Source organism: Phyllobates terribilis, unplaced genomic scaffold (assembly GCF_046119375.1).
Source record: "Phyllobates terribilis strain yellow unplaced genomic scaffold, ASM4611937v1 Scaffold_3__8_contigs__length_932513732, whole genome shotgun sequence".
Classification (NCBI taxonomy): Eukaryota; Metazoa; Chordata; class Amphibia; order Anura; family Dendrobatidae; genus Phyllobates; species Phyllobates terribilis.
Window position 1 is genome coordinate 353,829,989 of NW_027362763.1, and position 72,089 is coordinate 353,902,077.

The 72,089-nt window shown below is 42.8% G+C and overlaps 1 protein-coding gene and 1 long non-coding RNA gene across 2 annotated transcripts in view; both read left to right on the forward strand.

The window, feature by feature from the left end:
• The first annotated feature begins 28,316 nt into the window (after window positions 1–28,316).
• Window positions 28,317–35,205, forward strand: PTMA (prothymosin alpha). The gene is made up of 5 exons (XM_073675269.1): window positions 28,317–28,547; window positions 31,740–31,814; window positions 32,061–32,145; window positions 32,899–32,972; window positions 34,171–35,205. Exons 1-5 carry the CDS (start codon window positions 28,503–28,505, stop codon window positions 34,219–34,221), a joined length of 330 nt encoding a protein of 109 aa, XP_073531370.1. The 5' UTR covers window positions 28,317–28,502; the 3' UTR covers window positions 34,222–35,205.
• Window positions 35,206–50,823: 15,618 nt separating this feature from the next.
• The window catches only part of LOC141258119 (uncharacterized), a 21,361-nt gene continuing 95 nt past the window's right edge, over window positions 50,824–72,089 (forward strand). Inside the window, exons 1-3 of the long non-coding RNA XR_012318203.1 lie at window positions 50,824–50,996; window positions 55,065–55,244; window positions 71,766–72,089. The exon at window positions 71,766–72,089 is cut by the window's right edge and continues 95 nt beyond it. This is a non-coding gene — a long non-coding RNA (uncharacterized lncRNA). The remainder of the gene's footprint in view (window positions 50,997–55,064; window positions 55,245–71,765) is intronic.

Genomic DNA, 72,089 nt, shown 5'->3' on the forward strand with positions numbered 1-72,089 from the left:
TGGCTGGTCTATGTGATGTAACCTGGTGTATTTTCTCTAGTGCACGCATGCACTAAGAGGGTTAATTAGTGCAGCTGGGAACCGGGGTACAGGTTGCTAGGAGAGATGGGCGGGTCCAGCAACCCACATACCTCACCTCTGGGTGTGGTTAACAGCCTATAAAATGGAGGCTGTTGTTTGCCACATGGTCTATGTGTGTGGAGGGAGAAGGCCTGCAGTGAATGCTTTGCCTTCAGACCAAGCCAGGACACTACACCAGCCTGTGTGACCACAGTGCTGGCCAGCCAGAGACTTTGCTATAAGGACTGTTATCTTTGTTTCTGTCAGCACTAAAGGCTGTTTTGTTTGCATTTTCCTTTTGAATGGTTTATGAAGCCAATAAACCACTATGGACATTTAGAAAAACATGCCTCCTGTTAGCCTCAAACCGCACCTGAGTGAGTACCATCCCTACAATTGGTGTTAGACTTACGGGGAGCGTTCCCAGCAGAGATGTGTGACTGCTACAGGAAGGAGTGCATGTCCTGGGTCAAGTCTTTTGCAAGCCAGCAAGCATCGCCAGACAAAATGGAGGACCTGCTGAAACACTTGGTTCAGTCACAGCAGCAGCAGCAGGAGACCAACTGGCTGTTGTTACAGCAAATACAGCAGCACCAGCAGGAACAACGGCAGCAGATGCAGCTTCTGGCAACCGCCATCCAGGGCAGGACGAGCGCCCCAACCCCGAGTCCGGCTGATGACTCCCACGTCCGGAAGGTGGTAAGACGGGCTTTGCAGAAAATGACCCCAGGGGATGACGTTGAGGCCTTCCTGACCATGTTTGAAAGGGTCGCCGAGTGGGCATAGCTATTGGCGCCGTACTTGACACGAGAGCCCCAGAAGGCGTACTATGATTTAGCTTTGCAGGACGCCAAAGAGTATGGCAAGCTAAAAACTGAGATTCTTGCATGTTTGGGGGTGACAATAGCTATCAGGGCGCAGCGAGTTCATTGCTGGGCGTATCACCGGGACAAACCGCCACGCTCCCAAATATTTGACCTGTTACACCTGGTCCAGAAGTGGCTGCCGCCAGAGTCCTCTATTCCTGCGCAGATGATAGAGAGGGTGGTGATGGACCGTTTAGTGCACTCCCTACCGAAGCCCATACAGACTTGGTTGCCCAGGGTGATCCCCGAAATGCAGATGAAGTAATTGGACTGGTCGAGAGATACCAGGGGGTTGAGGGTTCCTTGGGGAGGCAGCCCACTCCATACTGGGGGGCTCAAAAGGGGGTGGGGCGTCCAAGGTCCAAAGGGGCAGGGGAGGTGGTGCCCAAGGTCCCTACGGGTGATGTGATCTGCTGGAGGTGCCACGACCCAGGCCATATAACTGCCCGTTGTTCCCTGACCCCCGAGCAGATGGACTGCAGCATAGGACGCCGTTGTTCCTATTATGCGTATCTGGCCTGCAGTGTGAACTGTCCACCCAGCGAGGGGCCACAAGCATGTCCTGTGAAAGTGAACGGGCGGCGTGTAACAGCACTGCTAGACTCCGGGAGTCTGGTGACCCTTGTGAGGGCCACTCTTCCCCTCCAACTGATCCCGGGGAAAAAAGGTGGCATATGGTGCATTCCGGTGCTAAGGACTATCCGATGACTAGAGTGGACATTGAAACAGCGCACGGTGCCGAGTCTCACGAGGTTCGGCATCATTCAGGACTTGTTGCACCCTATCATTGTAGGCCGGAACTTTTGTTTGTTTTGGGATCAGTGGGGGAAGGGTTCAGGGTTCACTGGCGTGGTTGAGAAGCCAGGTAACCCTGAAGAGGTATCACCACACCCAGAATCAGACGGGTTTCCCTTTTGTGTTTTTTTGTGGGGGATGAGGAGGTAGCGTCCCCTGAGCCTGACATTCCAGAATTAGGGGTGACCAGCGAAAATTTTGGGTCTGCACAATATAGGAACCTAACTCTGAAAGAAAATGATAAAGTCCGCTCACCTATAAACTCCTTCCCGGTGTTTCCTCCTTTCTTCTCGGCTAGCAGCATGCTGCTGCATCGAACACAACTTCAGACCAAAATACAGCGAGTGAGGAGACTCCAGCGATGTGGTTTAATTAAAATTTCCATTTATTTGAAGGATGATATTTCCATAAAAAATGCACTGACAAAGACAGTCAATTCACACCATATGGGCAAACAGAGTAAAAAAACCGTCTGAAGTTGTAACTCTGAAGGAAGCCTTTAATAATGTCACTGTCATAAATGGGGGTTGCACAGGAGCCAGGGGCTGATACAAGGTTTCCCCATTTTATGATGAGTGGGTAGTTGTTGTACCGTGTCACGAAAGTGAGGGAGGAGCATGTGGAGCAGTTAATAGTGCCAGGACCCTATAGACGGAAGATGCTGGACATGGCCCATTCACATGTCTTGGGGGGACATCTGGGAGTGGAAAAAACGAAGGGACGGATCGTGGAAAGGTTCTATTGACCCGGGTGTCACTGGGAAATACTGAAGTATTGCAGGTCTTGCTCTACATGTCAGTTAACCGCACCCACCTCTCACTTTCGAAGTCCCCTCGAGCCATTGCCCATTATTGAAGTGCCGTTTGAGAGAATTGCTATGGACCTGGTTGGTCCCGTTTAAATCTGCCCGTGGGCATCAATATATATTGGTTATCCTCGACTATGCCAAACGCTATCCTGAAGCAATTCCACTGAGAAACTCCTCTGCAAAGAGGATAGCCCGCGAATTGGTCCACGTTTTTTTTCGAACAGGCTTACCAAAGGAGATACTGACTGACGAGGGAACTCCCTTTATGAGTAAAGTGATGAGAGAGCTGTGCAAAGTCCTGCAAATCTCCCAACTGAGGAGTTCAGTATACCATCCCCAGACAGATGGCCTTGTGGAAAGGTTTAACAAGACTCTGAAGAGTATGCTCAGGAAGGCCACAGAAAAGGACGGTAGAGACTGGGACTGTCTGCTTCCGTATTTATTGTTCTCCATCCGAGAGGTTCCACAGGCCTCTACGGGGTACTCCTGTATGGCCGACATCCACGGGATCTCCTGGATGTCGCAAAGGAAACCTGGGAAGTTGAGGTCACGCCCCACAGGAGCATCATCAAGCACGTCGCTCTGATGCAGGAGAGGATTGCGAAGGTGATGCCCATCGTAAAAGAACATCTCCTCCAGGCACAATGTCTACAACCGGTCAGCCAGGGTGAGTCAATTCAATCTGGGAGACCGAGTCCTCGTGCTAATACCTATGGTGGAGAGTAAGTTCTTGGCCAAATGGCAAAGGCAGTATGAAGTGGTGGAAAAAGTTGGTGAAGTGAACTACAAGGTTCATTAACCAGGACGACGTATGCTGTATCAGATATACCATGTCAACCTCATCAAGCTCTGGCAAGATAGAGAGGCGGTGGAGACTTCATGCTTGCTGGGAAAACCAGAAGGTGACGTTGGAGGAGTCGCAATAGTGGAAACGCTAACGAAGGCCCAGAAACAGCAGTGTCGGGAGTTGCTACAGAAAAACCAGGATCTGTTTTCGGAACTGCCAGGCTGCACAGGGGTCATAGAACATGAGATTCTGACGGAGCCACATGTGCGGGTGAACTTGAAGCCCTATCGGATACCTGAGGCCCGACGAGAGTTGATCTCCAAAGAGGTGGCTCGCATGCTGAAGCTTGGAGTTATTGAGGAATCCAAGAGTGGGTGGTCGAGCCAGACTGTCCTGGTCCCAAAGCCTGATGGGGAATGGAGGTTCTGCAATGACTATTGGAAGCTGAATGAGGTCTCCAAGTTCGATGCGTATTCGATGCCACGCATCGATGAGCTGATCGAGCGACTTGGGCAGCAAGGTACATAACCACCTTGGATTTGACGAAGGGATATTGGCAGATCCCCATTGCACAGGGAGCCAAAGAGAAGACTGCATTTTCTACGCCGGATGGATGCTTCCAGTATGTCCGGATGCCGTTTGGACTGCAGGGGGCCCTGCAACCTTCCAGAGAGCTATGGATCAAATTCTTGCACCCCATAAACAATATGCCGCGGCATACCTGGATGATATTGTTATCTTCAGCCCGGACTGGGAGAGTCATCTGGAAAAGGTCCAAGCGGTGTTTGATGCTCTCAGGAAGACAGCGTTTTCAATAAACCCGAAGAAATGTGCCATGGGGAAAGAAGAAGCCAAATACCTGGGTTATGTGGTCGGTAGAGGCGAGATCAAACCCCAAATCAGTAAAGTGGAGGCAATCCAAACCTGTCCGAGACCGCTGTGAAAAAAACAGGTTAGAGCCTTCCTGGGGATCGTGGGATACCACAGAAGGTTCATCCCAAACTTCGCCATGATGGCCACACCCCTTACTGACCTTCTTAAGGGGACAAAATCAGCCATGGCCAAGTGGACTGCAGAGGCAGAGACGGCCTTTCAAGAGATGAAAGTGGCTCTGTGTAGGCAACCGGTCTTGGTTGCCCCTGACTTCAAGACAGAGTTCATACTCCAGACAGATGCTTCAGATGTCGGTTTGGGAGCAGTCCTTTCCCAAGAGATACACAGGGAGGAGCACCCTGTCCTCTACCTGAGTAGGAAGCTGTCCTCCTGCGAGAAAAATTAAGCAGTCATAAAGAAGGAGTGCTTGGCCATAAAGTGGGCGGTGGACACGTTGAGGTACTATCTGCTAGGTCTAAAATTTAGGTTGGTATCCAACCATGCCCCACTCAGATGGATGAGGGAAACAAAGGGGAAAAATGCCAGCTGGTTTTTAGCCCTACAGGATTTCAACTTCCATGTAGAACATAGAGCAGGGAAGCTACATGGTAATGCTGATGCTCTCTCGAGAATCCCCTGTCTAGTGGTAGAAGGTGCCAATCCCCATGGCTTTATAAGGTGACTAACGGTCGTGTAGTCGATGGGAGGTATGTATCCCAGAGATGGCTGGTCTCTGTGATGTAACCCGGTGTATTTTCTCTAGCGCACGCATGCACTAAGAGGGTTAATTGGTGCAGCTGGGAGCCGGGTTACGTGTTGCTAGGAGAGATGGGCGGGTCAAGCAGCACACATACCTCACCTCTGGGTGTGGTTAACAGCCTATAAAATGGAGGCTGTTGTTGGCCACATGGTCTGTGTGTGTGGAGGGAGAAGGCCTCCAGTGTATGTTTTGCCTCCAGACCAAGCCAGGACACTGGACCCTACACCAGCCTGTGTGACCACAGCGCTGGCCAGCCAGAGACTTTCTAATAAGGACTGTTATCTTTGTTTTTGCCTGCACTAAAGGCTGTTTTGTTTGCATTTACCTTTTGAATGGTTTATGAAGCCACTAAACCACTATGGACATTTAAAGGAACATGCCTCCTGTTTGCCTCAAACCGCACCTGAGTACCATCCCTACAATATATACCGTATCTTTCGGACTATAAGATGCACGGACCATAATATGCACCCCAAATTTTGGGGTGGCAAATACTTTTTTTTTTTTAATCAAATGGGGGTCAGTTTTATAGTCTGAATAGGTATCTTACCTGGGGGGGCGATGGAGTGGGAGTCACAGGAGGCAGGGTCCCTCAGGAAGCTGGCGGTAGTGGAGGAATGCTGCGGACCCTAGGTGTGAGAAGCAACGGGGAGTTGCGGTAAAGCAAGATCGCAGGAAGCAGGGCCCTCTGTTCCCTCCCCCAGGAACCTGGCCGCAGCAGCAGAAGAGGTGAGATGCTGCGGAGCCGGTGTCTGTCTGGTCGCGGAGAGGCAGAACGGCGTGCGCTGCTTTTCTGGTGGCCGCGGCCATCTTCCGAAGTCGTGGGCTTCAGGGAAATGGCTGCCGAGCTCAGTCTGCGTATGCGCTGTAGATCACGGCTTCAGGAAGATGGCTGTGGCCACCGGAAATGCAGCCCAAGCCGCTCTGCCGACAGGCAGACAGACACTGGCCCCGCAGTATCTCACCTCTGCTGCTGCCAGGTTCCTGAGGGAGGGAACTGAGGGCCCTGCTTCCTGTGATCCCGCTCCACCACCGCCGCAACTCCCGGTAAGCTACGTTCGGACTATAAAACGCACCCCCCATTTTCCTCCCAAATTTTTGGGGAAAAAAGTGCGTATTATGGTCCGAAAAATACAGTATATATATATATATATATATATATATATATATATATATATATATATATATATATATATATATATATTCATATTTTACCTTTTAAAAATTACAAAAAGGAAAATGGGCTGATGCAAAAGTTTGGGCACCCTGCATGGTTAGTACCTTGTAGCACCCCCTTTTGAAAGTATCACAGCTTGTAAACGCTTTTTGTGGCCAGCCAAGAGTCTTTCAATTCTTGCTTGAGAGATTTTCATCCATTCTTCCTTGGTAAATTCTTCCAGTTCTGTGAGATTCCTGGGTTGTCTTGCATGCACTGCTATTTTGAGGTCTAGCCACAGATTTTCAATGATGTTTAGATTAGGGGACTGTTAGGCCATTGTAAAACCTTCAGTTCAATGATGTTTAGATCAGGGGACTGTTAGGCCATTGTAAAACCTTCAGCTTGCGCCTTTTGAGGTAGTCTATTTTGGATTTTTATGTATGTTTAGGATCATTATGCATTTGTAGAAGCCATCCTCTTTTCAACTTCAGCTTTTTTTTTACAGATGGTGTTATGTTTGCATCAATAATTTGTTGAAATTTAATTGAATCCATTCTTCCCTCTACCCGTGAAATGTTCCCTGTGCTATTGGCTGAAACACATCCTCAAAGCATGATTGATCAACCCCCGTGCATAATGGTCAGCGAGATGTTCTTTTCCTGAAATTCTGTGCCCTTTTTTCTCCACACATACCTTTGATCATTGTGGCCAAAGAATTATATTTTAACCTCATCGGTCCACAGGACTTGTTTCAAAAATGCATCAGGCTTGTTTAGATGTTCTTTTGCATACTTTTGGCTCTGAATTTTATGGTGAGGATGCAGGAGAGGTTTTCTTGTGATAACTCTTCCATGAAGGCCATATTTGTGCAGGTGTCTCTGAACAGTATAACAATATACCACAACTCCAGTGTCTGCTAAATCTTTCTGAAGGTCTTTTGCAGTCATGCGGGGGTTCGGATTTCCCCTCTAGCAATCCTATGATCAGCTTTCACTGCAATTTTGCTTGGTCTTTCAAACCTTATCTTGGCCTCCACTGTTCGTGTTAACAGTAATTTCTTAATTACATTTCAAACTGAGGAAAGGGCAACTTGAAAAGGCTTTGCTATCTTCTTATAGCCTTCTGCTTTGTGGGCCCCCACCATTTTCATTTTCAGAGTGCTATGCAGCTGCCTAGAAGAACCCATGGCTGCTGTTTTTTGGCACAAGGTTACAGGAGGCTGGGTTTTTTATAAAGCTGGGAAATTTGCATCACCTGGTCTTTCCTAATGATGATAGTGAACAAGCCATAACCCTAACATGCTAATTAAGGTCTGAAACCTTGGTCAAAGTTATCTGAGCACACACATCTCCAAGAGTGCCCAAACTTTTGCATCAGCCCATTTTCCTTTTTGTAATTGTAATTTTTTTATATTATAAAATTTTTTTTTTGCCTAAAATACTACTTTTGGAGGAAAAAGTGCATCTTATAGTCAAAAAAATATGGTGTACGTGTATATATATATATATATATATATATATATATATATATATATACACAGTGGTGGCCACTGAAAATGATTGCAATCACAAATTCTTCGGTCTTATTATCTTCATTTAATTTGCTTGCAAGGAAAAAACACAAAAGAGAATAAAGCAAAAATCAAATCATTGATCATTTCACACAAAACTCCAAAAATGGGCCAGACAAAAGTATTGGCACCCTCAGCCTAATACTTGGTTGCACAACCTTTAGCCAAAATAACTGCGAACAACCGCTTCCAGTAACCATCAAGGAGTTTCTTACAATGCTCTGCTGGAATTGTAGACCATTCTTCTTTGGCAAACTGCTCCAGGTCCCTGCTATTTAAAGGGTGCCTTCTCCAAACTGCCATTTTGAGATCTCTCCACAGGTGTTCTATGGGATTCAGGTCTGGACTCATTGCTGGTCACCTTAGAAGTCTCCAGTGCTTTTTCTCAAACCATTGTATTGTGCTTTTGGAAGTGTGTTTTGGGTCATTGTCCTGCTGGAAGACCCATGACCTCTGAGGGAGACCCAGCTTTCTCACACTGGGCCCTACATTATGCTGCAAAATTTGTTGGTAGTCTTCAGACTTCATAATGCCATGCACACGGTCAAGCAGTCCAGTGCCAGAGGCAGCAAAGCAACCCCAAAACATCAGGGAAGGTCCGCCATGTTTGACTGTAGGGACCGTGTTCTTTTCTTTGAATGCCTCTTTTTTTTCCTGTACACTCTATGTTGATGCTTTTTTCCCAAAAAGCTCTACTTTTGTCTCATCTGACCAGAGAACATTCTTCCAAAACGTTTTAGGCTTTCTCAGGTAAGTTTTGGCAAACTCCAGCCTGGCTTTTTTATGTCTCGGGGTAAGAAGTGGGGTCTTCCTGGGTATCCTACCATACAGTCCCTTTTCATTCAGACGCCGACGGATAGTACGGGTTGACACTGTTGTACCCTCGGATTGCAGGGCAGCTTGAACTTGTTTGGATGTTAGTCGAGGTTCTTTATCCACCATCCGCACAATCTTGCGTTGAAATCTCTCGTCAATTTTTCTTTTCCGTCCACATCTAGGGAGGTTAGCCACAGTGCCATGGGCTTTAAACTTCTTGATGACACTGCGCACGGAAGACACAGGAACATTCAGGTCTTTGGAGATGGACTTGTAGCCTTGAGATTGCTCATGCTTCCTCACAATTTGGTTTCTCAAGTCCTCAGACAGTTCTTTGGTCTTCTTTCTTTTCACCATGCTCAATGTGGTACACACAAGGACACAGGACAGAGGTTGAGTCAACTTTAATCCACGTTAACTGGCTGCAAGTGTGATTTAGTTATTGCCAACACCTGTTAGGTGCCACAGGTAAGTTACAGGTGCTGTTAATTACACGAATTAGAGAAGCATCACATGATTTTTCAAACAGTGCCAATACTTTTGTCCACCCCCTTTTTTAGGTTTGGTGTGGAATTATATCCAATTTGGCTTTAGGACAATCCTTTTTGTGTTTTTTTATTGAAGACAAATTAAATGAAGATAATAATAACAAAGAATTTGTGATTGCAATCATTTTCAGGAAGAAACTGAGTATTATCTGACAGAATTGCAGGGGTGCCAATACTTTTGGCCACCACTGTGTGTGTATGTATATATATATATATATATATATATATATATATATATATATATATATATATATATATATATATATATATATATATATATATATATATATATATATATATATAATTTTTTATTTATTTTTTTGCCTAAAATACAAAGGGAATGTGTCATCTTTAACTTTAGGCCTTTTAGAGATCATTTCATCTTCAACTTGCTTAACTGTTCATAATAACAGTAATTTTGATCATGGGTACCCAAACTTTTACATGCTACTATAATTAGAGCACCAGAGCCATCAATAGTACATGAATATGACACCAGTAACATCAACAGTAAATAAATACATCACCAGAACCTCCATCGGTACAGGAATATGTCACCAGAACCACCAGACGTACATTAAAACATGACCAGAACCAAGAGTACTTGAATACAAGAACCAAGCTTAGTACAACAATCAATTGTAATATCAATTCAGCCCCATAAACAATTGTATAGCATGAACCTACAACCCTACAACTCCCAGTAAGTCCTTAACAATGGAAAGAATGAAAAGGGAATACTGGGAGTTGTTATTAACACCCATCATCAGACTGCGGACCATACAGGAACCACAGTACTGATGAGAATTCGTCAGTATCACAAATAAACATTTATATCCAGGTACCTTATAGATTACATCTTCTCTGGAGTTGTCTCTTTATTTTCAGCTCCATCTTGTCTAGATGACATGATGACTTTTCACATCCACAGCTGGTCTCTGCAGACCTCCCTCTTCTCCCGTCTTTTGCAGAACATCCCAACACAGTGCCCTTAAAAATAAGAGTGTTATTAAAATGCCATCTGCATAAAAATATCAGTTCATATTATGACCTAAATAAGCCTCCTATGGTATATGACCTCCACACTTTCTACCATTTTCAGCTATAACCGCCACAACATATGCCCTTATGAACCACGGCCTATACCACTGCTGTCCCCTCTTTAATTTTCCATTACACTTTCTATATCTCCACACTGTCCCCCCGCCATGCTAACCCCTCTCCATATTGTCCCTCCATTTCACGCTGTCCCCTCTCAATATACATTCTGTGCCTTCTCTACATACTATGCCATCATACTGCTAACCACACTGCTGCCGTCTTCAAACTGTAACCACTCCTCACACTGTCCCCCTACACAGTATGATGGTCACCACAGCCGCCCTACGGTATGATATCCAAAACAAGCCACCAATATATAGTATGGTCACCACCACAGCCCCCCATATATACTAAGATGTCCACCACAGACCCCCATTAATAGTATGATGTCCAAAACAGCCCCCATGTATACTATGATGGCCCTACAGTATCCCATGCAGTATTATGTCCCACAAAAAGCACCCCAAACAGTATGATATTCACCACAGTCCTCTATCCACTATGGTCACCACAGCCCCATATACAGTACGGTCACCACAGCTCCTCATATACTTTGCTGTCCCACTGCACAGCCCCTCATTTCATGGCCCAAACGCACAGCCCCTCATTTCATGCCCCCCCCCATACTGCCTCTCATTTCATGCCCCCACTGCACAGCCCATTTTATGCCCCCATCTGCACAGCCCCTAATTTTATTCCCATCTGCACAGCCCCTCATTTTATTCCCACTTGCATAGCCCCTAATTTTATTCCCATTTGCACAGCCCCTCATTTTATCTCCCCCCTCAGCAGAGCCCAAGTTTATTCGCCACATCTGCACAGTTTCTCATTTTATTCCCCCCTCTACATAGACCCTCATTTTATTCCATCTGCACAGCCTATTTTATTCCCCCATCTGCACAGCCCATCATTTTATGCCCCCTGCACAGCCACTCAGTTTATTACCCCATCTACACAGCCCCTCAGTTTATTCCCATCTGCACAGGCCCTCATTTTATTCCCCCCTCTGCACAGCCCCTCATTAGCACAGGCCTTCATTTTATTCCCATCTGCACAACCCCTCAGTTTATCCCCCTTCATCAGCACAGACCCTCATTTTATCCCCCCATCAGCACAGGCCCCCTCACTTTATTACCCGCATCTGCACAGCCCTTCATTTTATTCCCTCTAGACAGTAATATAAGAATTAAAAAAAAAAAAAAGCTTATACTCACCTAATCCTGGCTCCCGTCAAAGGTCTCCTCTTCTGTGAAGTGCAGCAGTGAACGATAGATGGCGCGATGACATCAGTCCATCGCGCCATCCAACGTCCTCCTGCACAATCCTTAATTTTATGCTCCCCTGCACAGCCCATTTTATGCCTCCATCTCCACAGCCCCTCATTTTATTGCCATCTGCGCATCCCCTCATTGTCCCAGCCCTAGTGCTAGCCACTGAGCCATCGTGCTGTCCTACTAATAGACACTATAGGTAGACTGGAGTCACAGATCCCCACTCTCCTCGAACAAAGGTGAACTAAAAAACAGAACTAAGGAGTCGGTAAGCCAAACTTCCAACCCCAACCTTAACGTTACAATAGAATATGAGCAGATGGTTTTCACATTGACATAACAAGTATATTAAAAAGTCCTGATACAGCAGCACAAAAAGGTAGACAGGTTTAAAAACTGAATAATAAAAAAAGCAGTCCTCACAATCGATTATCTCGAATTTGACATTTCGGTTTTTCGAGTAAATGGGACCCATTAGATCTTATTCACACTTTCATCCCGAGTGTCAGAGAAAACAGGTGTGAAGTCCTTCATTCTTCTGCACACACAAGATCTGTTGGTGCCTGTGGTTTCATCTATTGTGAAATAAGATAGGAGGAGGACATGTCCTCCCAATAGTGGATTCCTGTTAATATGTTTTATCGCAAGGCTTTTATTATACCCAGAGTAAACACTTGTTATAATGTGCATAAAAACTTGTGGCCATACAGCCACATGACTCAAAGATTCACTATTATCGCTTCTTCCCAGGTTTGACAAACTACCAACTCAGGCTTCAGGCTCAGTTCACATGTCCAATCTGACATTCTGATTCATTTTAGGAACAGAAACAGAATAAGTAATCCATTGCATCAAATCTGCAAATGGAATTGGGTGTGTGTGTGTGTGTGGGGGGCCTCATTGATTAATATGGAGTTAGTCTGGAGTCTGTTTTTTAGAATGAAGAAAAAGTTCTACATGCCGGATTTTTTTTTCCGTTCCAAAAATGAACACTAAACGGAAAGCAGAAAATAGGGACCTGAGATTGATAGACTATAACATGTAGGTGCGACTGTAACAGCTCCCTGCACCGCCCAGACTGGAAGTGAGTACTGGAGGAAGAAGAAAACTTCATTTTCTCTTTAAACCAGCCAGCCATGATTAGAAATGCTATTACCTGCAGATTACCACTATAATATTACAGTCTCACACAGTCCCCTAACCTCAAAGGTAATCACTGTTGGTCTAGTAAATAAATTCCCATAATATACTATTACAGCACAAAAATGGTTAAGAGCGTCATAGAAATACTTAAAAGAAATATACCAGAAGGTGTGTTTCTAAAAGTCCTGTTTATGGAAAAAGCATTATATTTACCTAAATTAAAAACATCTAATAATCAAACGGTGCTAATCCAGCCTCTGCAGAAGAAAATCACATTCCAAAAAACCAGAATTGGCATAAAAAATATTTTAGAATGCAGAGCGGCGTACTAGCCACTGACTTACTTTACAAAGTGCAACCAAAAATAAAAATAGAACAACCCGTGACTAGATGTGACTTGAGGAGGACTCACAACCATGTCAGACTGTACTAGCTGAAGGAGTTTTCTTATGTTATGAAGTGATGCAAATCATTAGGATGTGGCATCACCCTATGATCAGTGGGGGTCTATCATCTTACTTATTGATCCTGAGAATGAAGGGGATGTCGAGCTGGTGGTTTCCTCAGCATAGTGGTCCGTTTACATCAGGTTGAGAAGGAGGCGGCAGCCAACAGTACTCAAGTGAGTGAGACCTTTGGGACACACACTGGCCATAAAATGTTCACTTTATGAAATGGGAATACCCCTTTAAATGAGTTATCCAGGTGTGGGACAAAAGTCTACAGACTGCTGAATCATGACAATGTGCAGTGTATAGCACAGGCGATCAGATGATCACAGCTTCTAGTCTCCTAAGGGGACTATTGAAGCAAGTGAAAATAAAAGTTTTTAAAAATATTAAGAAAAAAATAAATAAATAAAATAAATATATATATTTTTGTACCGTGTTAGCCAGTAGATAGAAAAATATTTAGATTTGAGAGTCCTCAGTGGAATACATAAATCCGTGTGACACATTCATTCCTGCTCTGAAGGTGTCAAAGGTCACCATTAGTTTATATTCCGAGACTCTTCTGTCTCTCTGAGATTTGAAGTTACCTTTTAATACCAATCGATTAAAGTGTTCATGGAACGTCTTCAGCTGTTGCTCAGACCCCGTCCAGATGATTAAAATACCGTCAATGAAACCTGTCCATTTATAATGACCACAGACCAGATAAAGATACCCAACTCACATCAGGAATACAAGATCCCAGGTACTTTCAGCTGCATCACATCTACTGTAGTGTACTTAATTATATGCACCAAATGTCCACCAGGAGGTCTGTATGTAGGGGAGACGGGGCAAAAACTTAGGACAAGGATGAATCATCATCGCCACACAATAAAAGAAGAAAAAATAGATCTACCTGTGGCCAAGCATTTTTGTTTACTTGATCACAACATCACAGACATGAAATTATTGGTATTAAAAGGTAACTTCAAATCTCAGAGAGACAGAAGAGTCTCGGAATATAAACTAATGGTGACCTTTGACACCTTCAGAGCAGGAATGAATGTGTCACACGGATTTATGTCATTCTACATCAACTAAGGAATGTGGTCCTCAGAGCTTTGGGGTCATCATAACAGTCCTTATCTATGAACCGATCCAATATTTACAGCCAAAAAGAACTGTTTATCTTTCTCCCACAGTAATAGCTCTGCTTAACGTTACCTGTCTCAGCTATTGCATTATTTCTGTGTCCAAATGTGTATAAATATGTGACTCTTCAGATTTTGTGTTATATTAGCCTGATGAAGAGGCCTGAGTAGCCTCGAAAGCTTGCAACCTGCTACCATCTTTTAAGTTAGCCATTAAAAGATATCAACCACTGAGGACTCTCAAATCTAAATATTTTTTAAAATATTAAAGTTAAAAAAATATAAAAGTTCAAATCACCCTCCTTTTTCCCCATTCAAAATAAAACAATAAACAAAAAATCAAATATACACATTGGGCAATTCTGAACGCGGCAATACCAAATCTATCAAAATATAAAAAGAATTAATCCGATCGGTAAACGACGTATCGAGAAAAAAAAAATCAAAACGCCAGAATTATATTGCAATAACAGGTGATCAAAACATTGTATCTACCCCAAAATGGTATCAATACAAACGTCAGATCGGCGCGCAAAAATAAGCCCTCACCCGGCCCCAGATCCTGAAAAATTGAGACGCTACGAGTCTCGGAAGATTGCACTCTTTTTTTTTTACAAATTTTGGATTTTTTTTCCATCACTTAAATAAAAAAGAACCTATACATGTTTGGTATCTGTGAGCTTGTAATGACCTGTAGAATAATAATGGCAGGTCAGTTTTAGCATTTAGTAAATATTGTAAAAAAACCAAAACAATTGTGGAATTGCACTTTTTTTGCAATTTCATCGCACTTTGAACTTTTTTCTGGTTTTCCAGTACACGACATGGTAAAACCAATGGTGCCTTCAAAAGTACAACTCATCCCCAAAAAAAAACAAGCCCTCACATGGCCATATTGACCGAAAAATAAAAAGTTATGGCTCTGGGAAGAAGGGGAGCAAAAAACGGAAGCGCAAAAAACGGAACATCCCAAGGTCGTGAAGGGGTTAAAGGAAATAGTTCTAGTTCAACAAGCTGTTCTGTTACAGAGCAGGAGAAGCTGAGTAAACCGATATATAGTTTTGTAGGATATAATTCAGTAATTGTAATTTACTGGTATAAATTGCTTCTCTCTTTGGGCCTATAAATTTAGTAGGTGATCTCTCTTAAAGTGAATCTGTCACCTCCAGAAATGCTACTGAGAAATGCTAATCCATAGGTAAATAGTATTTAAATCATGCCTAACTGGCCTAATGGAGCAGGCGCTATAAGGAGAAAATTAAGTTTTATTCTCCCTGCAGCCGCTTGATTTCAGTCATCAGGGCGGTGCTAGGAGCTGTAACAGTCAACGATCACTGAGCGCATGGTAATCACTCCCCAGCACAGCCTGCTCTGCAGCATGTGTGTGTGTGACGTGTGTACAGAGTAGGCCATCAATCAAGAGGTGGTATTGCAGTTTAACCCTATTTATTACAAAGGAGCTGAGCTGCAATACCAGATACAACCCACAAACTGATGTGGCGCTTTGACTTGAAAAAAAGTAGCTAAGGTTTTTCTAACCATTTTAAACCGAGATTAAGCAGGATTTAAAATCAATCATTTGTCACAAAGTTAGATATCAATCTGCTTCTGCTCTATAACATGCTGTCCGCACATTCGATAGTATATTTATCCTCAGATTCCTGCTAAATTCACTTTCCAGGAATATCAATTTAAATCCAAAGAAACATATTTAATCTAAGACATGCCTGTACAAATTGGTTTACACTAAGCTATAAAATGTATCAGTCGGAAAAGGAATATTTTTGGAACTTTATTTATACATCAAATGTTTTGATCATATCATGCTTAGGCTAGGGACACAATGCATGAATGGCCACTGTGGGCAACATATGCTCAGGAGGAATATGTCCAACACTGGACACAGTCAGGACAGATCTCTGGCATCCAGCCACCATTCACCCATTGTAAGAAAACACAAACAGCATGGTATGGTTTTCTTTCTGCAATGGCTGAATGTATAGGAAAGTGGTGCTCCTTACTATACAGGTAAAAAAAAAGAGTATGGCCCTTATCTGATAAATGGGTCCTATGAGAACTTTACTGGATATGTTGGTAAAAGTTCTTAAAATTAAGTGCCCAAACACCGTCCTCTGTTGTGCCTCCATTATTAATGCTTTCCACACAGATGATCATTATTATTTCAGTTCTCTTTCAATGGATCCAACTTTATGGATGAGTTTTTAAAAAGAGGCAGATTTTGGATTGCTGGTTGGAGAGAGGCACACCTTCCTGTCTGTGACCTGCTTTACAAAGAAGCATGTTGTGCTGGATTTGCTGTCCGCTACCTCACTTCCCACGACTGTAGCAAAAAGCATAACAATTACGTTTCTCCATTTATTAACACATGAAATTTGTTGTCACTTATTGCCAATTGCTGTCAGGACCATATTCTGTTTAGGCTTTTTTTTGCAGCAATTGCAGTTTTACTGCGATTTTCTAGTGATGGGTCGTTTGCGAATTCACTAAGATAAAGAGCCACCTCCCTGCTGTGAACAATGGAGACCGACACCCCATCGAGAGCCACTAAATTCTCTGAATGGCTCTCACTGGGCGTAAAATTCCGGTGTTCAGCAGACGTAACTGCTGAACCCGAACCAAACACCGCCCACTCACCAATTTAATTGGCTGACTGCAAGTAGGCGGGGTATTGGCCACGGATGGGTAGGGTTTTGGAAGCTTTAACATCATATTAAATATATGTTCACCTACAGTTTGTTTTTTTTTTACAGTGAACACATATTTAACCCCTTCATGACCGGAGCATTTTCCATTTTTGCATTTTCATTTTTTGCTCCCCTTCTTCCCAGAGCCAGAACTTTTTTATTTTTCATTCAATATGGCCGTGTGAGGGCTTATTTTTTGCGGGACTAGTTGTACTTTTAACCCCTGTACTTTTAACCCCTGTCACTAATAGTACGCACCAGGTCGGGAAGGCTGGTTCAGCGGGGGCTCCGGCGCTGAGCCCGCACTGAACTGAGCACATGTCAGCTGATTATTACAGCTGACGTGTGCCCGCAACAGCCGCGGGTGGAATTGCGATCCACCCGCGACTGTTAACATGTTAAATGCCGCTGTCAATCTCTGACAGCCACATTTAACTCGCGCTTCCTAAGCCCCGCCCATCGGTGACCCCGTCACGTGATCGCGGGTCACCAATGGATGGGCATGACAACCCAGGGTCTGCAGCAGACACCTGTAGTTGTCATGTCTCAATTGCTATGAGCGTCACCTAGTGGTCAGCGCTCATAGCAAGTGAGCATTTCTCCTGCATACAAGCGATCTGCTCATCGCTTGTATGCAGTAGAAGCAATGAGACAACTGCAGCTTCTAGTCTCGTATGGAGACTATAGAAGCAAGCAGAAAGTGTAAAAAAAAGTTTTTAAAAATATTAAAAAAATAAAAAAAAATGTAAAAGTTTAAATCACCCCCCTTTCGCCCCATTCAAAATAAAATATATATATATATATATATATATATAAAAAAACACATACACATATTTGGTATTGCTGGGTTCAGAATCGCCCGATCTATCAATATAAAAGAAGAACTAATCCGATCGGTAAACGGCGTAACGAGAAAAAAATTCTAAACGCCAGAATTACGTTTTTTTGGTCGCTGCAACATTGCAATAAAATGCAATAACGGGCGACCAAAACATCAGATCTACCCCAAAATGGTATCAATAAAAACTTCAGCCCGGCACGCAAAAATAAGCCCTCACCCAGCCCCAGATCCCGAAAAATGGAGACGCTACGGGTCTCGGAAAATGACGTCATTTTTTTTTTTTTTTTTTTAGCAAACTTTGGATTTTTTTCACCACTTAAATAAAAAAGCACCTATACATGTTTGGTGTCTACGAACTCCTAATGACCTGGAGAATAATGATGGCAGGTCAGTTTTAGCAATCAGTGAACATGGTAAAAAATGGACTCAAAAAACAACTGTGGAATTGCATTTTTTTTGCAGTTTCACCGCACTTGGATTTTTTTCCCCGTTTTCCAGCACACCATATGGTAAAACCAGAGATGGCGTTTAAAAGTACAACTCATCCCGCAAAAAATAAGCCCTCACACGGCCATATTGAACAAAAATTAAAAAAGTTCTGGCTCTGGGAAGAAGGGGAGCAAAAAATGAAAACACAAAAACAGAAAAACCCAAGGTCGTTAAGGGGTTAAACACCATCACTGGTTTTACCATATTGTGTACTGGAAAACGGGAAAAAAATTCCAAGTGGAGTGAAATTGCAAAAAAAATGCAATTCCACAGTTGATTTTTGTTTCGTTTTTTTACCACGTTCACTGAATGCTAAAACTGACCTGCCATTATTATTCTCCAGGTCATTACGAGTTTGTAGATACCGAACATGTATAGGTTCTCTTTTATTGAAGTGGTGAAAAAAAATTCAAAAGTTTGCTACAAAAAAAAAATGGTGCCATTTTGTGAGACCTATAGCATCTCAATTTTTTGGGATCTGGGGCCGGGTGAGAGCTTATTTTTTGCGCGCCAGACTGACATTTTTATTGATACCATTTTGGGGTAGATCCAATGTTTTGATTGCCCGTTATTGCATTTTATTTCAATGTTGCGGCGACCAAAAAAATTTAATTCTGGCGTTAGAATTTTTTTCTTGTTACGCCGTTTACTGATCAGATTAATTTTTTTCATATTGATAGATCGGGCGATTCTGAAAGTGGCGATACCAAATATGTGTATGTGGGGTGTATTTTTTATTTTATTTTGAATGGGGCAAAAGGGCGGTGATTTAAACTTTTATATTATTTTAATATTTTTAAAAACATTTTTTTAAACTTTTTGCTTGCTTCTATAGTCTCCATAGAAGACTAGAAGCAGCAATTATCTGATCGCCTCTGCTACATAGAGGTGATGAGCAGATCGCCTCTATGTAGTAGAAATGCTCCTGTGCTACGAGCGCCGACCACTAGGTGGCGCTCATAGCAATCTTTACATGACAACCACTGGGGTCTGCTGCAGACCCAGGGTTGTCATGCCCACGCATCTGTGACACGCGATCACGTGACAGGGCCGGCTCCAGGTTTTTCTGGGCCCCGGGCGAAAGAGTCTCAGTGGGCCCCTTTAACACATACCACGATTCATGATGCAGAGATACGGCGGAGAAATATATATATATATATAGTACAATGCAAAGATTTCACTTCTTACATTACATGAGTGATATCTATTGTAAATTCCACAATAGCTCAGAAACCGGTGAATCGCTCCACACAGAATACTGGCCCCCATAGAAGGCTCCATACGGAATACTGGCCCCCATATAAGGCTCCATACGGAATACTGGCCCCCATATAAGGCCCCATAAGGAATACTGGCCCCCATATAAGGCCCCATACGGAATACTGGCCCCCATATAAGGCCCCATACGGAATACTGGCCCCCATATAAGGCTCCATACAGAATACTGGCCCCCATATAAGGCTCCATACGGAATACTGGCCCCCATATAAGGCTCCATACGGAATACTGGCCCCCATATAAGGCTCCATACGGAATACTGGCCCCCATATAAGGCCCCATACGGAATACTGGCCCCCATATAAGGCCCCATACGGAATACTGGCCTCCATATAAGGCTCCATATGGAATACTGGCCCCCATATAAGGCTCCATACAGAATACTGGCCCCCATATAACGCTCCATACAGGATACTGGTCCCCTTATAATGCTCCATGCAGGCTGTTGCCCCATACAGCCCCCCCCCCTTTTACTGCTCCATGCAGGCTGTTACCCCCCACATAATGCCCCATACAGGCTGCCCCCCCCCTTTATAATGCCCCATGCAGGCTGTCCCCCCCCCCCCCACATAATGCACTATGCAGGCTGCCCCCCCCCTTTATAATGCCCCATGCAGGCTGTTCCCCACCTTATAATGCCCCATGCAGGATGTCACCCCCCCTCTTTATAATGCCCCATGCAGGATGTCCCCCCCTCTCTTTATAATGCCCCATGCAGGATGTCCCCCCCCCTCTCTTTATAATGCTCCATGCCTCCATACATTAAAAAAAAAAAATCAAATACTCACCTCCCTCCTCCTCACCTGCTACAGCTGCTCGGGTCGGGACTCCAGCGTTGGCGGCGTCTTTCCGCTCTGCGCTCCCTGTGACGGCTCAGGGGAGGGCGTGGTGTAAAGACGTCACCGCACCCTCTGACCTGAGACGTCAAAGGGAGAGCAGAGCAGGAAGACAGCGGATCTGCGGAGGCACGGGGAGAGGTAAGTATCCAGCTGCCGGGGCCCTGAGCAAGCGGCGGAGAAGGGCGGGCGCTGACACCGCTCTCCTCCGCCCATAGCCCAGCGGGGTGCGCGACCGCCAGTGGGCCCCTCTGCCTGCTCAGGGCCCCGGCATTTGCCCAGGTGCGCCGGGTGCTGACGCCGGCCCTGCGTGACAGGGTCACCGATGGGCAAGGTAAGTGACGTGCTTCCAGCGCGGCGCTGTTAAATGCCGTTGTCAGAGATTGACAGCGGCATTGAACTAGTTAACAGCAGCGATTCCACCCGCGGCTGTTGCGGGCACATGTCAGCTGTGTAAATCAGCTGACATGTGTCAGCTCAGAGCCGGAGCCCGTGCTGCACAGGGGGTGCCGACGTGGTGCATACTATTACGTACCACGTCGGAAAGGGGTTAATAGGGATCCATTTAGGATCCAAAAGAGCCAGTTCTTTTTGGTGAGTGGAGCCCCCCCCCAAAGAAAAACAGCACTGCAGCTGCCATGTGTAAAAGTAAGCCTAATTATTTGGTGCAGAAAAAACGCTGCGTAAAATAGGCGCGTTTTTGAGTGGAGATTTTTCCCCACTCATTAGGGTATGTGCCCACGACCAGGCTGTTGCTGCACTTTGAACGCAGTGTATTTTCGCTGCTTCCAAAGTGCTGTGTCCAATCCCGCAGGTACACATGCGGAGTTACCGCACCCTATCCATTCAATGGGTGGAATTTCTGTTGCAGAGACTAGTGTCTCTGCAACAGAAGTTGACATGCTGCGGCTCCTAAAGCTGCGCCACCTGTGATTTTACGCGGCGGCTAAGGGTATGTGTTCACTGTCCGGAGCCGCCTGCTGCCCCGACGCTCCGGAATAGCCGCGGCGGCTTCCGCTCATTATGCAAATGAGCGGTGCCATTTTTTTTACCTGCAGACTTTCCTCATAGAGGTTAGGTCTATGGAGGGAGCCCGCATGCAGACCTGCAAGAGAAACTGACATGCTGCGGTCTGGAAAGACGCGCCGCATGACAGTTTTCGTGGGTGATCCACAGGTGCCCAGATATGCATAGTCCCCTATGCTGTAACATTTGGCCGCTGCGGGTTTGCCGCTGCATAACACACAGCTTCAAACCCGCAGCGGCCCCTGACCGTGTGCACATACCCGAATAGAAGCACAGTGGACATGAGATTTCTATAAATCTCATCCATTTTGCTTCTACTGTACAACGCAGCAGTTTGGACACAGCGCAGGTGAGCTGCTTCAAAACCGGTGCTAGAACAGATCGTGGGCACATAGCCTTAGAATGACTGAAATCTGCAGCAAAAATGCTGAAAGAATTGACATGCTGCAGATTTAAATCTGCAAGGAAAAAAATAAGCAAAGTGTACAGACACTGTGTGCCGAATTATTAGGCAAATGAGTATTTTGATCACATGATACTTTTTATACATGTTGTCCTACTCCAAGCTGCATAGGCTTGAGAGCCAACTCCCAATTAAGTAAATCTGGTGATGTGCATCTCTGTAATGAGGAGGGGTGTTGACTAATGACATCAAAACCCTATATAAGGTGTGCTTAATTATTAGGCAACTTCCTTTCCTTTGGCAAAATGGGTCAGAAGAGAGATTTGACGGGCTCTGAAAAGACCAAAATTGTGAGATGACTTGCAGAGGGATGCAGCAGTCTTGAAATTTCCAAACTTTTGAAGTGTGATCACCGAACAATCAAGCGTTTCATGGAAATAGCCAATAGGGTCGCAAGAAGTGTGTTGGCCAAAAAAGGCGCAAAATAACTGCCCATGAATTGAGGAAAATCAAGCGTGAAGCTGCCAAGATGCCATTCGCCACCAGTTTTACCATATTTCATAGCTGCAACGTTACTGGAGTATCAAAAAGCACAAGGTGTGCGCTACTCAGGGACATGGCCAAGGTAAGGAAGGCTGAAAAACGACCACCTTTGAACAAGAAACATAAGGTAAAACGTCAAGAATGGGCCAAGAAATATCTTAAGACTGATTTTTCAAAGGTTTTATGGACTGATGAAATGAGAGTGACTCCTGATGGGCCAGAGGCTGGATCAGTAAAGGGCAGAGAGCTCCACTCCGACTCAGACGCCAGCAAGGTGGAGGTGGGGTACTGGTATGGGCTGGTATCATCAAAGATGAACTTGTGGGACCTTTTCGGGTTGAGGATGGAGTGAAGCTCCACTTCCAGACCTACTGCCAGTTGCTAGAAGACAACTTCTTAAAGCAGTGGTACAGGAAAAAGTCGGTATCGTTCAAGAAAAACATGATTTTCATGCAGGACAATGCTCCATCACATGCATCCAACTACTCCACAGCATGGCTGGCTAGTAAAGGTCTAAAAGAAGAAAAAATAATGATATGGACCCGTTGTTCACCTGATCTGAACCCCATAGAGAACCTGTGGTCCATCATAAAATGTGAGATCTACAGGGAGGGAAAACAGTACACCTCTCGGAACAGTGTCTGGGAGGCTGTGGTGGCTGCTGCACGCAATGTTGATCGAAAACAGATCAAGCAACTGACAGAATCTATGGATGGAAGGCTGTTGAGTGTCATCATAAAGAAAGGTGGCTATATTGATCAGTAATTTTTCTGGTTTTGGTTTTTGCATGTCAGAAATGTTTATTTCTAAATTTTGTGCACTGATATTGGTTTACCTGGTGAAAATAAACAAGTGAGATGCGATTATATTTGGTTTTCATTAAGTTGCCTAATAATTCGGCACAGTAATAGTTACCTGCACAAACAGATATCCTCCTAAGATAGCCAAATCTAAAAAAAAAAACACTCCAACTTCCAAAAATATTAAGCTTGGATAGTTAGGAGTCTTTTGGGTTGATTGAGAACATAGTTGTTCATCAATAATAAAAATAATCCTCTAAAATACAACTTGCCTAATAATTCTGCACACAGTGTAAGACTTCAGGATTCTCATTCACTTTGCTGAAACTAGGAAACCCTTCAGATTCTGTGACAAATCTGAGCAGAAACAAATGAGCCAAATCACCAACGTGTGCACAGGCCCTAAGGCTTTATGAAAACTGGTGTATTTATGATGTGTTTCACATATGCGACCTGTTTATACTGGTGAAAATAGCAAAAATTTGTTTGCTTTCATACATTTTCTGATAAGTACCGATTTTGTCTTGGGCACAAAATATGTGGCTTTCCAGATACATGGGTCGCGCGCAGTGGCGTACCGCCAATGGTGGCAGGCCAAGCGACTGCTATGGGGCCCGTGACGCGAGGGGGCCCCATAGCAGTCCAGGGGAGGACATACCGCCGCCGGTGCAGCTGCTCCCTGCACGTGGCAGGCATGGAGCGATCCTGCAGCTCTGCTGCTGACAGGAGGAAAATGGCAGCGGAGCTGGGGGGGATCCGTTCTCTGCTTCCTCCTTGACACAGACGCGCGCAGCTTGATGACCTCATTATGCAGCGCTCGCCTGGGTCAGGAAGAAAGTTGCCAGCAACTAGGAGGATGCTGCAGGAGAGCGTGATGAGAGGTAAGTTTTTTTTATTATTTTTTTTTACTTAAAACGCTGGGGAGAGGAACAGGAGAATGACGGGAGGTGGGGGAGAGCAATGGTGGGGCTGGGGAAAGCAATGGGGGGATGGGGAGAGCAATGATGGGGATGATGGGGCTGGGGAGAGCAATGATGGGGATGATGGGGCTGAGGAGAGCAATGTTGGGGCTGATGGAGCTGGGGAGATCAATGATGGGGATGGTGGAGCTGGGGAGAGCAATGATGGGGATGGTGGGGCTCGGGAGAGCAATGATGGGACTGGGGAGAGCAATGATGGGATGGTAGGACTGGGGAGAGCAATGATGGGAATGGTGGCAATGGGGAGAGGATTTATGGGGATGGTGAGGCTGGGGAGAGCAATGATGGGGCTGATGGAGCTGGGGAGAGCAATGATGGGGATGGTGGGGCTGGGGAAAGCAATGATGAGGCTTATGGGGCTGTGGAGAGCAATGATGGGGACGGTGGGGCTGGGGAGAGCAATGATGGGGCTGATGAAAGCAATGATGGGGATGGTGGGACTGGGGAGAGCAATGATGGGGATGGTGGCAATGGGGAGAGCAATGATGGGGGTGCTAGGCGAGAGCAATGATGGGGGTGCTGGGAGAGAGCAATGATGGGGGTTTCACTTTGCTTGTACTGCAAAGCCTTGTATATTTTCCGTGTGCACATAGCCTTACAGTTAATTAGGGAGAGTCACAGAGACTGAATAATTTATATTATTGGGCGGCAGAGATTATAGTTAATGGGGGGCACAGTGCTGCTGATCACTTTGTATTTTGATTACTAAGTGGCTAATAGTATATTAAAGGTGGGGTACATATCTGTATTCAGGGGCACAGTGAGGGGGAGACACAAGTATATATACAATATATGTGACCTTGTTATTTTTAGGGCTGTACTGATCATCGTGACAAGATGAGTCGTGGCTGGGAGATGTCGACATGAAGGTCTGATCAGATGGAGAAGAAGCAGCAGAAACTGACTCTGATCAGATGAGACTTCAGCGGTAAGTGCCTGGATGTAAATATTATTCTGTATCTGCACTGTGTGACTTGGAGTGATAATGTTATCTGTAAAATCCCTTTGGCTGCATTCTCACATTTGTGTGAAATGTCTGTGTATTGCCAGAATTTTTTATCGCATGGTCCACGGACTCGTAGAGTTTTATAGATACATAACACATCCATGAAAATCATGGATCTGAGAATGAGATCTGTGAGAGTCAGAGACTGTCCTGTTCTGATCCGATTATGAGGATCAGAATAGGAGATGCTCAATGCGTCTGTAAGTGTGGGCAGCACACCGACACTGCACACAGATGCAGGAATGTATTATGTATAGCATACTCAGTATATAGTGTACTCACTTATTATGTATAGCGCCGTCCTTAGTTATATAGTTTCACCTTTTTTTATGTATAACACCCTCCCTTATTACGTATCATCCTCTCTAGCTCTAAGGGGTCACAGTTGGGGGATCATACTGTGTTGGGGTCACCATACTTTGCCCTGGGAGTTGAGGTGGGGTACAGTAGGGACATTATACCGTGCATGTGGAGGAATTCACCATGGGGGTATCATACTGTGTTTGGGGGACACTTTTGTTGGCATGACACTTTATGGGGCAATGAAAGAGGGATCTAGGACTACAGCAGGGGGGAAATTACTATGTAACGGATGGAAAGTTGTGAGGTCCGCTCTTGTGTGACCACGACAATTATTTAAATTTTTTTTTGGGGGGGGGGGGGCAATTAGGACGTCTGCCATGGGGCCCCATGATTCCTATGTACGCCCCTGGTCGCGCGGCTCTTTGAATGAACCCATGGGTTACAGTAAGTCCACACAAAGCATACGGAAAATAAAGTCAGCATTGTCACCAGTGATTGGTCGATCTCAACAATCTTGCACAGAGAGACGATGGGAGCCAACACCCGGAGAGCCACTGGCAGATACAAATGGCTAGCACCGAGGGTAAAGTTATAGTCCTGCCGATGTGAACAGAACACTATCATTTCACCACGCTGTACTCATTTATCTGGGATTTGTTTGGGCTCCAAAAGAGACAACTTATTTTATTGACAGACGCCAAGTGATGCCGCTCACCCAACAGAGCCAGACTGCCTGTCTCAGGACCCCCGCTACACAGAAAGTGGGGAAATCTTTGGTGAAAAGCAGCAAAAAATCATATTCCTCAGCAGAAAAAATATGTGCAACTATCGGGTGAGATTTATACTGTAATCTACGGCACAAATCCGGATATTTCCATCCTGAGTCAGTTATAGTATCATAACAGGCCATAAAATGCAATGTTCTATATCCCCAGCAATGCTTCCCCCGGTACAGGCAGTGACAGCACTTGTACACAGTGGCTCCATGGTCCTGCACGTTACTAATCCGTCAGGTAGACAAATCCTCTCCCTGACCTAATACTTTCCACCCAGTTTCCTGACTCCAGGCTCCGTCTCCCGTCTCCGGGTTTTACCAGCGCCACGCTCTAGACATGACATATGATGGGCATTACCTCTGACCAATGGGCAGCCGCAAAGCGTCAGTTTTGTGTTCGTTCTAAAGCTCTAACCAATCACACAGCTTCTGGGCGTGTCTAACCGCAACCATCTTTAGTAGGACCAATCTTAGCGAAGATCGTAGCAGTGGCGTCACTCTGGGTGACATATACCTAGCGCCATGTTGTGTGTGGCACAAACGTAGTTGTTTTTACTTCGTGTTCGTCGACGTTTTTGAGGAAACGAGGGCTTTTGGGGCTTGTTTCTCTGCGGCTCACTGTTTGCCTGTATCTTTTCCATGCATTGTGGGAGAAGAGTCGGACTTTTAAGTGCAGAGTTGCGGATTATTTGAAGAAATGTGTGACACTGGTTGTCCGAGCGCCATATTAGTTGTGGCGATTTCTTTCTGCTTAGAAGGAGCCGCCTTACTTCGTGTGAATTGTATTATGAAATTGCTGTTTTCGGCCGCGTTATCGTTGGTGGCGGATTTGGAGCAGCTGCCTTGTATAAACGTCGTGTTTGGGCCGGTTTAGCGGGGTTTGTGAGAAGCGGAGCAGGGAGGGGCCGGGGCAATGGCTCCAGCAGCTCCGCTAATAGTCTGCGCAGTAGGTGTTATATAACGAGGTGACATGTGGAGCAGGCTGCAACGGTGACCGCTACGGTGCGTCAAACCCTTGCTAAGCCGGCCCCGTTGGCACGGCTGCTCATGGCGGGATTTTTTTTTTACCACCTCCATGACCAGAGCATGGACCCCGATGGCGCATACTGAAGGCAGCATACAGCCTCTGCTACTTTCCGACGCCATTGCCGAATTAAGCGCTTTTCTAGCTCAGAGACACTAGTATTCGGACACTGTAGGGAGGAGCAGCCGCTGTAATCGCGATAGTCTTTAGTGCTGTGTGAACTACACGCGCGCTCGCTGTGTGGAGTTTCCCGACGTTTGTTCCCTCACATTGGAGCGACTGTGAAGCGTCAAGAAACCGTCCCATTAGCGCTTCCTGAGGGACCTAGCGGCAGGGAGCGGTACTGCACCGGCGATCGGCAGGGAAAGGGTGTGTGGGAGGGGAGCGGAGGGCGGCGCGGGACGGAGAGATGACAGTTGAGGGAGGAAGGGTTAACGGCGAATGGAAAATTTCCACTCCGTCTGCCCTTCACCTGAAGGGTTAAAAGCGGGAAGTGAACCCCTTCCCTCGCAAACGGGTTAAAAGCGGGAAAAACCCCTTCCCTGCGCCTGGTGCGGGAAGGCTACTGGCATGCGCGTGTAATGGGCGCGTACGTGACGGCTGCTGGTCGGCCGATAATCTCCACAGCCGGCTCCACGTACAATTGTTATCGTGCAGATAAAAATCGTTGCTTTTCTATCTGACCACTAGGCTGTGCGTGCAGCGCCCCCCACTGGGCACATAATGTATATGCGTTGTCTGCGCTTACTCCTGTCATTTGCTTTGAGTCTAGGACAATACATGGCAGTGCGCATAGGGCAAGAAAATGCCCAGGGGGCATGTTTCACAATGTGGAGGGGCTGCTCAGGTTCTTGTGTGTAATTTTGCACACGCCACTATCCGCACCCCTCCTCCATCTCCAGGAGAAGGAAAAAAAATCCTGTTCATTTGCATTGGATTGCCAAAGCTAAGAGCTGCTAATGCCCAGCTACTGCGCATGCTCCGCGGACGAGGCAGGCGGCGCAGCGGTCACTGCAGGTACTGCAGCTTACAGAGGGAAGGCAAACAAGTCCCCCTCCCCCATTGTTTGTGCTCGGACGAATCCGGAGCCGGGCATGCCTCACCCCCCTTCTCACAGAGGACATTAACCAATGAGGTGGTAAGAAGCCGGTGCGTTGCTCCTCCCACTAATCTATATTAAAGTCCCTGGCGCCGCGTGAGTCCTTCACTGGCAGTCACTATAAAAAATAAAAAAAGCCATCTTTGCATTGTTCCCGCACCAGCCTCCCGCTCCTCAGCCCCGGGATCTACCTGCACTTTTCTTTTTTATTTTCTCCATCTCTAGACTAGCCTCTATTTTCTTCCATTCACCATGTCAGACACCGCAGTGGACGCCAGTGTAGAGAAGACAACCAAGGTAAGCGGAGTGTCAGCTTTGTGCCGGCGCTGTGCCCCATTGTGGCTGCACCTGCGCTCAGCACAAGTTTGGGCTCCGTGCTGGGACCATGATGCCCGTTAATAATTACTCGGAGATGAGGCTCCTGGGTACCAGATGTCTCCGCACACAGGCGGAGGCAGGAAAGTTACAGGCTCCAGTGTGCGTGTGCTGCCGAGGAGCGGCGTGTTCCCGGCCGGTGCCCACGCAACAGGGTGGGTGGACTGTCATCCCCCGCCACGGGAGCGATGCGCTGGGGAGAATGTCAGCGGCAGTGATGGCAGATCTGCCTCCTGATAAATGATGGTCCTAACCTTCTAGGACGTGCGCCCCCGGGCGGTGTGTGCTGATCGCTCATTGGCCCCTGTATGGGGAGATCGGTCACTAGACCCCTGTATATATGGCGTGATCGGTCATTACCCCCTGTATACACTGTTTATGCGCTGCATGGGGTGATCGGTCATTAGCCCACTATATGTATTGGGAGATCGGTCGGTAGTCCACTGTCTGACCAGTTATTGCCCACTGTATAGACGTTTAATGGGGTGATCAGCCATTAGCTCCTGTCTGGTAATCTGTCACTGGTCACCCTTTTATATATGGGGTGATCGGTCATTAGTCCCTTGTATAGACTGCAGTGTGATTGGTCACTAGCTCCTTGTATATGTGCGCTGTATGGGGTATTCTGTCACTGGCCCCCCTTTATCTATGAGGTGATCGGTCATTAGCCCCCTGTGTATGCTCTGTATGGGGAGATCGGTCACTAGCCCCCTGTCTCTGATATGATCGGTCACTAGCTGCCTGAATACATGCGCTGTATGGGGAGATCAGTCCCCCGTCTCGGTGGTGTGATCGGTCACTAGCCGTCTGTGCATATGGGATGATCGGTCATTAGTCCCCTGTCTCTGATGTGATCGGTAACTAGGCGCTTGTATACATGCGCTGTATGTTGTTATCTGTCACCAGCCCCATCTCTATGATGTGATCGGTCACTAGCCGCCTGTATTCAAGGGCTGCATGCTGTGATCGGTCATCAGCCCTGTCTCTGGTATAATCGGTCACTAGCCGCCTGCACATATGTGCGGTATTGGCCCCTGTGTAGCCTGTAGCCCGGATGCAGAGGCTTCTATCTATATCCCCGTCCGTGTCTGGTCAGTGATGTGCGATCGCCGTTCTGGTCAGTGATAGCAGAGGCGTCTACAGCTGGCAGTGCCCTCTGATCTCGCCGGGCGGCTTATGTGCTGGGGAGGGAGGAGAACACTCCGTTCAGATTGCTGCAGTCGGATCCGTCCACACATCAGCGGATGTCATAACCGATGTGTATCCCGGGTAGTGATCGCTGCGATTCCCCAGCGGAAAGCCTTTGTTGCTGTGCAGAAGTTAATAAGGTCCCAGCTGCGCGGATGAGTTATGATTGGGGGGAAGGGGGGGGGGCTCTGCCACTTGTTTGTGTTGTACACAGTTCACCACGTCCACCGGCTCAGTCCCGGGAGACGATGAATCTACGGGGAATCGGGGAGGGAGACAGATGGTAACAGGATTAAGACTTTAAAGGCAGAGCCTTTAATTAGAGGTGGGGGGAGGGCTAATTACTGTCTCCGCTCGTGGCACGATGGCTACCTGCGCTGTAAATTCATACAAGGGCAATGATAAATAGGGTCGCCTTTAACCCCTCCCGTGCCGGGTGGCTAGGAGGAGACTAAGGTGATCGGGCACATCACCTCCTATTCATGGCAGTTGCGATCATTTCCAGTGAGTGCGACTCCTCAATTACCATGTTACCTCGTTTATTCTATACATCATTGTTCACCCCCAGCGTGAAGCCTGTGCGTCACTCCCCAGAACTTGCTTTGAGCAGCCTACTGGGAGTTGTAGTTTCTCCGCCTTTCCTCTCCGGGCGTGTCTGCTTGAGGGAGTAAGGCGCGTCTAGTGGAAGCGCTCTACAAATCCCGTGAGTCTGTGCGCTACATGTGGGCAGGAACTAGGAGGCTGCAGCCAATCAGCGGCTCCGGAACCCTGCAGAAGGACAGGGGCGGGGACAGGGGCCCGGAGCCGGCCAATAGCGGCGGGGCATCGGGGGCTCTAAATTTGAAATTAGGTTTACAGCGTGGAGCATAGGAGCGGGCCCGTGTAATGCGCTGCCACAGTGTGTTCCCGGGCCCGTGTTATGCGCTGCCATAGTGTGTGCCCGGGCCGGAGGGCAGCTGGTGGCTACCAGCACTGCTAGCTACCTGGGGTTGGGAACCCCATTCTGCTATTGAGGGGGATTACACATTTTTCCCAGTTTTCTTTTATGGGCTTTGTTTTCCTACACATTGAAGTTTGATGAGGAGCTCGGAAAAAGACTGCTTCAAACTACAGTCAGATTGTAAGCGTGATCTCCCTGACTGATACGGAGTCTGTTAACTCATTCTGCCAACAGCCCCCTGTAGGGCTATAGAAGGCAATCAAGGCAACATTCATAATGATGTCTAATTTGTAAAACGGATTTTAGCTCAAATGCACACATTCAATTAATAAGTGTCCCAAAACAGCCCCTGTAATTTTATGATTAGCTCAGGCTGGCTGAGTTACTGTAAATAGGTGACCCCTCCCCAGGTTTCTCCATCAGAGCTGCTGTGCTCTCATGTCACATATAAGGACAGTTTAGTATCGGGATTTGTCGCTCTAGGCTGAGCAGCTCCCCCGTGTTGGAGGTTAGGCCTGCCCTTTTTGATCATTAGTGATGAACAGGAGCCATCGTCCTGATGCATGGACATCACAGGCTTCTCTGTTACAATAAAGTCACTAATGTAGAGCTCAAGGTTATTACAGCTGTACACTGACTTGTCACCCAGGTCGCATTTGCACTGCCTCTCGGGTTCATGTTCCCAATATTGAATCAATTGCCCGTATCAATCAATGAGATGCTTGTAAAGGGCGGCTGCTCAGACTACACAGGCACTAATCTGGTAGTCTGGATTGGGCTGTGTGATGGCAGATATCCAAAGTCTCCCATTTAGGAATCTTGCTACCCGGCTAACTATCACCAGGAAAACCACAAAATATTGGTTTATGTGGCGCTAACTGAAGCCAGAAATGCCCTGTAAATAGAACAATGGCTGACAAAGTGTTTGTGCCGTCTTCCACCTGGGAGTTAGTAGAAGTTGCGTTCTCACAGACTTCTCTCTACAGGACTTGAAGGCAAAAGAAAAGGAAGTTGTTGAAGAAGCAGAAAATGGAAAGGAGAAGCCAGCGAATGGAAAGGCAGTAAGTGCTCACTGTACGTCTATGCTGTTCCACTGTAGTGCTTGCACAGGCCTCTAGAGGGCTCTGTAGTGTAATCCGTGCTGCCGTTACGTACCAGCCGATTGACTTGTTTTCTTTCAGCTTATGTCACAAATGGGTTCTTGTATTTCTTTGAAATAATCTGTAGAGCGCTAAAAATGACCTGCTGTGATATAATGGGTTATCTGGGGCAGAATTAAACACTATTAACTGTAACATTTACCTTAGGAGAATGAAGAAAACGGAGATGATGGGGCAGACAATGATGAAGAGGACGAGGTTGATGAAGAAGACGAAGAGGATGAAGTAGAAGGTGCGGCTTCCTTGATATATGTCAATATAATTTATTTATTTTTTAAGGAAGAGAAGTGCCGTTAGATCGAATACTTCTCTACATTCAGCACTATCAAACCCTGATATAACAGATTGGGGAACTGAGCCTTATATTTTAACAACGCGCATTTTTTTTTTTTTTTTCTTTTTCCTGGAACAATTTTCTAGAAATGTCTTTCCTCTATGGCTGGACACTTAATAATAATCTTTATTTTTATATAGCGTTAACATATTCCGCAGCGCTTTACATGCATTATTTTTGCTGTCCCCATCGGGGCTCACAATCTAGATTCCTTATCAGTATGTCTTTGGAGTGTGGGAGGGAACCCGGAGGAAACCCGCGCAAAGGAGAATATACAAACTCCTTGCAGATGTTGTCCTTGGTGGGATTTGAACCCAGGACCCCAGCGCTGCAGTGCTAACCACTGCGCCACCGTGCCGCCCACTTCCGTTATAATTAAACTTCAACAACTAGCTAGTTTTATATTATCAATGTTGATTTTAACCTGGCATCCAGAATGCAGTCAAGTGTCGCAGGTGCCACCTGCTATGTGAACAGGGCAGTACATTGGCAGGAGTGCTGGGTCGGACAGTGGAATGTAGTAATGTGTAACTTACCTCACCTAAAAGTTCTCTTGGAGGGGAAAAAAAAAATTAGAATTCAGTAGCTTGGTTTAGCGTTGCTCCAGTATTTACTTTAGTTATATATTAAAATCTGATTTCTTTTTCTTAGGAGATGATGATGAGGGTGATGAAGATGATGATGCAGATGGACCCGCTGGTAAAAGAGCAGCAGAAGATGACGATGTAAGTGAAAAAAGAACAGAACATAGCCACAGCATGGTATTAGAGCATAAATGAATTGGCAGCCATATCATACAATTTGCCTCTTAGTAGCTGCTATTTTTTTCTGACTTCTAAAGGTGGCTTCCAAGTGAGGAGCCAAACTTAACTGTCATTGTGCCATTTAAAGGGAACCTGTCAAGAACAATTTCTCTGTAGCCCTTTCAAAAATGAGCAAATTGATCTCTGAGATCCTAAAGTGATGCCCCTGAAACAAACAAGAAAAAAAAAATCATATTTTGAAGTTCTTTCTAAATGTGCATGGTGGCGTGATGATGCACTTACAGCTCTGCGGCCTTCTGCTGTTTTCCCTGCCTAGCGCCACTCTTCTGTTTGACAGGTCTCTGGCTCCAATACATAGCAGGGATTACAGCGCGAGGTTAAGTTGTAAGTGCATTGTTGCGTCCCAATGCACTTGCAGATACATAGATGGAGATGTTCAAAATGTTGCAGGATTGTCGCTTTGGGGTCATAAAGGGATTAATTTGCTTATCTCTTAAAGGCTACACAACCATATAAATTGCTTGACAGGTTCTGTGTAACCTATATATAGAAAGTTGTTTTCCTATGAGGTTAAAATGCCAAAATATAATCCCTAATAAGGGATCAGATGAAATAAATGGTCAGACTTGGACGTACCATGCACCAGTGAAAAATGATGCCTTATTGGCTTCTTTTCAGTGAGGCAGACCATGTACATGTATATGTGTGTGTATATATATATATATATATATATATATATATATATATATATATATATATATATATATATATATATATATATATATATATATATATATATATATATATATATATATATATATATATATATATATATATATATATATATATATATATATATATATATATATATAAGCGCATTGCCATTTTCTTCCAAGAGTCTGTTGATACTGTTCTCTGAACTATTTTCACAGCCTGTTGATTTACATGAGCACTGGAATTAAACCCAGATTAGAAATGTGGGCTCTGAAATGGGACAACCTTTGACCAATTGTCAGGGGAACATTCTAACCTTAAAGGATTGTCTAAACCATAGGGGGGGAAATAAATGGGACTAAACCATAAAAACGTGAGGGGGATTTTTAATGCATGTACTATGTTAAAACTGATGTAATTGAAAAAAAATTGTTTTTTCTTCAAGGACGAAGATGACGTTGAAATAAAGAAGCAGAAAACGGATGAAGACGACTAGAGAGGGGCTATTCCCTGTCTCAAAATAAATTCTATATATAATCCTTCTCCACCGCCTCCCCACCCTTATCACACTCAGAATATGGTCACTGAAAGTGATGCATCCGTCCCACCCTACCTTCTCTCCGTCCAAGCGCATTACTGCGTCTGAGGCGCAAGTCAATGTGCCCTTGGTGCATTCTTTTTAAACAGCCCCTGGCCATCTTTTAGTTTAGTGGGCCAACCTTTTCACTGCCAGTTGGGGTGCATTCACTTGCTGTCCTCCCCAGTCCTGAGAGGAAAAATTTAAAAAGGGGGGTGAGGATCACAGCAGAAAAAAAAAAATAATTTTGCTTTTCCTTTTAAAAATTCTGATATGGGAAACTAAAAAGCACCCTTGGATGGGGTTCCTATGTTTGTATTTTTTATTTACATTTTATATTTTTGTACATATTGGTATACAGCTGTCCTTTTTCTGTACCGGGAATCCGGCTGACAGGGTGTGAGGCTTTTAAATTACAAATGTAATTTTATTTTAATTTTAAATTGCACCTATAGTTTTCTGCCAATTTAAACCCTGATGTATTTTTTTTTCTTTTCTGGGTGGGGTGGCGGCCAGGGTGGAGTAAGACCAGGGCTGTTTCTTCTCCAAGGGGAGCATATGGAGAAATCTTTACAAAAAAAAAAAATAAAGAAAAAAAGTTGTTACAAAAAAACCTAAATAAATAAGACAAAATTCCCATATAAGAAAAAATATTCTGATCATTCCAGTAACTTTATACTTTTTTTTTTTTTTTTTGAGCATATTTTTAGCTGTACTTTTAGATGGGTTTGGATGAGTTAAATGGCCAAAGATATAAAAAAAAAAAAAAAAAAATTTTTTTTTTTTTTTTTGTTCTGTCTGAAGTTGCTGTTTACTTTGTCATTTCTTGGCCTGGCTGGATGTGTGCGGCAGTATTGTCAATAAAACTGCAATTTTAATTTGCAGGCTTTCTTTTTGTTTTAACGGTGTGGTGTTTGAGTCTCGTGTTTATTCATTAAGACTTCAATTCATGGTAGTTTTGGCTTCAAAAACTGCATACGAATCACACTCAAAAGTAACCTTACAGTGGGCTATTCCCTGTACTAAGTAACTTGTAAACTATCTTACGAGACCAGATTAAATATAAGTTAAATGGCTAGTTAACTAGTTTTGAACACATTCTTAGGGTGCTGTCAGGTGGCCGTATAAATCAGAGCAAGATCTGAAGGCAGTGCACGGACTGGCCGTCGGCTCTCCTGATTGGAGTGTGACAGCTGCATAGAAATACATGCAGCTGTAATGCTTGGTTCGGGAGACCCACTGGCCAGTCCACTTACTGCGTTTCGATTTATACGGTCATCTGACTCTGCCCTAAGGGTGAATTCAGACATCCGTGAAACACATGGACTGGTCATGGGTCTCCTGACCTGACCTTGACAGCTTCATGGACCTATCTAAGGCTGTTGAGTTTGTGTCATGAGAATCGTGGCCAGTCTGTGCATCACGGTCTGTACATTGATATCGATGTATGGTAGAAGTTTCCTAGCCAATACATACTGTACTTTGCAAAACAATAGACTGCATTTATGATGTTGAGAATCATTGAAAGGGTTCGTATTGGCCTGTGTAAACAAGCCTGCAGTCAGATCATTTATACTGTTAAGTAAATGGTAATCAGCAGCACATTCCCAGTTTACATCATGATGCTGTTTGAGGACCAAATGATCACAGTAACAATTGTTCTGTTCCCATCGGTTTTTCTAAGGCTGAATTCACACGTCAGTTATGCTGCAGCTGAAAATTGCAACAGCTCTGTGCTGCGGTCTTTCCGTTGTTTCCCTGCACATGCACTTAAAGGGACTCTGTCAGCACGGAATGACTGCTCACACCAAGTCCTGCTGCTCGGTGCTTCGTGGGGGGGGGGGGGGGGTTGTGCAGGCATTCATTTATGTACAGTTTCCTACCTGCTTGTTTCACCTCACACTCCACACCCTCTTTTTTTTTTTTTTTTTTTTTTTTTTTTTTTAACCGCTCTGGCTTCATAGGGCTAGAGAAGGGTGGTTGTTGTTTGTGGCTGTACTGAAGAAGTCGTTGTGGTGACTCTGAAACGCGTTGACAACCAAACAATCTATTCTCCATCGTAGCTTGTCGTTTTTCCAGCAGAGCAGGATATTTCCATTGCCCGTGCCAAATTTCAAACAGGTGGGAAGGTGTATATAAATAATTGTGCCCTGCTGTGATGCACTGAGCGCCTGTACTTGGTGTGAACAGTCATTCTGTGCTGACAGTCCTTTTTAGTCTTGCAAAGGAACAGCTTTTTCACATGTAAAACTAGGGCCATTCCAATTGGATGTATGATCTTATAGGCCAAATTTAATAATGGTTTTCAGCTGCTGTGTGTGAACGCAGGTTAAACAGGACAGTAAGTGAGCTGTAATCAACCTGTCTATAGTCGATCAGCGCTTGTTAATGGGCTGAGATTGTCCTGTCTAAATGCATGTTAAATAGTGATGAGCGAGTATGTTTTATTAACACCTTTCGGCGAGTATGCTCAGGCAAGCACTGAGTATTTACAGCTGCTCGGTGATATGTTTGAATCGCTCCCGTGTGCATGATTTGCAACTGACAGCTTTAATACATGTGAGGAATGTGTAAGAAATAGACATTCCTCACATGTAATAAAACTGTCAAACAGTCGCAAATCAGGCACACGGGAGCGATTCAAACATATCACCGAGCAGCTGTAACTACTCAGTGCTTGCCTGAGCATACTCGGTGAAAGGGTTAATAGAACATACTCGCTCATCACTAATGTTAAAGGGACTTTGCAGCAGGGAATGACTGTTCAAACCAAGTATAGGTGTTCTGTATGTCAGGGCGGGGCCGATCATCTACATCCACCTTCCCACCTGCTTGGTTCCCCCCCTACCTCTGCCCTTCTCTGCCTATATGAAGCCAGAGCTGTCAATCAAGGAGGGGGGGTGGAGATTGAGGGAAAACAAGCAGGTGCGAAGGTGTATGTAGATGATCGACCCCGCCCTGATGTACAGAACACCTCTACTTGGTTTGAACAGTCATTCTGTGCCAACAGTCACCTTTTTAAGTCATTAATTAACACTGGTTTATCTAGGAACCTACAATACTAATCCTTTAAATTGTATAAAGTACTAAAATTTAGAGGAGCAGTGGAGATATCAGAAAAACAGGAATAAACATGCAGGTAAAATGTGGAATAATACAAACTGGGTAGCAGGAGGCCAAATGTTACATAACGTGGGCAGTTTGCATCCATAGTACAAGATACAAGTATAAGACCAGGCAGCAGGACACATGCAATCCTATACAGATTTTGAGAAGGAGTAACAATCATGCGTACGGATGTAAGCAATTGACGGAGCAGAGCACAGCAGCTCTGTATGGTGTTTAGTGCACTTGTCACCCATTCGCTTGAATATGAGCAGAGCTGCCGTACGTGCGGGTTTCCTCTGTACATTGCCTACATCCAGCTAGCATCTGCTCGGTTGGGATACTGGACATTGGATCCTGATCTCATATCGATGACCTATCTTACGGATAAGCTATTAATATTTTAGTTCTGAATAATCTCTTTAATTGGAGCCTGTACAGATTCCGTTTATGTGAAGCTAATAAATACCTCAGCGCTTCCTCTTATCCCTTCTTTCCTTCCTTTGATCTTAATTTGTCTGATAAAACATTAATATGTAAAGAAATAATTCCGGGGTGACCTATGAGATCAGCCAAACTCTGTTCTCTCTATACAACTGGCAGGACTCTCCACCCTCCCTGTCATCAGTGGGACGTAATGATGGTAAAGTCCATCCCTTAGCGAAGCACCACCCCTCAGACGATCCTCTGCCAAAAATGGAACAGATTAGCAGGAGATTAACCCCAATGTACATGCAGAAAATCCTGCAGACTAACAAACAGTATGGGCAACTTAATCTGCCCCATTTCTTTCTTGCTTTAGTGTTCTTTTAACATGCTGGATCACAAAATACGGCTTTTAATTGCTGACACGATGTGAAGCCACCTCAGGAAAGTGATGTCAGATTAGATGGAATGGTTTTGCTATAGGGCCATGTATATGTAGCTGTCTCTATCGTACATACTGATTGGGACATGGATTAAAGAACTATCAGCTATTGCACTTGCACAGTTTGATTGGATTCAAACATCATGTTTCTCCTGATCCAAGCTCGACAGCCTCATATCTTCTTCATATATGCCTATGAAAGTTTATGGTGGGCACTCCTGGTGGATGGTGGTGCTCAGTAGGAGGACGTATATCCAGATAATAATGTACAGATAATAATGTACAAAAGTCTTCAACACCCCTTAGTTGCAGTGAAGAAAATGTTGATTTGTTGGCATGCCATGTTAAAGGGTAGCACACTTTGTAAGATGGCCACTGTTTTGATCTTCCTAGACCTTAATCACAACCTGTTAGCAGCAATGTGGAGGGGCTTCCATTACACTTTTTCTAACAGGTTGTGACCAGGGTCCTGGATTACCGAAACATTGGCCACCTTGTAAAGTGTGAATATGACATGGTGACAGATCAACAAAATTAACTTCAATATCTCCCTGTAGCTGCTGCTTAGTTACTCTGCCAATCTTGATTACTAAGCTGTTTACCTGCATATACCACTACATCTGCAGGTAAATGGCATTTTTGTTGTGGTGGCAGGTTACCTTTAATGTTAAGTGAACTATATTCACCAACACAATCAAACATGTCTAGCATTTTTCTGTAACTGAGGGACCCTATCTGCTGTCATGGAATTTACACATAAGTACAGTTTGATACATTTTTTATTAAGCTAAAAGTCTGTTAAAGAGGAACGGTCTTTTTTTTCCGGGACTTTTTTCTAAGAACCTTTTCTAACACACTGTATTTAAAAATATTAAAGATAAACCGGTTTTATTTTTGTATAGAAGAATGAGCCAGCAGCAGCTCTTGACACCAATCTAAACATCAATGCTGGGCTTTAAACCAAGACTTTAGCAGTGTTGCCGTATTTCTCAGTCTGCACTGACTTAGGAGTGCTTTCGAGAAGAAGCTTAACAAGAAAAGTGTGTTGTGGCAGGAAAGAGGATTCGCTAGCGGCATCCCCTGAGCCTCTGATCAGCTCATCATCATGGTGCCCTTATTGAGCTAAGTGGTTGTCAAAGTCTGACATTCCGCATCATGAAAATGTGTATTGCTAAGATACCTATAATGTTATATTTCTACCAAAAATATGTACCTCTGTATCCATGGGCAGAAATATAAAGTAGTTTGTGTGGGCAGACCAACAAAGTTCTTCCATTCTAAATTTGGCAAACTATGTAGCTTTATGTTTTGAGACTTTGCTAGAACTCAAACAGGAAACGGCCTTCTCTAAAATGTTGCCACAAACTTGGAAACTCATAATTTTCTAGAAAGTCGCTGTATGCTACACATCCGCCGAAAAATAAATCCATAAACAAAACCAGTGGAAATTTTCTGCTTCGTCTGAGAGTCTCCTTAAGATTTCGATTCACTAAATTTTACAGGTCCAGCCAAAAGCATTGAAGTCAACCACACAGAATCATTCCCCATTCCAAACTTTAGATTCAGCTCTGTACGTTTAGGCTGAGAGCAGTATGCCCCAAAGTCAGACTTATCCAGAAAATGTCCAGGTTGTAATTTTTTTTATTGCTCCATGAGGTTCCACATCTTCAAAGTCCCATAGTGGTGTGAGTGACATAACTCCAGGCTACCCTGGCATTGCACTTGTGGAGCTCAGATTTCTTTGCAGCTGCTCAACCATAGTAACCCAATCTATTTAGTTTCTGACAAGCAGTCCTTGTGCTGATGTTGCTTCCAGAGGCAGTTTTGAACTTTGTGGTCTGTGCTGCGATGAAGGGCATATGATTTTTTTCATTTGCATTGTTCTGGGAGCTCGTATGGCTTACAACTTTGCAGCTGCTCCACACATTTCCACTTCACAAGAACACATAATTGATCATCCAAAAGTATCTGCTCAGGGGCGGCCACCAGGCCCAAGAGGTAAGGGGTCCACTTTTACCTCCAAAAAAGGTGAGATTATGCATTATAATAAGCTATCATAGATTCTATATATTGTTCTTCCTTCGGGCCCTCTTCTGTTTGTGTCCACTCCTGTTATATGTTTTGTTTCTTTGGTGGGTGATGGACCAAACCCATGAGAGACAATTGCAATTAAGACATTGGTGCTGTTCCACTTTGCATTTTTCATATTCCATACTGAATGACAAAAATCTGAGTATGAAACATTTTAACGAATATCTTTGCCTATAAAGATTGCACAGCTGCAAGCTTCAGTTTATATGCCTGTCAGTGGTAAAAGTGGGTCAAAATGTCTAAACCCAATAATTAGAAACAGTCAAATTTTATTTCCTTGTTGTTTATAAAGGAACATTTGGGAAAGGTTTTCAACTTTGTTTTGTAGGCATCTGAACACATTTTTGCCATAAAATACATGGCATTTAAACTGACCGTTAATTCACTTATTTTGATTTTAAGGGAATAATCAGAATAACCAGAGGGAAAAAAAAGTGTCAGAAAAAAACAGTTTGCTGCATTAAAAACATCAAGTTAGAATTTTTATATTTCCTGCTCATAATTGAAAAAACTATGACAATTATTTAGTGTTTTTAGATAAATTTACTTCAAATTACTACAATTCGCTTCTATGATGAAGCTGTACGGTTAGACTTGTCTACGTTGTAAAAATTATTTCCCAAACGAGCATAGAAGCATGAATTTGGAGTCTTATTTTTTCAGGGAAATGCATGTTGCATAGTAATTCTACCAACAATATAACATTTTAGCAATTATATGTGTATATATACACACACACACATATATATGCACACAATATATCACGGAAGTGAGTACACCCCTCACATTTTTGTAAATATATATTTTCATGGGACAACACTGAAGATATGACACTTTGATACACTGTAAAGTAGTGACTGTATAACAGCTTGTATAACAGTGTACATTTGGTGTGCCTTCTAAATAACTCAACACACAGCCATTAATGTCTAAACCGCTGGTAACAAAAGTGAGTACACCCCTAAGTGAAATGGCCAAATTGTGCCCAAAGTATCAATATTTTGAGTGGCCACCATTATTATCAAACACTGCCTTAACTCTCTTGTGGCATTTGCATTTGGAAGCTGTTGCTGTGAACCCACAACATATGGTAACAGAAGCTCTCAATGGAAGTGAAACAGACCATCATTAGACTGAAAAAAGAAGAAATCCATCAGAGAGATAGCAGAATTGTTAGCAGTGGTCAAATCAACAGTTTGGTACAGTCTGCAAAAAAAAAGTTCACTGCTGAGCTTGGGAATTCCAAAAGGCTTGGACGTCCATGGAAAACAACAGTGGTGGATGATCGCAGAATCCTTTCCATTGTGAAGAAAAACCTCTTCACAACATCCACCCAAGTGAAGAACACTCTCCAGGAAGTAGGTGTTTCACTATGTTAGTCTACCATAAAGAGAAGACTACATGAGACCAAATACAGAGGGTTCATCTCAAAGTGCAAACCATTAATCAGTCTTAAAAATAGAAAGGCCAAAATAGAATGTTCCAAAAAAAAAAAAAAAATCTAAAGAAGCCAGCCCAGCTCTGGAAAAGTATTTTTGGACAGAAGAAACAGATCAATCTCTACCAGAGTGATGGGACAGAAGAAAGTATGGAGAAGGCTTTGAAAGGCTTATGGTCCAAAACACAGCACATCCTCTGTAAAACATGGTGGAGGCAGTGTGATGACATGGGCATGCATAGCTTCCAATGGTACTGGGTCACTAGTGTTATTGATGATGTGACTGAAGACAGAAGCAGCTGGATGAATTTTGAAGTGTGCAGGGCGATACTTTCTGCTCAGATTCAACCAAATGCAGCAAGGTTGATTGGATGGTGCTTCACAGTACAGATGGACAATGACCCAAAACATACGAAAGCAACCCAGGAGATTTTAAGGCAAAGAAATGGAATATTCTGAAATGGCTGAGTCAGTTGTCAGATCTCATCCCCATGGAGCATGCATTTCCCATACTTAAGACAATTCTTAATACAGAAAGACCCACAAACAAGCAACAACTGAAATCATCTGCAGTAAAGGCCTGGCAAAGCATCACAATGGAGGAAACCCAGCGTTTTGTGACTATGATGGCTTCCAGACTTCAGGCAGTCATTGCCTGCAAAGCATTCTCTACAAAGTATTAAAAATGAGCATTTCATTTATGATTAAGTTAATTTGTCCAATTACTTTTGAGCCCCTGAAGTGAGGAGGCTTTGTAGAAAAATGGTTGCAATTCCTAAACGCTTCACAGGATATATTTGTTCAACCCCTTTAATTAAACCTGAAAGTCTACACTTCAATTGCATCTCAGTTGTTTCATTTTAGATAAAAGATAGTGGCATACAGAGGCCAAATTATGAAGATTCATTCACTGTCCAAATATCTCTGGATCTATATATATATATATATATATATATATATATATATATACTATATATACTATATGTATACATATTACATATATGTAGTTCAATGTTTACAATTATACTAGTTTCATAGTTAAAATTATTTATTTGATCTGACAACAGAAAATGTAATTCTATCTTTTTGCCTATTTTTTTTAAAAAAGGTTAACAGGGAACATTTATTCTTTCAGGAGATTTGACCTGTCGTGCCCATCACTTAAAAAAAACTTACATCAAGCGGGACTTAGAAACACTTAAACAGAAATGTAAAAAACATTTTATGTCTTTATTAATCATGGCTTGTTGTTATTTTAATAAGTCAAAATACTTTTTTCTTCCACAGTTTTACATGGATGTTGCATTTTTTAAACTATTTTTTCAAAAATCACAATGGAAAAAATATTTCCAGGACAACTGATAGTTTACAGTCACCATTGAAGTTACTGCAGAAAAATGACACATGGATTCCGCACCTAGTGCATGTTGAAGTGAAAGCAAAATTGCATCAGTAAATAATGTAAACTGTGATTTTGAAAATATATGGACCATCTTGTTATGATATGTCACAGTGGACCTTGCGATTAGCTAATTGGTAAGCCACTATTGTAATTTTTGTGACCCTTTTTTCTCTTTTTAATGATGGTGATATTCTACTGGGAGTATTTTAGGAACATTTGCTACCTGTATTAGGGGTAAGCTGTTCTAATATGTGGACACACATTACCAATCTCATTGTAGCCCACTTTGGTATGTATAAAGAGTGGGTATGATATTCCCAGTTATGATGACACGTATCTGGGGGAACAATTACTAACACACTTTGCATTACTCTATATTTCACAAATTTAGAATATTAGAAACCCCTTGTATGTGTCACTATACTGGTGTCTATCTGGTGGAACGCATTTTACGCACTTTGAATTATTATTAAACTGTAACACTATAATATCATTAATTTTGTTTACCTATTGCTTGGTATAATTTGGTTCTTTTGTACTGTGCTACCAAATGATATATACTGTAGATCTCGCAATCTTTGACTAGATTCATTACCCAGTGCTTATCCTTGAGGTAATCTTGCTTTTTATCTATGTATATTATTTCAGGTTCTAGAAATATCTAAATAAAAAGTGATTTTATTATTAGTGGCATGTTATTTTGTACCGGTCTTTTATCCCTATGACCAAGGTTTGTGGGATTGTGTTTATTGTTAATTTTGTAATGGCAGTTATTATTATTATTATTATTTACTATAATAGCGCCATTTATTCCATGGCACTTTACATGTGAAAAAGGGGGTATGCATAGCAAAATCACAATAATCTTAACAAAACGTGATGGCGACTGGTACAGGAGAAGGAGGAGGAGGACCCTGCCCGCGAGGGCTCACAATCTACAAGTTATGTGGAGGTTCCTTCTTTTTCCAAGTTGAGGATTATGGTGAAGTTTTATACATAGAAACATATAGTCAAATAACAGTTTTACAATATAGGGCGTAAAAATGAAGTTGCAGATCCTGATGCAAGTTTTTCTATTTAGTGGTGGTTCTGGGTAAACAGCAATACTTCAGAGAATAAAAGAGAAGCATCCAACATTGCCTCTTTGTGGCAGTGCAGCCACTCAATTTAAATCAAACTTGTGTCAGCAAAAATGGAAGGTGGAGAGATGATATGGATGGGACAGGTAGGACATGAGGACCTACAATCTTGTAGAGTTAAAGGGGTTGTCCACTACTTGACAACCCTTGATTAGCGGCCCCAGTGTGCTGCATACATTTTAAAAAAAAAGTATATTTATCTGCCTCAAGGACTGGCGCCATTCCTCCGCTTTAAGCCCTGTGTAACCCACCATAAACAATGTCACATTAGCGTGGAAGAATGAGAGAGTCATGAAAAAAGGCTAATAACTGTGAGTTCATAATTGAGGTGATTTTAGGTTCAAGGTAATTGCCACCTAAAAAGCAGTTGTTCATTGGTCAGATTCAAATTCCAATTTGGGGCAATAACTGAATAACTGATTTTATCTTCTGAGTTACAACAGAAAACTTTTTAACAACCTAATTGTGTTTTAAAGGAATCCTGTCACCTGATCGATGCTGTCCAAACCTAGGGAAGAAGGAATCAGATCCTGGCTGCACAATTGCAGCCAGGTATATATTTCTATGAAACGCTCCAGTGTTAGTTTGGTTCTGCCATCTCCGCCTCTTCCCAGCGCTGATAGAGGTGATTGACACATCTCCTTTTCTCTTGCTGTGGATCTTCAAAATACATTTTCCCTGTAACTTTGGAGCGTTTCAGAGAAATAAATACCTGGCTGCAATTGTGCAGCCAGGATCTGATTCATGTTGCAAACTGCTTGAATCAGGTGATGATAGGTTGCCTTTAAAGAGGTTGTCCAGGCTTATCACGAAAGTCTCTAGGCACTCTGTGACTGCAGACATGTGAATTCTCACATTACACACAGCATGCACTGTGAGGACTCTCCGGTGCCAGCGACGAGACCGAGCGATCATGTGACCACAAGTATGTGATATGCATACTCATGGCCACATTCCGACTAGTCATATGCAAAGTTGCTCAATTTACTTGTATTGATGTCTAGTTGAAATGTGGCCAGAAGTATGCATATCGTATACTTGCAGTCACATGACCACTCGGTCTCATCGCCAGCCCTGGAGAATCCTCACAACACACACTGTGCCTGTTGTGAGGATTCACATGTCTGCAGTCACATAGGGTGACTGCAGACCTTTGTGAAAAACCTGGACAACCCCTTTAATTTCTTGTCTTGTTAATTTCTTCTTAATTTTTGTAGAACAAGGGTGGAGAATCTTTTTTCTGCCAAGGGCCATTTGAATATTTATACCATCCTTCGGGGGCCGTACAAATTGCGATCTAACTCCTCCCACAAAGTACATCCTGACGCTGGCACTGATGTCAGGACATAAACTTTCACTATATGCACCTCCGCATTCAGTAATCAACACTGCGTGCACGTGCACGCAGAGCAAGAAGAAATTAATGGGAAGGTGGCCATCAAAATACAGCTGCCGGCCCGGATAAAAGGTCGTTGAGGGCCGTAAATGGCCCGCGGGCCTGAGGTTCCCTACCCCTGCTGTAGAAGGAGGAGAAAAGTCCCAATGGTGTCATTGCAAGGATTAAAAATATAATGTGGTATGTAATAATAATTCAATATATGTATAATATATAAATCTGCAGTCTCTAATATTGGTCATGTATAATGGGTTCTGTAGAAAGTACAGAAATGTCACATTAAAGCGGTGGTTTTAAATCTAAGCTTTCATGGCCACAGATTCTCATCCTGCTATACTACAGAGTTCAGATTCAGAGCGCAGGCAGAGAATTATTGATCTCTAGATCTAATTATTGGTTTTATGTTAGTCACTGAGTGAAAGGAAAGAAAATGAACAGGGATGGGTTTGTGTGCAACATTTCCCAAACCAAGGTTTCCTGCACATCTTTAGTATTGTTATATGGTGAAAAATGGCACAGTACACATTCTCTAACCAGACATAAAGATTCTGAGCCCTGGGTTATTCAGGGCCTTCTGTTTGGGAACCCTGACAAAAGATGTTAGAAATAATCAATTTTATAAGTGATTGGAGTAGGGGAATATAAATGTATCACCCACAGAACTCTAGGAAAGTGATATGTGCCCATCATAAAGTATGGAAATTCCATTGATTTAGTAACCTCTGAATTAAGAGCACATTAAATCAATGCAAAAAGTCACCAGCCATGTACAAAGGGTACTTTTAGTCACGCAAACAATGCAGACCAATGTCAATCTAAATTGCTGCGTATAAATGGCCAATTGCCAGAAAACTGGTCTGATGTGTGTAAAAAATTGATTGTAGCATGTATACAGCATCTGTATGCCTGTAAACTCAGCCTAATGGAGCAGGGATAATGTTTGCCAGAATAAGCACATAAAACGTTAATGCTAAATCATTAGATATCTCCCTTCATTATTTGTGATTTTTTTTACTACATCCCTAATTCATCTAAGGTTGGTTTCACATATTGGACATAGACAAATGTACGGAGCATGGTCCGAGAATAGTTAAGAACTCCCCTTTATTTTAAGGGATATTCTCATCTCCAAGATCCTAACCCAATATGTAGTAGGTGTAATAATAATAATATTAGCAAATATCTCCAATTAGAAATGTAGTATAGTTCTGATTCGCTATGTCGCTTACACCATGTGCTGGGCATTGTAGTAGCTTACGTATCTATAGTTATGACCTCTCATATAGTGACATTTAGTTAGTTGTTATTACACCTACTACATATTAGGAGATGGGAATACACCTTTAATACTTTAAATACCCTACTTCATGTCTCACAGTCTTGCAATAAATCATGGAATAAATGATACAATTCTGTCTGTGTACAGCCTCCACAAGTGAAGGCTCACTGTATATATAGTGCTTGGACAAAATTATTGGAACACCTACACCTATAATAATAATAATGATAATCTTTATTTTTATATAGCGCCAACATATTCCACAGCGCTTTACGTGCATTATCATGGCTGTCCCCATTGGGGCTCACAATTTACATTCCCTATCAGTATGTCTTTGGAGTGTGGGAGGAAACCGGAGAACCCGGAGGAAACCCACGCAAACACCTAGAGGTGTATAAATCATGCTACGCCCATAGGCATTAATCTGAAGTTGTTTTCCACCCTTTTCAGCTATAACAGCTCAGACTTTTTTCGGGGAGACTACAAAATTTTGTATTGTGCCTGTGGGAATTCAGACAGTGATGATGGATGAGATGGCCTGGCTCGCAATCTCCGTTCTAGTTCACCTCAAAAGTTCTGGATGGAGTTGAGGTCAGGGATCTGTGTGAGACAGTCTAGTTCTTCCCCACCAAATTCACACATCCTTGCCTTTATGGGCCTTGCGTTGTGCACTGGGTCATAGTCATGCTGGAATACAAAAGGGACATTTCCAAACTGTTCCCATAAAGTTGGAAGTATACAATTTTTAAAATATTTAGGCATGTTAAAGTATTAAAGGGGATGTCCACTACTAGGACAACCTCTTCTCATTACCCATTTTTGGCCCCGATAAAATAAAAACACTTATACTCACCTCCTGTGTCAGCGCTGTTCCAGCGGTGTCAGCACTCGTGGGCTCTCATGCGGTTGTTGATACATGAGCCCTGCGCCCAATCATTACTGGCGTCACTGTCCCCGCCTTCAGATGTATACGTAATCAAGAGGAAGTCAGGGCTGCAGCTGGCAGCTCACTTTCTCTTGATTACGAATACGTGTGAAGGTGGGAACAGTGACGCCAGTAGTGATTGGGCGCCGGGCTCACGTATCATAACAACTGTACGTGAGCCCTGGGACCTTGAGTGCCGATACCGCTGGAACACAGGAGGTGAGTGTTGGTGTTTTTATTTTATCAGGGCCAAACATAGGGAATTAGAAGGGGTTGTCCTAGTAGTGGACAACTCCTTTAAGATTTCCCTTCACTGAAACTAAAGGGTCTAGAACAACTCTTGAAAAACAACTCCATAGTATTGTCCCTCATCCACAAAACTTTACAGTTGACACAATTCAGTCACATAGGTAATGTTCCCCTGGCATTCACCATACACAGACTTGTCCATCAGACTGCCAGATATAGGAGCAGGCTTTGTTACCTGCATGCCGCAGCTCGGCTATGGAATCCCATGCCATAAGGATCCAAGCATATTGATTTTGTGCTGATGTTAAGGTCAGAGGAGGTTAGGAACTCTGTGACTATTGATTTAGTATAGCGTTAGACACTTTTATGCACCTCAGCACTTGGGGCCTTCCTTTGTAACTTTAAATGGCTTTGTGAATAAGTCATTGTGGTTTCTAAATGTTTCAACCTGTCTAGAATACCATTCACAGTTAATCATGGACTATTTAAAGACTTGCCCACACTCAGGCAACAGCTTCTCAAACCTCAAGTTTTCCCCTTGTAAAATAAAAACAGCCAGCGCTGATAGGCCGCAGGGATTGCGTGACATAATAATGTCACACGATCCCAGGGAGAGCCAGTGCTGATATAGCTGGAATGGCATCAGCATTGAAGGTGAATATAAGTGATATTATTATGTTATTACATGAGGATTGAGAAGGGGTTGTCTGAGTAGTGGACAACACCCTTTAAAAGGGAAGAACTTTCTTAAACTGACTTCTTACATCGGTGACTTCATATGACAGTACCACTGTTGAATTCAATGAGCTCCATAGAATGACCCCTTCACAAATGTTTCTTGATTCCGACTGCATGACCTGGGGGTGTATTTTATACATCTGTGGCCATGAGACCGACAAAAATACAGAATTCAGTAATTAATAGATGTGTCCCAATACTTTTGTCCATGTAGTATATATTTATATATTTCTCAATGTCAATAATAGGTCAATAATATATATTTTTTTAAATTGCTTACTAACTAGAACAATCCTATACATTAACAATAACAAAATATCCCTAACAACATTTCCCTACTATACTCAGCATACTATATAAAATTACCAATACATAAACTTGTAATTAAGAACACTAAACCTGATAATAATAATAATAATTTTATTTCTATAGCACCAACATATTCCGCAGCACTTTACAAATCAGAGGGGACATGTACAGACAATACACAGCAATACACAATTCAACAATTACCAAGAGGAGTGGGGGGTCCTGCTTGCAACCGTACAATCGAAATGGTACCTAACTTTGCTAACACAATTTTACTTAAAATACACATGCTAAATAATCTAATATTACTTAACAGGAACCTGTTAGAAGGAATTTCTACTCTAAACTAATGATATGGCTGTACAAATGTTGCTACCCAGATTAAATTGGTATCATTCTACACTGTGTGCAGAATTATTAGGCAAATGAGTATTTTGATCACATGATACTTTTTATACATGTTGTCCTACTCCAATTAAGTAAATCGAAAACAGATCAAGCAACTGACAGAATCTATGGATGGAAGGCTGTTGAGTGTCATCATAAAGAAAGGTGGCTATATTGATCACTAAATTTTTTGGTTTTTGTTTTTGCATGTCAGAAATGTTTATCTCTAAATTTTGTGCACTGATATTGGTTTACCTGGTGAAAATAAACAAGTGAGATGCGATTATATTTGGTTTTAATTAAGTTGCCTAATAATTCTGCACAATAATAGTTACCTGCACAAACAGATATCCTCCTAAGATAGCCAAATCTAAAAAAAAACCACTCCAACTTCCAAAAATATTAAGCTTGGATATTTATGAGTCTTTTGGGTTGATTGAGAACATAGTTGTTGATCAATAATAAAAATAATCCTCTAAAATACAACTTGCCTAATAATTCTGCACACAATGTAGTAGAAATTCTATCACTGATGAAAAATCCGACATTAAAGTTATATATAAATAATCTGTAAGTGCTCTGGGTGTGTCAGTGCATGTCCATCTCTGTGGCCCTTATTGTCTATTCCTTGTCTGATGCCTCTCTCCTGCCTGTAATTGATGTATTAGGCAAGGAGAAATTATCTGCCTACCCTTGCCAAGATTTGTTGCAATAGCTATCTCTGCCTGAAGTGGCGCTGTTCAGTCTCATCTATCTGCCAGCACCAGTCTACAGTACTGCCCCGCACCAGGCAGTGACAGCGCTTGCAAGGAGAAGCGGATGACAGCGCTGGGACTGATAAGTCATTCATAGGCAGGAAAAAGTCGCTGGGCTCGTAAGCAGTGACGCCTGGAAGTGCAGTGATACGTTCAGAGCACTTATGAACAACTTACATATAACTACAAAGTCTGATTTCTACAAAAAAGATACTGATTTACTCACAGGAACAGAGTCTACACAGCCATACCATTAGTTAGCGGTACAAATTATTCCAGATGTTCCCTTTAATTTCTAATTATTTTTTAATATGTATGCAGAAAAAAACTACTACAAAAATAATTTGGCAGTAAAAAATGTGACTGGGAAAAGACGTTGAGGTGTCTGTAGTAGCAGAGGTAATCACTGAGGAAGTGAAGGGGTTAACTTCATTTCTTTTCACACTGGGGGGCAATGTTCAGAAAGGCTTTCTCTGTAGGACAGTGTTTCCCAACCAAGGTGCTAAGGTGCACTGCATTTGGCTCTCTGGCTGATGTCAGTTCTGTTCCATAAACTCTTGTATAACAGAAATACTAAAACTTGGCAGCAGGGAGACAGCCTTATATACAGTATGTGAGTTGAATTGTTTTTGTTACATTTACATTTAATATCGTAATTCATATATTTCAAACATTTTATATATTTCAATATGGATTTCAACGTAGGAAAGGCCTTGCTGCAAGGAAGCGTTCCCATTGTGCAATTACTTTTCAAGAATGTGAAGCATGTTTGGTACTTGCATGACAAAGCTTGTTCCCCCTCAGTACCTGATAGTAAGTGCAGCCACAGCAGTGACACTACTACTTACATGCTGCTCTTTCAGAGTAGGTGACATCTGTCAATTGGTCAGAGACTTTATTAAAGTTTTGGGAAGAGACAATATCTGACCCATGTAAATAATCTAGAAATAATATAGGTCTGAGAACGTATTAGACAAGTGACATTCTACAAAATATCCTCCCAGAATTAGTTTTATGCTTTCTCTATGTGCGATTATTGTCTTGAAAAACAGGCACACTCCATTCAATAGTAAAAACTTGACATAAAAAAATTACATTAACCCCTTTGGGAACTGGGAATTTTTCTTTTTTTGAGTTATTGTTTTATTTTTCTCTGTTTCTGTCCAAACCCCAACATTTTTTTTTTCCTTTGCATCAACGTGAGGGTTTCTTTCTTGCGGGACGATATTGTACTGAAAAACAATTTTCATTGTGTGATAAAAATGGTCAGTCTGATTACGGTAATATCAAATGTACAGCGAATGAAAAAGTATTAAACATGTCGCCAATTTTTTAAGTACATATATTTCTAAAGATGCTATTGGCATGAAATTCTCACCAGATGTCGCTAACAACCCATGCAATCCACACAGGCAAAGAAATAGATGTCCATAAATTAAAGCTCACCTGTCAGCAGGATTGTGATCAGTAAACTACATACATTGTCAGGTGGGCGATATTACACTGATTAAAATGACACCTTGGTTGATGAAATCCGTACTGTGGTTCTTGTGTAAACTTTACTTTATTTTATTTTTGGAGATAATGATATGCTCGTGCTTTGGGGCAGCCTGTGGGGGGCGCTCTATCTTTTGCTCTGCTTACATATTCATCTGTATGCACTTATAACAGCTCACTTTGCCTTCACTGACCTGCCTCCTATTTTACATAATGCATCTATTACTGCGGGGCAAGGTAAAATAGGAGTTAATGTGTAAATTGTAATAATGAGAAATGACACAGGGAAGAAGTATTGAACACGCTTACTGAAATGTAATTAATATTTCGTACAAAAGCCTTTGTTGGTGATGACAGCTTCAAGACACCTCCTGTATGGAGAGAGTAGTCCCATGCATTGCTCAGGTGTGATTTTGGCCCATTCTTCCACGCAAACACTCTTCAAATCTTGATGGTTCCGTAGGCTCCTTTTATGAACTCTGAGCTTTAGTTCATTCCATAAATTTTCTATTGGATTCAGGTCCAGTCATTGGCTGGGCCATTCTAGCAGCTTTATTTTCTTTCTCTGAAACCAAATGATAGTTTCTTTGGCTGTGTGTTTGGGATCATCGTCTTGCTGAAATGTCCACCTTCGTTTCATCTTCATCATTCTGGTAGATGGCAGCAGATTTTTATCAAGAATGTCTCGGGACATGTGTCTATTCATCCTTACTTTGATCATATGAAGTTTGCCAGTGCCGTTTGCTGAAAAACAGCCCCACACCATGATGTTTCCACCTTCAAACTTCACTGTTGGTATGGTGTTTTGGGGTGATTTGCAGTGCCTTTTGGCCTCCAAACATGGTGTGTATTATGGTATCCAGAGAGTTCAATTTATGGTCTCATCTGACCAGACTATATTCTCCCAGTATTTCACAGGCTTGTCTAAATGTTGTTGAGCAAACTTTAAACACGCTTGAACATGTTTTTTGTTCAGCAATGAAGTTGTGCGTGGTGAGCATGCATACAGTCCATGGAGGTTGAGTGCATTACTTGTATCTGCTGATTCCAGGTCTTTCTGTAGCTCTCCACAGGTGGTCCTTGGCTCTTGGACAACTCTTCTGATAATTCTTTCCAAAATCTTGCGGGGAGCACCTGGTCGTTGCCGGTTTATGGTGAAATTATGTTCTTTCCACTTCCAGATTATGGCCCCAGCAGTGCACACTGGAACCTTAACTAGTTTAGAAATTCTTCTGTAACCAATACCATCAGTATGTTTTGCAACTATAAGGTTGCAAAGGTTTTGAGACAGCACACTGGTTTTAACCAACGTCATGAGATGTTTCTTGTGTTTCAACTTGGTAATGAGACACCTTTTTATAGGTCATCAGTTGAACCAGCTAATATTATTTTTCACTAAGTGGCAGGATTGCTTTCTAATTACTGATAGATTTCAGCTGGTGTCATGACTTTTCATGGCTTTTGCACCTCTCTTTCGTTATTTGTTCATTACTTTTTCCCTGTGTCATTTCTCATTATTACACATAACTTAATTTATGGGCATCTATGGATTGATTTCTTTACCTGTGTGGATTGGTTGGGTTGTTATCGACATCTGGTGAGCATTTCATGTCAATAGCACCTTTAGAAATATATTTACTTAGAAAATGAGTGACGTGTTCAATACTTATCTCGCCCGCTCTATATGGTTTTGTTTTACATTATATTTTAGTGGTTAAAAAATCAGAACTTAGTAAGAAGCATTTTATTTTTGTCGCTGTTTTGTGAGACTCATATTTTTTTAAATTTCTTTTGTCAATAGAGATGTATGAGGACTTGTTTTTTTGTGGCAAACTGTACTTTTCACTGGTACTATTTTGGGTTTATACAACATTTTGAGTACCTTTTCTGAAAATTTTTGGGGGGAGCTACATTGACTGGACAATAGCAATTTTAGATTATATTTTTTATGCTGCATATCATTTGAGTTAATTATCATTATACTTTCGTAGTTTGCACTTTCACAGATGCAGCAATCACATATGTTTATTTTTTTAATTTCTTTATTTATAAATGGGCAATAGTGAGGTAATTAAAATTTTTACATATATATATTTTTTTATATTTTTTCACTTATTTTTTAGTCCTTCTAGGGCAGAGGTCCCCAACCGCCGGTCCGCGGACCAGGACCGGGCCGTTGGGGTTTTTCAGCCGGTCCGCGGCGCCGCTGACAGCTAGCTCCGCGGCCCTGCGCCTGGTCAGAGCTCGCTCTGTGTGGATTTATAATGTTTTCTGCCATAGCCGTGACAGCTCGCAGCTCCCGGCAGAGAACATTATGCAGGACGGGGTGGGGCGTCGGGCGGGTCTTAGTGACGCAGCCCTCCACAGCACAGCATGGTACCTGTTGTACGTCACGGGGCGGGTCTTAGTGACGCGGCCCTCCTGCACAGCATGGTGTGTTCCTGACGGGGTGGGGCGGCAGGCTCTCCTCACTGACACGCCCCCGGCAGAACATGTTATGTGGGGCGTGCTGGGGCAGCAGACTGGCTTCAGTGACGCGGCTCCCGGTACAGGTGTTCAGTGTGTAGCGCTGCTAAGCAGCAGCGCTGTATACACTGACGCTCAATGTACAATGCTGCTACTTAGCAGCGCTGTACACCGAGGTCCCGCCAGCATCCTCCCCATACAGCTCCACCCCTCCATAACCCCACCCCCATATGACCAAAGCCCCGCCCCCACCCCTACCGGGCCATGGAAAACTGGTCTTGCTTAAAGCCGGTCCCTGGTGCAAAAAAGGTTGGGGACCTCTGTTCTAGGGGACTTGAACTTGTGACTTCAGTATTGCAGTATATAATCAAAATAACAATATGCTATGGGTCAATCACAGCACATGGCTAGGCTTCATAGGTGTATTAAGATGGAGGTGACGTTTTTTTGAGAAGTCTCCCAGCAGCTACGGTAACTAATTCGCTCTGCGCGATCTTGTTATGGGAGGTGGAGAAGGTTGCCCAAAACCGGCAGTGAGAAATGCTGCTGTGAATAATTGACAGCAGCATCTAAATTGTTAAAAAGCAGTGACTGGCGGTAATAGAGGCAGCTGCCAGCTGTACTGTGTAATACAGGCGGCACCTGACCAAAATGGCGTGTGCTTAATGGTCATTGGATTCGTTTTTATTTTTGCTTTTGGTGTTTTTCTTTATTAAAGGTGATTTGTCGGCCTAATATTCTATCCTTTGTAAGAACAGCATGCTGCAGCTATTGGTAGAAATTGTCTCCAGTGGTTTCTACACTGGTTCCCCTTGAATAAGTCTGTGATGACTGATAGGCTGGTATATTTGTATGGGAATATTCACAGCAACAAACTACCCAAGATGATTGCAATCCGGTGAGTACCCTCTTTGGATATAATTTATACCTGACTCAAACTTTCTTATACTTTACTTTATTTTTGTTGGATTTTTCCAAAAAAAGCGATTCATGCTATTCAATAAATCACAGAAGGTGGCTCACACTGTTTGTCTCAATGATTTCCTGATTAACTTCATGATAGATTATTTGATGATTCATGGAATGTGATATATAAATTATTATTCATATGTATAAGGAATAACCTTATAACTGATAAATCATTACCTATCGTTAGGTAGAATTAATATGTTATTAAATTTCATTAATAAAGAATGAGAAAAAACGAATGACATAAAAATATTTCTCTTTTTTAGAGATAACAGAACAAATTATGTTGGAAATTAGTATCATGCTGTATATATTATGATGAATTATTAAATTCACTACCATATAAGCTTTGTTATATGATTATATTTTTATTTTTTTCAATTTTGTGTCATATAATTTGAAAAAGGCCCAGATGTATAGGGCCGAAACGTCATGTTTGTTTTGGATTGCCTTATGAACAAATAAAAGGAACTTATTCTTCTTGCATAATTCTTGAGTGCCGAATATTTCATACAAATACTTTATTGATAGTCAGGTGATAACAAAAAAAAGTTTACAAACAAATAACCATAAAAACAAGGGGCGCACATCCAGAAAAGTAAGAACTAATGTCCAGAGGGAGTAGATCAACCATATAGAGTTATTAGATACACACTATTACCACAGCATTGCATAGTACACACGTTCAGTATTTGGTCAGTATTTTACCTCAGTATTTATAAGGCAAAACCAGGAGTGGGACAATCAGAGGAAAAGTATACTAGAAACACGTCACCACTTCTGTATTTATCACCCACTCCTGTTTTTTGGCTTACAAATACTGATGTACAATACTGACCAAACACTGAGCGTCTGAGAGTTGTCTAAGGTGCTAGTGCATCATCACACTGATATCCTATATGAATCCAGAAATTATGTAAAGTGCTAGTGCAATATCATGGATATAGTCTCAGGCAATGCTCATGGCATAATCTAATACACAACATCATGATGATGATGATACATGATCACACATATAAGTACAATCAACGTTCATTGTTCAATATAGTCGTCAAGATCTTGATGCTAATAGTATATATTCATGGCTATAAATGTAAGATTATTTGCTATTCAGTATGATGATTGACATCATGCTAGTATAATATATGAACTAAATTACAGATGCAAGTAATACTTACTTTTCACTATCAGATACTGGCTCCCTCTAGATTCTAGTAATGTCTAGATTCCCTTTGAACAGATTGTGTGCTCCACTAGCCAAACACCTGAGGCTCTAAAACAGCAGAAACCCCCACAAGTGACCCCAGTTTAGAAACAAGACTCCTCAAGGAATTGATCTAGGGGTGTACTGAGCATTTTTAACCTACAGGTGATTCACAAAACTTTATAAAATTTAGATATGAAAACAAAAAATTACTTTTCTACTAAAATTACTGTTTTAGCACCAAATGTATAATTTACCCGAGAGGTAAGAGGAGAAAAAGGACCCCATAATTTGTTTTGCAATTTTTACTGAATCTGGCAGTGTCCCATATATGGTTGTACACTACTGTTTGAGCACATGGCAGGGGTCGGATGGGAAGGAGCGCTACTTAGCTTTTAGAACGCAGATTCCGTTTGAGTAGATTGTGGGCTTCATTAGCTGAAACCCACCCAAGTCATACCATATTGGAAACCTCACTTCTTAAGGATTTCATCTAGGGGTGTAGTGAGCATTTTGAACCCACAGGTGCCTCACACAATTTTTTAACAATGTGATGTGGAAATACAACATTTTAGTGGTAAAAATTAAATTTTTTGTATTTACTACAAATTTGTCAGTTACACAAGGTTTAATAGATGAACTGGATCCCATAATTTATTGAGCAATTTCTCATGTCATGCCCCATATGTCATCAGAAACTACTATTAGGGCACACGTCAAGGCTGAGAAGGAAGGAGCACTATTTGGCTTTTGGAGCACAAATTTTGCTACAATAGTTTGCGGGCGACATTTGCAGAGCCCCAGAGGTGCCAGAACAGCAGAAAAACCCCAAAAGTGACTTGTGTAAGAGTGTGTGGACTGGACTGTCATGTTCCTACTCCAGCTGATACCAATCACATTTTATGGTGTATAGTGTGTATAGTGTCATGTGTCTTTTATATATATTTTTGTGGTTATGTGATATAATGTGAATTGCTATATGGTAAAGTTTAGTGTATAAGTAATGCATAGTGTTGATAGTGTACTGTGTAGGATAGCACAGGGTAAGACATAATTTAGGACTTGCAACATAAGATAGGTAGCATAGATAGTGGCTGTACTTAGTGACGTTATGATAAGGATAGTGTTAATGTTCGGGACTAGCCCATAGTTTGAGGGGCTTAGTGTTAGGGCAAGTGACTGCATCCTGTAGACAGTTAGATGTTGACAAGGTGAAGTTGATGTAGGAAGTCCTGGCTGGCCCACAACATCGGTCAGAGGCAGTCTGCACGGGAGCAAGGCCCCCACAGCACCAACACCCAGCCAGGGCCCATTCTTTCCTGTAAAGTGCCAGGGCGACATGGAACAGCAACTTGCCCACGAATACCGCACTCTGTCAACTTACAATTGTAGAAATTGCACCTCTTAATAAATAAACCTACTGCTGTAATGACTATTTTGTCACATCCACACCATGCTTTTTTTCTGGAGAATTGCAAATATGCCAGTTTAGTGCTCATACACTGTGCCGCCATATATTGTAGCGCCCCCATACATTGTGCCCAGCTTGCGCTTCTGGAGACACACACCCTGTAAGTTGTCATGTGATTTTCTGCGGTTTAGGCACAGTGGGGCTCAGAAGGAGGGGGGCATTTGGAATTGGGAACATAGAATTCACTGGATTTTATTTGAGGGTTTGGGATCCGTCGCTTTTCCAGAGTCTTTGTTATACAAGTTACGTGGGAACCCCTTTATTTCCAGGTGCAGATGACGGACCTTAGTGGGGGCTTTGTGCGGAATAAATTAGGGGTTTTACTGGTAACATTTTGGGGTACATAACATTTTTGATTGTTTTCAGTATAAGGCTGGATCACATTCTTGTGTTCTACGCTGAGCACTTACATCAGGGTTTCCGTGTAAATCCCACAAAAATGTGATTCAGACAAAACCCCCGACGGAACCACCCACCATAATGAGGCAGATGGTATCCATCTTTTTAGGCATTCACAGATCTGTGGTCGTCCACACATTTGCGTTAAAAAGACACCTAAAATAACGTGACATCACCGGAACAGAGACCAGATGGAGTCCAAAGTGACTCCATCTGTTTCATCACTTTTTTTTTTCTGAATTACAGTTTTTGGGATTTACACGGAAATCCCGAGGTAAGTGCTCAGCGGAGAGCGCAGAATAAATGTGATCCGAGACTTATTCTGATTTTTGGAGGGGTGGACAACAAATAGACAACAGTACAAGAACTTTTCTTAGTCTTATTTTAGCACGGTTCACCGTGCGGTGTGATAAGACAGATTTATATTGTTTTTTTTTTTTTAGCTTTTGCAGCTATCATACACCAAAATGCTTTTTTTATTTAAAAAAAATAGTTATTTCATTGCCATATTTGAAGAGCTGTAACTTCCTTATTGTTTGGGGAATAAAGCTGTATGAGGGCTTATTTTTTGTACAACAAGTTTTTTTTTGGCACAATTTTGGGGCACACAACGTTTATTGATTGTTTTGTATTCAGATTTTTCAGACACAGAATGAACAAAAACCAGCAACATCGTTATTGTTTTTATGTTTGGTTTTGCACTGTTCACCGTGCGGTAAAGGTGATAATTTATTCTTCCGGTCAATATGATTACAGCGATACCAGATTTATATTGTTTATTTTAAGCTTTGCTACTTTTACAGACTAAAAACAATATTTTACAAAAATGTATTTGTTTTTGCATCACCAAATTCTGAAAGCTGTAACTTTTTTTAAGTTTTTGCCGATTAAGCCATATTGGGGCTTATTTTTTGCAAGACGATTCAGCATTTTCAGTTATACCATTTTTATTACATATGACTTTTTGATCATTTTTTATTACATGTGTCAGTATGGAAAAAAGCAAATTTTTTAGTGTGTTTTTTATTATTTTTTTTTACAGTGTTCACTGTACTGAATAAATAACATAACAGTTTTATAGATCGGGTCGTTCCAGATGTCGCGATACCAATTATGTGTACTTTTTTTTGGTTATTTTTGCTATATCACAAAGGCTGCATTTTTAACTCCTTTCTGACATGAGGCGTATTAATACATATCTGTGCCCCGGGCCTCTTGGGCCAGATACAAAATAATACGCCCTGATGATTTCGCAGCCAAGTGTCAGCTGATACTCACAGCTGACACCCGGTGCTATGTGCTAGGAGTGATGCCGCACCGCTCCCAGCACATTAACCCCCGAAGCAAGGGGAGGTAAGCGCCGTTACTTACCTCCTTTCCGGCATCCAGCGCTGTCTCTGCCGGGTCCCGGTGGTTGTCATGGTGACCCGATGTCGTCATGACGACATCCGGGTTACCAGACAGCAGGAAGTTACTTTGCGCAGTGCGCGATCAAAGTAACTTCTGCCTGTGCAGCGCTGATAGATGGTATAGCATAGAGATGCTGCTGCATCTCTATGCTAAACAGGCGATCAGACTGCAAAAAATGAAAGTTCCATAGTGGAACAAAGTGTAAAAATAAGAAAAAGTGCCAGAAACTGGAAAAAAGAATTGTAAAAATAATCAAAAAAAAATAATGAAAAAAATAATAATAAAAAAAAATATGTATATACTGTAACCATAAATAAATATTATTCTGAAAAAAAAACCAATAACAAGCCGCCATACAGCTCCATCAGCCGAAAAATAAAAAAGTTATAGCTCTCCGAATAAAACGATGCAAAAAAAAATATTTTTTCTATAAAATAGTTTTTATTGTGCAAAAGCGCCAAAACATAAAACTATATAAATGTGGTACTGCTGTAAACATACTGACCCAAAGAATAAAGCTACCTTATCAATTTTACCACACGCGCAACGGCATAAAAAAAAACAAAAAAACAATTCCTGAATTGTTGGTTTTTGTTTATTCTGCCTACCAAAAATTGGGATAGAAAGCGATCAAAAAATGTCACCTGCCTGAAAATAGCACCAATAAAAACGTCAACTCGTCTCACAAAAAACATGCCGTCTCATGACTTTGTCAGCCGAAATATGGAAAAATTATAGCTTTCAAAATATGGCGATGCAAAAACTAGTCTTTGCAAAAAAGGCGTCTTTTAGTGTGTGACAGCTGTCAATTATAAGAACCCGATATGAATCTGGCATCGCTGTAATTGTACAGACCCGAAGAATAAAGTCGTCTAATCACACCGCACGAGGAAAGGCGTAAAAAATAAACTCTAGGGTTAGGGTTGTGCTAGGGTTAGGATTAGGGTTGTGCTAGGGTTAGGGTTGTACTAGGGTTAGGATTGTGCTAGGGTAAGGGTTGTGCTAAGATTAGGATTGGGGTTGTGCTAGCGTTAGGGTAGGGTTAGGGTTGTGCTAGGTTTAGGGTTATGCAAGGGTTAGAAATGTGCTAAGGTTAGGATTGTGCTACGGTTAGGGTTGTGCTAGGATTAGGGTTGTGCTAGGATTAGCGTTATGCTAGGGTTAAGGTTTTGCTAGGGTTAGGGTTGTGCTAGGGTTAGGGTTGTGGTAGGGTTAGGGGTGTGCTAGGATTAGGGTTGTGCTAGGGTTAAGGTTGTGCTAGGGTTGTGCTAGGGTTAGGGTTGTGTTAAGGCTAGGGTTGTACTAGGGTTAGGGTTGTGCTAGGGTTAGGGTTGTGTTGAGGTTGGCATTTTTAAAACAATAAAGAAAAAAAAAATGATGACGATATGACAACTAGTGTTGAGCGCAAGTGCTCGCTTCTTGAGTTTGCATCGGGTGCTCTGGTATGCACCGAGTATCGTGGGTGCTCGAGTGACATGCTCGAGTCTCCGTCTCATATGCTTCGCGGCCAAAAAAACCTTGCGGGGATTGTCTGCCATGCATGAGCGATCCCCGCATGTTTTTTTTGGCTGTCTAACAACAGTGAAACATACGGGGTGGGGATTCAAGCATGTCACTCGAGCACCCGCGATACATGGTGCATACCTGAGTACCCGATGCAAACTCATCTATCGAGCACTTGCTCTCAAGACTAATGACAGCTTATTAAATATGATGACCTAATGTTATCAATTTCTATGTTGTACCCCTGGGTTCAAAATGTTCACTATACTCCTTGATAAAATCTTTGAGGGGTCTAGTTTCAAAAATGGGGTCACTTGTGGGGGGTTTCCACTATTTAGGCGCATCAGGGGCTCTCCAAATGCGACATGGTGTCCGCTCTCAATTCCAGCCAATTTTGCGTTCAAAAAGTCACACGGTGCTCTTTCCCTTCTGAAGTATGCGGTGCGCCCAAACAGTGTATTTTCCTCACATATGGGGTATCGGCGTACTCAGGAGAAATTGCACAAAAGTTTTTGGGGTCCATTTTCTCCTCTTACCGTTGTGAAAATAAAAAATTTGCGGCTAAAACATCATTTTTGTGGAAAAAGTTAGTTTTTTTATTTTCACGGCTCCATGTTATAAACTTCTGTGAAGCACCTAGGGGTTCAAGGTACTCACCACACATCTAGATAAGTTCCCTGAGGGGTCTAGTTTCCAAAATGGTGTCACTTGGAGGTTTCTACTGTTAAGGCACATTAGGGGCTCTCCAAATGTAACATGGCATCTGCTAATTATTCAAGCAAATTTTACATTCAAAAAGTCAAATGGCGCTCCTTTCCTTCCGAATCGTGCTGTGCGCCCAATCAGTGATTTTCTTCCACATATGGGGTATTGGCTTACTCAGGAGAAATTGCACAACAAATGTTATAGCGCAATTTCTCTTGTTAGCCGTATGAAAATGCAAAATTGGCGGCTGAAAAACATTTTTGTGGGAAAAATGTGAAAATTTTATTTTTATGGCTGAATGTTATAAACTATTGTGAAGCACCTGGGGGTTCAAGGTGCTCACCACACATCTAGATAAGTTCCCTGGGTGGTCTAGTTTCTAAAATGGTGTCACTTGTGGGGGGTTTCCACTGTTTAGGCACATCAGGGGCTCTGCAAAAGCAACATGGCGTCTGCTAATTATTCAAGCAAATTTTACATTCAAAAAGTCAAATGGCGCTCCTTCCCTTTCGAGCCCTGCCATGCACCCAAACAATGGTTTGCTCTCACATATGGGGTATTGGCGTGCTCAGGAGAAATTGCACAATAAATTTTGGGGTCCATATTTTCCTGTTACCCTTGCAAAAATAAAAAAAAATTGCGGTCTAAAGTAACATTTTTGTGAAAAAAGTTAAATGTTCATTTTTTTCTTTCACATTCCAAAAATTCCTGTGAAGCACCTGAAGGGTTAATAAACTTCTTGAATGTGGTTTTGAGCACCTTGAGGGGTGCAGTTTTTAGAATAGTGTCATTTTTGGGTATTTTCTGTCATAACGGCCCCTCAAACTCACTTCAAATGTCATGTGGTCCCTAAAAAATGGTTTTGTAAATTTTGTTGTAAAAATTAGAAATTTCTGGTAAACTTTTAACCCTTATAACTTCCTAAGAAAAAAAAAATTTTGGTTCCAAAATTGTGCTGATGTAAAATGTTATGTATTAACTATTTTGTGTGACATATCTCTCTGATTAAGGGCTTGGAAATTCAAAGTTTGAAAAATGCGAAATTTTCAAAATTCCGCCAAATTTTTCACAAATAAACACAAGTCATATTGAACAAATTTTTACCACTATCATGAAGTACAATATGTCACAAAAAAACAGTCTCAGAATCAGGGGGATCCGTTGAAGCGTTCCAGAGTTATTACCTCATAAAGTGACAGTGGTCAGAATTGTAAAAATTGGCCTGGTCATTAACGTGCAAACCACCCTCGGGCGTAAAGGGGTTAATGGTAAATCAGATTTTAACAAAAGGAACTGATAGATTTTTTACTTTTGTTCAATAAATGATCCAAAGTTTGTGAGTTTGATTCATTAAAGGAAATCTGTCACCAGGTGTTTGCTAAGTAATCTGAGAGCGGCATGTAGGGACAAAAACCCTGTTTCCACCGAAGTATCAGTTACTGGGCTTCTGTAATTTTGATAAAATCACTTGAGTTATCACTAGAGAATTAGTAAACTTACTGCTATGTAGTCTGCCATATTCATGAGCTTTGTATATTCCCACCCCACCACTGATTGGCAGCTTTATGCCTATGCACAGTGTACACAGAAAGCTGCCAATCAGTGGTGTGGGCCGGGTTATACAGAGCTCAGCATTCCGAGAACTGGTAGATCTGCAGCAGAGAAAACTCGGATTTTATAAAAAAATAAACATGCAGCCCTTTAAGTGATACATAGCTGGAATCAGGGTCTCTGCCCCCACAGCGTCCTGCTCTCAGATAAGGCAGCTAAGTCTGATGACAGATTCCCTTTAAGATTGTCATTCTGCAAACCAGTACTAATGGAGTAAGATGCTGCTAATTCATTAAGACTCATCTTACAACTGGCTTGTGCCTCACTCAGAAACATTAGGAACATTTAGTACCCTTAGTACATTTCTGGTGTAATTTGCACCAATAAAGTGGTGTAAATTTTAATTAATTAATTAGACAGGTGGGCTTTGTGGTGGTCCATCCTGTCCTAGTTCCTCTCACTTTGGCTGCTGGCCAGGACTGGGTTAAAAACCTTGAGTTGTGCAAACATTTTTGAAAATTTTAAGGTGCTTTTCCCCAGAATCGGCATAAACACCTTGATGAATCGGGCCCTGTGTTTTTTCGTTCAATTACATCTTTACCTGTGTAATATTTGTATTAGGATTAAATATTGCTGCTTCCTCTCGTGCTAAAATATGTAGAACATCACAAGACTGAACTATAAAGCTTTCCAACATGGCTAGCGTTGCTAAATAACGTGTCTACAGCTTTACAGGGCTCTAGTGGTGTTGTTTTCCCTACCAACTTTTGATGCCAGTAAGGGACATCTGCATTGAGGATATACAGAGATAGATATATTTGTTTCAATGCTGAGTTGAAGTCCTGTGCTTTGAAGTAAAGTAGCACATTATTCCCTGGTTTATGCTATTACTGTAGTGCACACCACACAAATCATTAAAAAGGTTTTCCACTACTTTAACATTGGCCTATCTTTAGGTTGGGTCATCAATGTCTCATCGGTAGGGGTGCGACACCTGACACCTTCACCAATCTGCTGTTCTTGGTGTCAGTGTAACGTGGCACAAGGCGGTAGCCATGGGCGAGGTAATTGTGTGTTGCGCCCTGGCACGTTACATGTGGGGGTCCTGGCTGGGTGTGTGGACTTGTGCTGTGAAGGCGCTATTCCCGTTGCTGGTTTGCCAGAACCAGATGTTGGACAGTTCAATGAAAGAGACCACCATTTGAAAATAAACTTTTTACTAAATGGAAACTTGGTAGGGAATATATACAAGAGATAGTGGATACACAGTCTTATGAATGTCTCCTTTACAATTCGAAGCATTTTCCACACGATTTCCTTCCTTTGTTTCTCTATGGTTGTCCTTTGATTCCCTTTCCTCTTTACGTTCTCTACTGGTCCTCTGTCTCCACAGTTTCTCACTTCTTCACCACAACCCAGTTCAACTTTACAGTCCTGCTTAGCAAGAGTCCTTTACTCATCCCGCGGTTCCGCATCTTCTCTCCCCATAGGGTGCCAGTATGGCCAGATTTAGCTCCATGCTCTCTGACGCTCTGGAACTCCTGCTCAGGACAATCTATTCATCTCACAAACTCAGTCCTGTCTAGGCCCGTTACCTTGCGAGTTGTAAATTCTAGGCCTTTCTGCTAGGCTTCCTCTCCCTGGACCCGTCTACGAATGATCACTCTGTCCGGATTTCGCTATCTCTTCCTTTAGGTCTCTTCTAACTTAGGGACACCCCAGAATGTGACACTGCTCACTTTATAACTCAGGTCCTTTCACTATTCACTACAGGCCCTATCTGACTTCCTAACAGGTAATTGTCACTTTCCCTTCAACTTAGCTCCTCCCACTCTGGGCTAGTCCCAAACATTAACTCTAACTGTCCCTACAGTCAACCTAAACACATTATCAGTATTAACAATACCTTTAACGCAAATCACAAGTCAAACTATACATCACAGTTCACATTGTAGCTCATAACATTTTACAGCAATAAACTTGTTTCTTCAAGAGGGAAACATGGGCAGCACGTGTCCATCTCCTTACATTGGCGGCGGGCAGAACTTATCAGTTACGGAGCTCCACAGCTCTGTCCACGGAATAGTGGCCACGGTCGGGTACTGCACATTGGCCCCCTATGCAAATCAATAGGGGGCATACGTGCAGTACCTGGCGACAGCCACTATATAGTAGACAAAGCTGCACTGTGCAGCTCAGTAGCTGATCAATTCTGGCCAGCGCCAACTCCGAGAAAAGCTGATCGGCGGGGGTGCCAGGTGTCGCACCCCTACCGATCAGACAATGATGACCTAACCTAAGGATAAGCCATCAATGTTAAACTAGTGGACAACCTCTTAAACTGCTAGTAGTTGGTTTTAATGAATAATTTCTTTTCTTGTCATTATTTAGAATGGCTTAAACTCCTGCATTGATTCTGAGTAACATTTTGAGAGCTAAGCCAGCACCCTTCTCTATTCCTGATGATGCATAGACAATAAAGGAAGTTGGTTTAGCTATTTAAATGAATCAATCAAAAGACCATCCCTCTTCACACACATAGGAGTAGTCCACATATTATACCAGTATGCACCACCTATAGGGGAAATGTGCAATAATAAAAATGTTTTTAAATGTTAAAATGTTCCACAAAGGCCTGATGACCTTATGGTGGGCACAATGTGTGAAATAAATGAATAAAAAAAAACAACGTAATAAAAATAAAGCAGGAGAAAATTTTTTAAATTCAATAAAAAAGAAAGGCAGTCTGAATATCTGTTTCTAGTCCTGCCCCTTAAAAACCTCCCAAAATATGTGTCCAATGCATGAAAATAATTGCTACGAAGAGGATTTTAATGGTACTTGGTGGTTATAATTTTATATATTTTTTAAATATATAAATTACATAAAAATTAAGCCTCATGTATCTCAAAAGTAAGTAAAAAAATTGTTGAATATTCAAATGAGGAAAAAATTCTAAAGCTCTTAAAATCATGCATACTAAAATAAATGAGCCTGGTCATGAATGGGCTAAAATGGCTTGGTCTTGAACTTGTTAATATTGGGTTACCTTTGGAAATACAAGTGTATGAGTACCGTCTATATAAAGATATTATGAACACACCTAAAGGTATTTTTTAAGTGGACAATCCTCTCTAAAATGTCAAAGTCTAAAAAACAAACAAAAGGTGGCCCACCTTAATCTACTCGACGAACCATGATCCCTGGTCCCAAATACCAGGACATGGGTCGATTGTAGCCTACTCGGACAATGTATGCGTTGAAAAAGGAGAAAATATGAGTATTGCGGTAATAAAAGCATAATTTTATTCAGTAAAGGTTACATAATAAGACATAAAGGGCATAAATGGCAACGGCATTCCCTAAAGCTAATAAAGTCCAAGTGGACCAAAGTATATAGGAGCTCACATCTGATACACAGCTTATTATGTGGCCCCAGGCACTGTAGGTCTCAAGTGCCACTCACCCAAAAAGTTCAGAAGTATGAAGCCCTCTGGTGTGCAGATGGTGATGAAGCAGACGCGCCCCGACGCGCGTTTCGTCTGCCTTTCTCAAGTGGCGCGTATAATGAAGCACCACAAGGACCTTTTAAATGTATTCCCCTAAGTGGTCATGTGATCCCGGAAATCAGACACACGCACATCCCCTTCAAGGTGTGTGGCCATGGCAACACAGAGAAGCGCTGCCACAAGCCACAAACAAGAGAAAAGGTGAACACTGCGGAGGAAAAGAGAGCGGGAGGAAGTATCCCTAACATGGTATGGGGCACACACAGATCAAAAAGTGGTGCCATTTCACGGTGAATAAATGCACACATACACAATAGAAAGGGCACCCACACATTACAATGCCACATCCAAAGTATAAATAGAAATAATGGGGTGCCCCCATACCAACAGGAGATCTATACATATTGGACAGGAAAAACACATATAAATATACAGCACAGTAACTTTATGATGAAAAATCAATAGTGTCCAGTCCATCTCAGGCATGTCACAAGAGAAGGAGAGAAGTCTCCCAAACGTCCTCCGAGGTGGTCAGATAATATCCCAAAATGTTTGCTCGAAAGTTGATTTTAAAAAAACTTTATTCCAGGTCGGGTGGTGATTCCAGTTCCTTGACAGCAGCAGAGAGGGAGGCTTTACAGAACCTGGAGGATCTCCTCCAGGAGCAGACGTCCCCCCTCACAGGTGGGTTACCTCAATCTCGACTTCCAAAATCTACGAGGTTCCCTCCCTTGTCATTAAGCCCAGTGGTGGACATCTTTGTACACCTGGTTGCAGATGACTTTAAGAAACTCCCTACACCGAGACGCTTTGACAACCTGACTGGTGCACAGCGCATGGCGATACATCAATTGCAATCCCTCCGCGATACCGTAATTAAACCTGCTGACAAGGAGGGGAACATCGTTTTGTGGCCTTATCAGAAATATGAAAAGGAGGCTTTACGCCAACTTACAGATAAAGAGACTTACTCCAAATTATCCTATAATCCAACAGCCTCCTTCTCCGCTGCCCTTCAGGGAATACTGGCTCGCGCCTGCGAGCGGGGTACGATAGATAAGAGGACTGTTGAGGCCTTAACCGTGCGTTTTCTCAAAACAGCAACATTTTACCTGCTTCCAAAGATCCACAAGGACACCGTCAACCCACCAGGACGTCCGATCGTGTCAGGTCTGGGTGGTCTATGTAGCCCTGTTTGCCAATACATTGATAACCACCTGAGACCATTGGTGGAGACACTTCCATCATACACCAGAGACACGACGGACGTCCTGACTAGGGTTGACGGTGTCCTTATAGAGGCGGGTACTATCATGGTCACGGCCGATGTGGAAAGCCTCTATACGTGCATCAGTCATGATCTGGGCCTGGAAGCGGTTCGCCTCTTCCTGGGGACCTCCGGCCTGGACGGCCCTTCTCGTGAGTTTATCCTTGAGCTCCTCCACTTCGTCCTCTGCCACAATTATTTCCTATTTAAAGACACAGTGTATCTGCAGTGGCGCGGCACGGCCATGGGGGCAGCCTGTGCGCCCTCGTATGCCAACCTCTTCCTGGGAGCATGGGAGAGGGATATTTTTGGCGACGGGGGCGTGCGGGGCGCAGACCGGGTTGTGATGTGGCTCAGATACATTGATGATGTTTTGTTCTTTTGGCGGGGGACGGTGGAGGAGCTTGATGATTTCATGGGGCAGCTTAATATGAATACCTGGGGCATTAAATTAACATACTCCTAGCACCATCAACGCATGGACTTTCTGGACGTCAGCCTGGAAGTTGACTCGGGCTCCCGCATCCAGACGGACATCTATAGAAAGCCCACTGCAGTTAATTCTTTGGTTCATGCTGCCTCAGCACACAACTCATCAACGATTAGGGCTGTCCCGGTCGGACAGTTCCTAAGGGTGAGGCGTATATGCTCCATCGATTCCAATTTTGAAAAACAGGCCGCTGATCTGACTGACCGCTTTAGACAGAGGGGATACAGTAATAGGTGCATCGGCCGTGCCTATGGTAGGGCACGTAGTACACCCTGCAGTATTCTGCTATACCCCCCTCGTCGACATCGACCACAGACCCCAGAGAGGACCCGCTTCATCTCCACTTTTAACCATGAGTGGGGAACCATGAGGCGGATCCTCTCTCGACACTGGAACATGCTCAGCACGGAGTCCTCCCTTATGACAGCTAGACTTGCTAACAACCTGGGGATCTTCTTGTCTCTAGTCACTATGTCCCCCCACCTCTGAATCCCTTTGGCTCACGCGATCCCATGGTGGGCTCCTTTTCCTGTGGGCACTGCATGGCATGCGCCAATGTCCTCCGTTGCACTTCTTTTACTTCATCTGATGGTTCCCGCACTTTTAAGATCTCTAAATTCATCTCATGCAGTTCAACCCATGTGGTATATTACGCCACATGTGGCTGTCAAAAGATTTATATCGGACTAACTACTAGAGAGTTGAGAGTTAGAGTTCGGGAACATGTACGGGACATTGGCACAGCCAAGTCAGTGTCAGATCCCCCGGAGCTGAAAACCTTACCACGCCATTTTCGAGAGGTCCATAATTGTGATCCATGCACGTTGAAAATACGTGGCATAGATGTGGTACATTTGGGCTCCCGGGGAGGAAACGCCAAAAAATCTCTGGCTCAAAAGGAAGCCAGATGGATTACCATCTTAGATACCATGGCCCCGCGTGGCCTAAATGAAAATCTGGGATTCTCATCCTTCCTCTAGGGGTGATTTGTTCTTGCGATGCTCTCCTGCTCTTCCCTGCCCGGACTTAGACCCAATGTGGTGATGTTTTTAGCTTGTTGTTTTTATTGTTCTCTTTTTAATTTATTTGCTTGTTCTCTTTTTTTTCACACCCTATAACTAGTGCCATTATTTCAACAAGCTTTCTAGTGCCTGACCTTAACCCGGTGCTGCATTTTGGGATATTTTCTGACCACCTCGGAGGACGTTTGGGAGACGTCTCCCCTTCTCTTGTGACATGCCTGAGATGGACTGGACACTATTGATTTTTCATCATAAAGTTACTGTGGTGTATATTTATATTTGGTTTTCCTGTCCAATATGTATAGATCTCCTGTTGGTATGGGGGCACCCCAATATTTCTATTTATACTTTGGATGTGGCATTGTAATGTGTGGGTGCCCTGTCTATTGTGTATGTGTGCATTTATTCACCATGAAATCGCACCGCTTTTTGATCTGTGTGTGCCCCATACCATGTTAGGGATACTCCCTCCCGCTCTCTTTTCCTCCGCAGTGTTCACCTTTTCTCTTGTTTGTGGCTTGTGGCAGCGCTTCTCTGTGTTGCCATGGCCACACACCTTGAAGGGGATGTGCGCGTGCGTCACGGTCCTCTGCTCCCTCATGCCCGGGCCTGGCTGTCTCAATGCCCCCAGCGCGCTCCTGTGATGCGTCATCCGATGCACTCGCGGGCGCGCGCACGGGGGGCATGATGGCTAGGGCTCGTGCGGCGGGGGGTGGGGTTCCGGATGCACATGCCGCCAAACCTCCAATAGGTGTCTGATTTCCGGGATCACATGACCACTTAGGGGCATACATTTAGAAGGTCCTTGTGGTGCTTCATTATACGCGCCTCTTGAGAAAGGCAGACGAAACGCGCGTCGGGGCGCGTCTGCTTCATCACCATCTGCACACCAGAGGGCTTCATACTTCTGAACTTTTTGGGTGAGTGGCACTTGAGACCTACAGTGCTGGGGGCAGCATAATAAGCTGTGTATCAGATGGGAGTTCCTATATACTTTGGTCCACTTGGACTTTATTAGCTTTAGGGAATTCCGTTGCCATTTATGCCCTTATTTACCATCAACATTTCTGAGCCCAAAGCCCGTGTGTCCCTAGTGTGCTTTGCACCTTGCACTTTATACCTCCTGTTTTGTCCATATAAATTTCTTTAGGTATGTCTTATTATGTAACCTTTACTGAATAAAATTATGTTTTTATTGCCGCAATACTCATATTTTCTCCTTTTTCAAAGTCTAAAAAATGTAGTTACTTCAATACAACATGCAGCGTATCAGTTTGTCTTATTCATTTATTGTTGTATATCGCCACCTGGTGGTCAATAGTTTAATGTTCAGGCAAGTGTATTAATTCATGTAGTTTGCAGCATAGTTTAATTCTAATTTACTGCAAGCAAGAATCCTGTAAAGCAAATTAGTGTTATAAAGCTAAAGCATAAAATTGTGTGTAGTAGACATATTATTAAATAAAATTATTGTATATATATATTTTTATAATAGAATTAACATGTTTTTGATTCAATATCACACATAATATCAATGCCATAAATGTTTCTAATGTTTGTCCATTGATTAGTAAATACCAAAATAAAAAAAACAGCAACAAATCTAAGAAAAAGACCAATTACAGAACTGGAAACCTTAGGGTAGATTCTTTGTACTGTTACTGGAAGAGGTTCTGGGGCTATGTATAAACTAATTAATTGTCTGTAACATTTTAAAAATTTTCCATGGCTGACTACAGCAATATCTATGCATGTTTGGCCAATTTCGTTGCCGATATGGTATCTTCCTGGTGATTTTTGATGCAGATAGATCTGCCCTAAAACTCTTGAATTGTGGTGTAGATTTTGCATGCAGTTTTTGGAATTATGCAGTTTTAAGGTATTGTTCCCTCTATATTCACACAACGTTTTTTTTCCAGGCAGGAGAAACTGACAAGGTTTTCAAGCAAAAAATGTTTCAAGAAACACCAGTGTTTTTGCATTTTCCCCCCTGAAGTTTCTTTTTGCGCTCCCGTCCCCCTCCCCCGGTGTTTCCAGAAGCGGTTTGTTTATGTGTTTTGTAGACATTTTCGTAAGCATTTTTTTGGGGGAATTTTTTGAGCATTTTTGAGTGTTTCGGGGCGAATTGCGTGCATTTTTTAAGCATACTAAGCAATGAGGTAAACACAATTAGGCGAAAACACTATGAAAACATTCCTAAAGACGTCTCCCGGACGTTTTTTTAGCCTTCCCATTGACTCGTA

Coding starts and splice junctions, on each gene's coding strand:
- PTMA (XM_073675269.1), top strand. CDS start 28,503: ATGTCAGACACCGCAGTGGACGCCAGTGTAGAGAAGACAACCAAG. Junction 31,815..32,060: donor AGCCAGCGAATGGAAAGGCA/GTAAGTGCTCAC, acceptor CATTTACCTTAG/GAGAATGAAGAAAACGGAGA. Junction 32,146..32,898: donor CGAAGAGGATGAAGTAGAAG/GTGCGGCTTCCT, acceptor TCTTTTTCTTAG/GAGATGATGATGAGGGTGAT.